Source organism: Asparagus officinalis, chromosome 2, assembly GCF_001876935.1.
Source record: "Asparagus officinalis chromosome 2, Aspof.V1, whole genome shotgun sequence".
Lineage (NCBI taxonomy): Eukaryota > Viridiplantae > Streptophyta > Magnoliopsida > Asparagales > Asparagaceae > Asparagus > Asparagus officinalis.
This window is the reverse complement of record NC_033795.1, coordinates 58,980,626-59,052,714: the sequence shown is the minus strand read 5'-3', so window position 1 is coordinate 59,052,714 and position 72,089 is coordinate 58,980,626. Positions and strand designations below refer to the sequence as shown.

General features: G+C 39.0%; 1 protein-coding gene and 1 long non-coding RNA gene across 2 annotated transcripts; one reads left to right on the top strand and one right to left on the bottom strand.

The window, feature by feature from the left end:
• Nucleotides 15,715–16,960, bottom strand: LOC109829554. The gene is made up of 4 exons (XR_002244070.1): nt 16,904–16,960; nt 16,765–16,806; nt 15,917–16,083; nt 15,715–15,808 (listed from the first exon to the last, which is right to left on the bottom strand). It is a non-coding gene; the product is annotated as an uncharacterized LOC109829554 (long non-coding RNA).
• Nucleotides 49,967–51,289, top strand: LOC109831220. The gene has a single exon (XM_020398556.1). The coding sequence runs from the start codon at nt 49,967–49,969 to the stop codon at nt 51,287–51,289; it is 1,323 nt and encodes a 440-aa protein (XP_020254145.1).

Below are 72,089 nucleotides of genomic sequence, written 5' to 3'. Positions count from 1 at the left end.
AAAGAAAGAAAATTAGTTTTTTTTTGAGAAGATAAAGAAAAAGAAAAATCCTAACTGAAACAAATCAAAACAATCAAAAGGCAATCACTTTTCAATCAACTCTAACTCTAGGGTTTAGCCTAACTCAACTAGACCAGCTCCTAACCAAAAACTCCTACAGTGAAAAGATCAAAGTTTTACCCAGGTAGTTAGCCAGGTAAGGATAGTACTAGAGGGTGATCAAAGATCAATTAAGTACCTCTTTCCTTGCGGAGCGCTTTACGCAACCCCTAAACCTTGCCTTAGACACCAACTAATCTGAGAAAACTTAAACCGGTTCACTTAAGGATTTCTTGTTCCTTATTGAGCTCGAATCCTTAGGGGCCAACGTCTAATGAGTTTTATTAGGCTTGGGTGGTGTAGTGAGGAATTAGTGATTTTTGGGCTAAGGAAAGGGTGATGAAATCCCTCACCTTATCTTAATTATGGGGTTTTGCCCTTAAAAATATTTTTAAGTGTGTGCCAAATAAAGATGCTCAAATCACTTGGTGAATTCCTACTATCAATATGAAATGCAACCCTATGAATTAAAAGCAACTAAAAAAGATGAAAAAGAAAAATCTTTTTTTTAATTAGGGTTAACAATCAAACAAATGAGAAGGGAGAATTTGATTGAATTTATTATCTTATTAGTCAATGTCAAAGTGGAGGATGAATTTTATTATGGTTAACAAAAAATAAAATCTTTTTTTTAAGTCCTAATTGTCTCTAATTGTGAAGAAGTAGCTAAAGGGTGGAATTAAAAACTAGAAAGAGGACTTACCCGAAAGCAAATCTTCAAATCCTAGCTCTCCAATCCGCGATCTTCAAGCTCCAAGCGTTTCCTTCACAAAAAACACACAAGTTAAAGAACCAAAATAATTAAAACCTACTTAAGCACCTTCCCCGGCAACGGCGCCAAAAACTTGATACGGCATAATTATGTACCAAAATTGCAAGTGCACAATTTATCAAGTTATAGTATTTAAGATATCGATCCTACGAGGAAGGTGTTTTGTAGGAGAAAATATAAAATTGGTTCTTATTTTATGTGCGTGATAAATAGGAATGATGAGTGAATGTGATTGTGAAGAGATTGAGAGAGTGAAAGTGGTGTGTGAATAGGAGCAAAGTGTAAGTGAGAGTGGATGTAAAAGAGAATGAGTATGATCAATAAGGTGAGAAGGAAAAATGAATAAAATCAAGAAACAAATAACAAAATTTCAAGAATGAAGAACAAAATTCTAGAATAAAAGAAAATGTAAGAAATTAAAGATGGTGGATTCAATTATAGATATGGGTAATCTAAAATTGAACCCACTTCTTAGAAAATGGTGATTCCCTAGAGGGTTCTAGCCTAAAGGCGAATCAAACAAAATAAAAATAAGAAAAACTAAACCCAAGAGGGTTCTAGCCTCAAGGTGAATAGTGTAAGAAATTAAAATCTAACTACAAAATAAATTGTAAAAATCTAAACTATAAAATAAAATTGTAAGAATTAAATACAAGAAAATAAATCTACTCTATAAGCATGAAATAAATCTAAGGCAAGAGGGTTCTAGCCTCTTGGCTATTTAACAAGAAAATAAAATCTAACTACAAGCATAGAAATAAATCTAAACTAAAAAGCAATAAAAGAGAAAAAGAATGAAATACAAACCTTCAAATAATTCTCCATCTTCATCTTCATCTTCATCATCCAACAAAGAGAAGAAGAGAAAAATTTAAAGTGGTAAAAAAATTATTATTATTAATTGTAACTAAAGTTACAATTTTGGAAGGCCTTCTCAATTAAGAGTAGCCCTCCTCTCCAAAAGGAGTTTACAAAATTTTCACACCTCTAACCCCTCACTCTCTACCCCTATTTATAGTAATCTTCAATGAATATGAGCCATTGGATTTGTCTTGAGCCCCAAGCAACAATCTTCACCTTTGATTTATTTGATTTTCAAAAGAAAATAAAAATCCAAATCTTGAGCAGCCCATGTTCACTTGATTTTCAAAAGAAAATCACATCCAAGTCTCGGCCCATTTTGATTTTGTTGAAAGTTCGGTCTTGATGACAATCAGCAGCACATTCCAGGTCCGGCCTCAAGACATTGATTTAAAACGAAAATGACAATCAAAATTGAAGAGCAAGCCCATGATTCTTTTGATTTTGAAAATCAAATGGAAGAGCAAAGAACGGCCCATAGCAAGTGGCCCATTCAAGCATCCAAGTCCGAAAATGAAGCAATGCATGTCCTCAGCAATTCAATTTTTAGCAAAACCAAGTCAGGCCCATTTGTTTTCGGCCCATCCATGTGAATCTGCAGCACCAGCAATCAAGTCCGGTCATTAAAATCCCAATTTTTGCATCTAAGTCCAAATCAAATGAGAGCTCATGGATATTTGGGACATTTGGGCTTTTGGGCTTTTAAAATTTAAATATTTTATTTGGATTCTTGAATTTCTCTTATTCCTTCATTTACTCAAGGGCCTTTGTTGAGAGATGGAATTTTTGGGATTTATTCTTTATTAACCTGCAATTAAAGATAAAAGCAATTATTAGTAGTATATTTATTCATATAAAATAGATAATGAGGGTATAAAATTGTAATAAAATATGATTATCAATAAACATGAATATTATCTATATTTTGACTATGTTTCACCTATGGATTCATTGTTATTTGATGTATTTCCTTACATTTTGGCCATGTTAAGCTCCCTAGTTCTTGTTTACTGCTCTATTTATATATTGTGTAGGAATTACAGGAGCTTAGCGTAGATTCAGAGTCAAGAAGGAGTCAATGAATGTAAGTAAAGTGGCTACACGGTCACCCAGTGTTCAATAACACAGGCGTGTTGATTACAGAAGAAAAGCCCAGAAAGCAGAGCGAAGCAGAATTAAACACGGTCAGGTCGTGTCGATCTGCACAGCCGTGTTAGATGACAGCAGTCAGTTATCATGCGATCTGGAGCAATATTTGAAGTTATCTTTCAACACGTTTTTCCCATAATTAAAAGGGAGATGCCCTGAAGCATCTGGGGAGGAACCGGAGGCTGGAGATCTTGATTTTTCTTTCTTCTTCTTCTCTCCTTCTCTCTAAAAACTCTTAGATTAGGTTTTCTTTTGATTTGGAACCTGCTGTTTGTGGAGAATTGTGTGCAACTTCAACACTACGGTTTATCTTTCTGATCTATCTCAATTTTTAGTTTATGATTATGATCTTATATATTGTTATCATGTTTTATATTTCAATTATGTGTGAGTAATTGTCTTATTTAGGATTAAACTAGGTTCGGCCATGGTTATGAATTAATGAACCGATTGTTGTTGTTATTGATTGTTCGATTTGCATTATTCAGTTACTAGTATCTAATTGCCTAGGGCTAATTCAATTGGCCACTAATTTAATTCTTTTAGGATGTTGATTTGAACTAAAAGGTTAGATTAACGCCGGAAAATAGTAATTGAATAAGAATGAATTGATCACGAAAGTAGGTTAATTATTCCTTGAGAACATGAGGGATTAACAAGAACTTAATGGGTTTAATTTGGTTTAACACCATGAAAATAGGTTGTTAGGCTGAATTAGGCACGAATTTTAGTCGTCGAAAGAGACTAATAGTTATCATAGGTTAGTCGTTCTTAATGCATTGAGAGATTCGATAACAATTGATTAATTTATTGATTCGAACCAGAGTTGAAATCGAAGTTCAATCCTAGATCCTTTTAATTGAGTGAATTCGTCGTTGATACTAGCTAGTGTGTTCGTTATTGATAATCAAAAATCATACTTTTTAACACAATTGGTTTAGATAGTCACAAAACAGTGAAAATCAGTAATTAACAACGAAGTCCTTAAGGATACGACCTTGCATCGCTACAACGATATCCGTGCACTTGTGGATTTGAGTGAACAAGTTTTTGGCGCCGTTGCTGGGGACTTCGGCATTGTTAATATTGACTTTTTCATTGTTTGACTAGACTAGACATTTTCTTTCATTCTATTTTTATTTTTATTTTTTTTCATTTGACTTGTTCCTTTTTTTAGTGTAGGCACCCTTGTATGCCCAGATCCTTATGACTTGGAGAACCAATCGAGTGTGATCTCGAGATTGAAAGAACCTTGCGTCATATTAGGAAGAAGGCACGAGAAACAAAGGATAATTTGAAAAGCAAAAACACCATGGGAGACCAAGAAAACCAAGGCAATCAAGACTGATCCTTGAAGGAGTTAGCATCACCAACCACCCATAGCTCCCAATCAAGCATCTTGAAGCCTAATGTTGCTGCCAACAATTTCGAACTCAAGCCCTCACTCCTCTCTATGGTTCAACAAAACCAATTTGGAGGAACTCCAACCGAAGACCCAAACCTCCACATCTCAATCTTTCTGGAGTATTGTGACACCTTGAAGATGAATGGAGTGTCAGATGATGCAATCAAGCTAAGGTTGTTTTCCTTCTCACTAAGAGACAAGGCAAGGGCTTGGCTACAATCACTTCCACCGGGCTCCATCACTACATGGGACTAACTCTCAGAAGCGTTCCTTTCTAAGTACTTCCCTCCGAACAAAATAGCCCAATTGAGAAATCAGATAACAACCTTCACTCAAAAAGAAGGGGAGTCATTGTATGATGCATGGGAGAGGTACAAGGATCTTCTAAGGATGTGTCCACATCATGGGTTGGAGGATTGGCTCATAATTCACACTTTCTACAATGGTCTTCTCTACAACACAAGGATGACCGTGGATGCTGCAGCGGGTGGTGCATTGATGAATAAAAGTGTACGAGATGCAAAACAACTCATAGAGGATATGACACAGAATCATTTCCAGTGGTCAGGTGAGCGCTCTTTACCCAAAAAGAGTGGGAGGTATGATGTAGATGCATTAGACCACATTGCTTCTAGAGTAGATGCTTTATTTCAAAATTTTGACAAGATGAGCATGAATTCAGTAGCATCTAACTCTACTAACTGTGAAATATGTTGTATCATTAGACATTCTGCTGTGGAATGTCAGATTGGAAACTCCCCTTCCCCTGATGCACCATTATCTGAACATGTTAATTATATGAATAATTTTAATCAGAAAGGAGACCCTTTTTCCAATACATACAACCCGGGGTGGAGAAATCATCCTAATTTATCCTATAAAAATTCACCCCTGAACTCGATTCCTCACTCAAATTTTCGACCTCCAGGTTTTTAGGCCCCTAGACTCCCTTACCCTAGTCCCCAAAAGTCTAACTTAGAGAGTTTGATGGAGAATTTTGTGTCATCCCAGAATAAACAAAATGAAGAATTTAGAAATCAGAATAGAATCATGAGGGATGCCATCAAGAACCTAACTTCTAAGGTTGACTCTTTAGCCACCCATAATAAAATGTTAGAGAATCAGATCACTCAAGTGGCCTAACAATCTAGCTCTTCTTCCAGACCTTCTGGGATGTTTCCTGGGCAACCTGAAACTAACCCAAAGGGATCTATCAATGCCATCACACTTAGGAGTGGAAAAGAGTTAGAGGGACCAATGATGAGGAATGATCATAAGGATGTGGTTGATGAGAGTGAGAAGTTAGTGTCAAGTGAGAAAGAGCACAGTAGTGAGAAAGTTGAGCGATATGTAGCACCTGCACCTTATAAGCCTCCACTACCCTTCCATCAAAGGCAAGTTAAAGCTAAGTTGGAAAAACAATTTGGGAAATTCATAGAAATCCTTAAAAAATTGCATATTAACATCTCATTTGTTGAAGCCATTTCCCAAATGCCATCCTATGCCAAATTCTTAAAGGAGATTCTATCAAATAAGAGGCGATTAGAGGAATATGAGACTATAGCCTTGACCCAAGAGTGTAGTGACATCATACAAAATAAGCTACCACCTAAGCTTAAAGATCCTGGCTCATTTTCAAGTGCTCTCTGTGATCTCGGTGCTAGTGTCAGTCTTATGCCACTGTCTATATGTAACAAGTTGCAGATGGGAGACTTGAAGCCCACTACTATCTCCCTCCAATTGGCGGATCGATCGGTTAAACGTCCGGTAGGTATATTAGAGGATGTACCTATCCAGGTTGGTAAATTCTACATCCCGGTTGATTTTGTTATTCTTGAAATTGAGGAGGATTCTTAAATCCCCATTATATTGGGAAGACCTTTCCTTGCTACTGCTGGAGCGATAATTGATGTGAAGAATGGAAAGCTCTCTCTCAATATAAGGGATGAAAAGGTGAATTTTGATTTGTTTTCTGCTATGAAGTTTCCACTAATTGATGATACTTGCTGCAGGATTGATACGATTGATATGGTGGTTAGAGAAGACTTTATTAAATGCATATCAAGTGATCCACTTGAGAAATGCTTAGTAGAGAATGAGGTACCAGTTGACGATGATCAGGAAGTACCTTCCTATGTTACGATGCTTGATGGAAGTCCAACCTGCACCAAAATCACCTACAGCAAAGGACCTGATGCAGTGGCCGAAACTGCAAAAGAGTTGAATGCCCAGGTTGTGTCCATGGATACAGCCGTGTCAAAAAGCAGCAGAAACAACCCAGAACAGGTTTGTGAAAAGAAAACTGCACCTAAGGTAGAACTAAAACCACTCCCCTCCTCGCTCAGCAGAACAGGTTTGTGAAAAGAAAACTGCACCTAAGGTAGAACTAAAACCACTCCCCTCCTCGCTCAGGTATGAATTCTTGGACGCCAATGGTGAATACCCTGTAATTGTTAATGCTGATTTAAGTCACCAGGAAGTTGAGAAATTGCCTAACGTTCTACGGATGCATAGGGATGCAATAGGTTATTCCATAGACGATATTAAGGGCATTAATCCATCCATTTGCATGCATCGAATTTTGCTAGAAGAAGGGTACAAAACTTCCATTGAACATCAAAGAAGGCTAAACTCGAACATGAAGGAAGTCGTTAGGAAAGAGGTGCTGAAACTACTTGATGCGGGGATCATCTATCCTATATCAGGTAGCGAATGGGTGAGCCCGGTTCAAGTAGTACCTAAAAAGGGAGGTATGACCGTTGTCAAAAATGAAAAGCGAATGGGTGAGCCCGGTTCAAGTAGTACCTAAAAAGGGAGGTATGACCGTTGTCAAAAATGAAAAAATGAGCTAATACCCACTAGAACAGTCACTGGTTGGCGCATGTGCATTGATTATCGAAAACTGAATAAAGCTACCAGAAAAGATCATTTTCCCCTCCCTTTTATTGATCAAATGTTAGAGAGGCTGGCTAGGCATTCTTATTTCTGTTACCTAGATGGGTATTCAGGATTCTTTTAAATCCCAATTCATCCTAGTGATCAAGAGAAGACAACATTTACATGTCCATATGGCACTTTTGCTTATAGGAGAATGTCATTTGGCCTATGTAACGCCCCTGCCACTTTTCAAAGATGTATGATGGCCATATTTTCTGATTTTATTGAGAACATTATGGAGGTCTTTATGGATGATTTCAGTTTATGGCATTTCTTTTGATGACTGTTTGCATAACCTTGCTAAGGTCTTAAAGAGATGTAAAGAAATGAACCTTGTGTTAATTAGGAGAAATGTCATTTTATGGTACAAGAAGGAATTGTTTTAGGTCATTTAATTTCTAATCGGGGTATTGAAGTGGATAGACCATTTTATGGTACAAGAAGGAATTGTTTTAGGTCATTTAATTTCTAATCGGGGTATTGAAGTGGATAGAGCTAAAATTGATATCATTGCTAAGATGCCACCACCGACTAATGTAAAAGGAGTTAGGAGCTTTCTAGATCATGCCGGGTTCTATAGGCGTTTCATTAAAGATTTTTCTATGATTGCCAAACTCTTAACCCGCTTGCTTATAAAAGATGTTCCCTTTGCATTTGATCAATCTTGTTTTGATGCTTTTGACAGGTTAAAGGAAGCGTTGACAACTGCCCCAGTTATGAGATCACCTGATTGGAGCATTCCATTCGAGATTATGTGCGACGTAAGTGACTATGCTATCGGGGTTGTTCTTGGACAAAGGAAAGAAGGGAAAATATACGCTATATACTATGCCAGTAGAACAATGGATGAAGCTCAGATGAACTATGCGACAACAGAAAAATAACTCCTAACCGTAGTGTTTGCCTTGGATAAATTCCGATCATACCTTGTTGGGTCGAAGGTCATAGTATTCACAGATCACGCTGCTTTGAAGTACCTCTTGGCTAAAAAGGATACAAAACCACGGCTGCTAAGGTGGATTCTCTTATTACAGGAGTTTGATCTCGAGATAAAAGACAAGAAAGGAACTGACAATGTGGTGGCTGATCATCTCTTTAGGCTCAGGAAAGATATGGATCAAGGAGAAGGTGAAAAGGAGCCATTTGATGATTCTTTCCCAGATGACAACTTGTTTGCTGTTACAAGTCTTCAAGCCCCTTGGTTCACTGATTTTGTAAACTATATTTCTTGTGGGGTATTACCACCTGAATTGTCCTATCAACAACGCAAGAAGTTCATATCGGATGTCAAGCACTATTATTAGGATGAATATTGTCTTTATAAGCGTTGTGCAGATGAAGTATTTAGAAGATGCCTGCATGAAGAGGAGGTATTAGATGTCATATCCCACTGTCATTCTTCACCATACGGAGGTCATGCAAGCACCACCAAGATCGCCACTAAAATTTTGCAATCTGGGTTCTATTGGCCTTTACTTTTCAAGGATGTGAGACGTTTCACGCTTAGTTGTGATCGTTGTCAACGGACATGAAATATCTCACGGAGGAATGAGATGCCACTAAATAACATTTTTAAAGTCGAACTCTTCGACATGTGGGGGATTGACTTTATGGGACATTTTCCACCATCACGCAACAACAAGTTGTTCGCGGGAAAAATCGTGTCTTTCTTCATTGATTCCATTGCACTCTTAAATAACAACTTTTTGAGTTACAAAGATCCGGTCTTTTTATAAGATCCAGCTACAATAAAAATCAAATAAAAGAAAAGAAAGATTACAACTTTTTATCCTTGTTTGTCGAACAAATCGCGAGCTCCTGTTTTACGGTCGCTCGCTTTATGGGTTGTTTGCCTGCGCCGGAGTTTATCCGTGGACCACCGTGAGATCTAGATCTGGTCGGATCTACGCAGTACAACGGGTATTATTTCACCAAGGAAATAATAGCCGGGGGGGATTGGTTCACCAAGGAAACAATCGCCCAAATCTCGGGATCAAAGACCAAGCTTTGATCCGGAGCACGCCTGCGTAGATCTGAGATTCGGTCCTCTCGAACTCTTGTCTTATTTGGCGTTGACGATCGCCGAGCACCAGATCTAGATGAACAAGTCCTCAAAGTCCCAAAGCTTGGATCTTTTTTAGATCTGAGTCTTTAATCCAGCAGGGCTTCGCCTCCAAAAAATCCAACCTTTAAAATGAACCACCCTTGGCCTATTTATAGGCACCCAGATCTGTGCCTAGGCACAGATCTGGGCTGAGGTGGCTCGGCCACAAGTGGCCGGCCACCCCTGGGTGGCTCGGCCCATGCCGAGCCACCCTGAAGTGGCTCGGTTTCGGCCGAGCCCCTCAGGGTGTTTGGGTTCCGTCGTTTTGTCGTTGTTCCCGTTTTGTCCGTGATTCGGTTGCTCGGTTTCGGCCGAGCCCCTCTGGGTGTTTGGGTTCCGTCGTTTTATCGTTGTTCCCGTTTTGTCCGTGATTCGGTTGTGCGGTTGATTTGTCTGGACTCGATTTGTTGACCTGATTTGGCAGTAAATCCGATTCCTGATTTGGCAGTAAATCCACTTCTGAGTTCGAGTCCGAAACCGATCTTGATTCGGTCGTGATTCATCCGAGTCTGCTCTTGTTTGGATGACTCGTTGACTCCCCGAACCGTTGGCTTGATTCCACACGCGAATGGATGTATTCTATTGCTTGCGTGCGATTCGTCAACCTCGTCGCCTCGTTGGTTCGTCAGTTTGTGCCGAGCTATGCTAAGGGACCTATAAGCAATTTTATACGCCTACACAAGTATATATTAGTAGCAGTGGATTACGAGTCAAAATGGGCTGAAGCTTTATCATCCCCAACAAATGATGTGAAAGTGGTGGTCAAATTATTTCAAAAGGTCATTTTCCCCCGGTTTGGTTTCCCAATAGCTGTAATCAGTGATGGAGGATCTCACTTTGCAAACAGGGTCCTAAGTACGCCTTTAAGGAAGTACGGAGTAACTCACAAAATAGCTACACCGTATCATCCTCAAACAAGTGGTCAGGTGGAGATCACTAATCGAGAAATCAAAGGAATCTTGGATAAGACAGTGTCTCATTCAAGAAAAGATTGGTCTATGAAGCTAGATGATGTTCTTTGGGCATATCGACAGCTTATAAGACTCCTATAGGTATGGCACCATTCAGATTGGTCTATGGGAAATCATGTCATTTACCAGTTGAAGTGGAACATAAGGCACATTGGGCTATGAAGAACATTCATTTAGATTTGAAAGAAGCAGGGGAACAGAGAAAGCTTCAACTAAATGAACTCGATGAATTAAGGTTGGATGCATATGAGAATTCCAAGATTTACAAAGAAAGAACAAAGAAGTGGCATGATCAACACATCCTTCGTAAAGAATTTACAGAAGGGGACCTGGTACTTTTGTTTAATTCTCGACTCAAGCTTTTTTCAAGAAAAATTCGTTCGAGGTGGTCTGGACCATTCCAAGTTTATAAGGCTTCCCAAATTTATAACCTTATTTTCTGCTATCTACAGCGGCTCATGTCAAACACCATCTTTGGTAGGGGAGAGAGCGCCAGTGTTTTTAGGGATACCGAAGTCTTCTTGTTATACTGTCTTGTCAATAGGATGGTGGTTGATGTGGGATACTTTTTAGCCAAACAGTTAGAAAAAATCGGGAAATCTAGTGTAGGTGACATTGTTGTTGGAGGGTTGATCACAATCCTCGCAGAACATATGAAATTATCATTCACTCACCTACCAATTGAGAAACCAATATCCCGATTGGATTTACCATATTGCACAGCTTTTGGTCTTATAACTAAAGTTGAAGACGAATATTGGTTAACTTTCTTTCAAGGCCCTATTTTCCCACTCCTTAATCATAATCTTACCAACACTGAAAGCCAGGATAATTGGCAGCCACCTGAAGGTGACTTGCCTTACGAACCACCTACTCAGGTACCCCTACAACAACCGGCTCCACACACTTCGCCCCACGGTGCATCCACATCTGTTAGACCCTAGAGGGGGGTGATTAGGGTCTTATGCTAATCTAATCCGATTAAATACCAATTAAAATATATTAACAAGTTATCCTAGCAAGTATGAAATGTAACAATATATATGAGCTAGGATAAGTAATATGAACAACAAGATATATCCTAATAATGAGATATAGGCAATGTATGTGTAAGGATATATAAACAACACAAGGGTAGATAATCTAAACAAGATAGTAGATGAAATAAATGAGCAATGCACAATTGGCGATGTAAGATGAATGCAAAACAAGATATATCCTAATAATGAGATATAGGCAATGTATGTGTAAGGATATATAAACAACACAAGGGTAGATAATCTAAACAAGATAGTAGATGAAATAAATGAGCAATGCACAATTGGCGATGTAAGATGAATGCAAAAACAAATACGCCAAAAACAAACTCAAACAAGCAATATGATCACGGAGTTCGGACCTTCCGTCCTACGTCTTCGTTCCCCACTCCTGGGGAGAAATCCACTATCAACCGGGTTTTCTACGTTCACCCGAACAACGTTTACACCTCACACTCGGTTTTCTAGCTAACCGAAAACTTTACAATCAACACACTATTGTAATCACACTCTACACCCACTAAGTGTTGGACCTAGCCGTATCTCCCTCAAGTGCTCGATTACAACCTCTCCCTAGGCTCATCAACCGACGCCACTCCTCTTGGGACGATCCCCGACTCTCACCACACACTCATCACATGGTGTACAAGTGTATTACAAAGTGAATCTCTCAATAAGCACAATATAACAAATGATTGTTCTCAACTATGGATGAGAACACAATGAAAGCACAACTCAAAGTTACAATCTCTCACCACCCAACTATACTATGTATGTAAATACTAAAAGCTCAATGTGGGTGTGTGTAACAATGAGTAATATAAAAATAAATCTAAACTCAATATAAAACTAGCTTTAATGGAAATGATAATTAACAAATAATTATAAGTAAAAGCTAGAGTTGAGTTTAGGAAAACTTCACTAGATCAAGATGGAGAGATGGAGATTTGAGGCCCAAACAATAAGATAAACTCCTCCACTTATGAAAGCTAAAACTGCTTTAAACCAAACCCTTAAACAAGCTTAAACAAGCTAAAACTCTTTTTTTTAAAAACCTTGTTTAAAAACTTCTTGGCTTTATTGAAAGAGAGCAGCAATAGGGTATATATACCCACTTGAAATCTCAGTCAAGAAGTCCAAACAAAAGACAAAAACAGCCCCAGCAAACAGCTCAGAGAAATAGCCGTTGAAGTCCAACGGATCTATTGTCGGTCGACCGGAAATTCTGTCGATCGACCGATGGAGCGCAAAAACACAAAAACCAGCTCTGGACAATCGTCGGTCGACCGGTGCGGTCGACCGATGGAGCTTTCGGTCGACCAGACCGGTTAAAGAGATCAAATGATCGGTCGACCGGTGCGGTCGACCGAAATCTGATACATGAAAAATAAAGTTTGAAAGCTGTTTTGCTGATTTTAAAACACTGTTTAAAAATATCAAATAAATTCCAAAAAATATAAAACTTTGGGGAATGATTGTAGACATGATAATAAACATGCTACAATGACTGGTTATCAGAAATGACCTCCCAAATAAAAAATATCATCATTTTACAAAATAGCCCAAAACATGAAAATATGATATACTTGAATTTTGATGTTTTGACATAAACCAGCTTCTGAAACTTTGTGAAATGTTTTTATAGACTTAGTAAAACATGTATAAACTAATATTGAAGTCTATAAACTAATAAGACAATATTTTCACAAAATTGCATATTCTATGCAATGTTTTCAAAAACACAATTGTAAATATGAAATATGTGATTTCATATTATAAACATGAAAACCCAAAACCATGCATGTATATATATAACTAGATATATATACATAGAAAACAAAACTTATGTATATATATATATAACTATATATATATACGAAGAAATCAATAAATATGTGTGTATAGATATTGAGCTTAACGTATTAAACACACATAATATAAACCTATACTAAATTACCCAAGCTTGATCTTGATCTTCATTGTAGCTCAACTTGGTACACGTTGCGGATGAAGCTTGAACTTAATCTTTAACTTGAATTGTACGTAGCTTCACTCCACAAATCCGCCAACCTCCATTTGATATCGTCGTTGAAGCGTTATTCCATCCATCCTCCAACAACGTTGTTTGTCTAAAATACATAGGAATGCACAAATACTAGACAAACAACATTAGTTGTAAATTATTTGTTAAACATCATCAAAACAAGAAGCCCAACAACATCTAGTGTGTCCCCCAATTGGATCAACAGGTTCAACATATTGGAGCGGTGGAAGCAACAATTGAAAGAGTCCGTCCACTCATTACGACAAGATATGGGCACACAATTCCATGCCATTAACACGCGTCTGGATGGTTTTGGCACTACACTAGGAACGATGAACCAGTTGATACAAGATTTGCACCACTTTTCTCTACCTCATCCTTATGCACCTCCACCGCCACCTCAATGAGCGGTGAGTCCACCATATCCTCCTTTCAATTACTCAAACAAATTGGGGACAATGTGCAATTCAAGCATGGGGGATTGGGTGTGTTGGGATGATGTTTCATGTATGCTTTGGTGTTTTTGAGTGCTTGTTTTCTGTATTGGGATTTTTCATTTAGGGTTTGTTTGGATTGAGGGAAATGAGGGTGAAGGGAAGTTAGGGGAACCATTCACCTCCATTCACCTTGTTTGGGAACACTTAGGAGGTGAAGTTAATTCACCTCCATTCACCTTGGTTCACCCCCTAATAGTATAAAAATTGTTACCCCCCAAATTGGGGTGTAACCAAGGGGAAGGGAATTCCCTTCCCTTCCCTTCCTTTCCCTTCCCTTCCCTTCACTCAGTTTCCCTTAACTTCCCTTCACCCCCTACGAATCCAAACAAGCCCTTAGCTTTCAAAAGAAAAAGAAAGAAGAAAAGAAAATGAGTACCACTATTCAGCAAAACCTTTTAGCACGTACATCATTTATTTCACATGCCCCATTGTTAAAAAAAAATCTTTGTTTCATGTTCAGTTGGTTAGGATGTTATCTGTTCGAGTTCCACTTTGTCGATACTTAACTCTAAACATTGGAGAGATAGGAATGGATTTTGGCTCAACCCATCTAATTAAAACCTAATCTTCTTTGGTGACTTGGAATACTTTTTGGTTACTGGAGAAATGCACAGCCATGTTGGATGACAGCAGTCAGTTATCATGCGATCTGGAGTAATATTTGAAGTTATCTTTTAACACGTTTTTCCCAGAATTAAAAGGGAGACGCCTTGAAGCATCTGGGGAGGAACCGGGGGCTAGAGATCTTGATTTTTCTTTCTTCTTCTTCTCTTCTTCTCTCTGAAAACTCTTAGATTAGGTTTTCTTTTGATTTAAAACCTGCTGTTTGTGGAGAATTGTGTGCAACTTCAACACTACGGTTTATCTTTCTGATCTATCTTAATTTTTAGTTTATGATTATGATCTTATATATTTTTATCATGTTTTATATTTCAATTATGTGTGAGTAATTGTCTTATCTGGGATTGAACTAGGTTCGGCCATGGTTATGAATTAATGAACTGATTATTGTTGTTATTGATTGTTCGATTTGCATTATTCAGTTACTAGTATCTAATTGCCTAGGGTTAATTCAAGTTGTTATTGATTGTTCGATTTGCATTATTCAGTTACTAGTATCTAATTGCCTAGGGTTAATTCAATTGACCATTGATTTAATTCTTTTAGGATGTTGATTTGAACTGAAAGGTTAGATTAACGCCGGAAAATAGTAATTGAACAAGAATTAATTGATCACGAAAGTAGGTTAATTATTCCTTGAGAACATGAGGGATTAACAAGAACTTAATGGGTTTAATTTGGTTTAACACCATGAAAATTGGTTGTTAGGCTGAATTAGGCATGAATTTTAGTCGTCGAAAGAGACTAATAGTTATCATAGGTTAGTCGTTCTTAATGCATTAAGAGATTCGATAACAATTGATTAATTTATTGATTCGAACCAGAGTTGAAACCGAAGTTCAATCCTAGATCCTTTTAATTGAGTGAATTCGTCGTTGATACTAGCTAGCGTGTTCATTATTGATAATCAAAAATTATACTTTTTAACACAATTGGTTTAGATAGTCACAAAACTGTGAAAATCAGTAATTAACAACGAAGTCCTTGAGGATACGACCTTGCATTGCTACAATGATATCCGTGCACTTGCGGATTTGAGTGAACATCGTACAATATTAATAACATATATAGTAGCAAGTCCTTCAGCCACGCTGACATACATCACACTAGAATGGGCTACTGCGAAGTAACAAGTTTTCAAAAAACACTTCAACGGTTCCCCATTACAACTTAATATAGGTAGAGAATAAAATTAGCAGCTCGATCAACTTGAAGAAGACGAAGTAGAATCTGTCGTCATGTACTAAAACTCTACATGTCCAGGCTAGGGTAAAAGCAGCACCTCAGTCATTCTTCGTGACCTCTCATCACCTCAACTATCAATTTACATCAAATCAAATAAAAATGAAATCAGTAACAAGAATTTTATATATGGAATTGACCAGTGGAGAGTTCTAATTAGTGGAACTAAGTATATACCCTAGTTAGAGAGCAGTCTGCTGCTGGTGAGAGTAGTGGTGATTGGGATCAAGCAAGTTCACTTGGAGAAAGTTTCGTGAATCGAATTAGGGCATGCCTTCATATTCATTCGAGGTTGTTGCAGGTAACATGTTCATTTGCTGCTGGGCTCTCTCATTTTTAGCTATCTGTTTATAACATTGGCCCTGTTAGTAACGTAGAAGAATGGAAATATATACACTAAACAGATGATAAAGGAACTAGATTAATAAGTAATGGTTGCAAAAATTCAAACCCCAAAGTGAAACCTAACTATGATATCTTAGGCTATCTTAGGATAATATACAAATTTTTGTATACAACAATTTGTGTGACTGTCTAGTATAGAGCTTTCAGAGTTCAAAGATTCATTTGTTATAGTGTACATTGAAGTTTATCGTGGAATTAGAAATGTGTGAAAGTTACATCAACCTCATATATTAGCTCTCACTGAAAATGAAGCTAATTTCTTACTCTTCATCTAAACCGTTCATCTCCAATGCATTCCGTCCTAAAATTTTAAATTTGCCTTTATACTCAAAATGATATAAAAGCATAAAACTAGTGAAGCTAACTGTACAAGGATAGCTTTCAGCATAACATGCATATATATATATATGAAAAATTCTTCAATCATGTTTAAGTTAAATCGGTGGTTTAATGCTTTCTCAAATGAATTAAGCTCGGGACACGAGTAAGATTATTGGCGTGCAAAATTTTTATAGGCAAGAAAATAAAAAGGGATAAGTTCTTGCTACATGCTATATAGTTAATCGATCAGCTAGCTAAATGTATTTAATAGGCAACATAACTGGGAATTAAGAAATTACCTTGTTCCTTAAGCACATATTATCATTTTGCAACTCCATCCCCTACAAGATAAAATCATTAACTATGACAACTTTCAGGAGAGTAAGAGAACAGACATATACTGATGCTTATTACAAGGGATTTTATTCTTCTTCTCACCCTTTTTTGCATGTATTCAATCTCAGCATACAACAACTCATTCTGCACATAAGGAATAAAATTAGCACCCAATTCAATCAGTCTAATGACTTGGAGGATTTATTAGTAGTCCCGAAACATATATAATATTGGTTGGCAGACAGAAAATAACTACCAAGTTCATTATTTGCACTTTATATACAGCTAATCTTAATTCACAACAAATAAGTCATGGATGGAAAAGTAATATGTAAACCACACCAAATAATTCATGGATGTCTCACCCAGTGCAGTAAATGATAGAGTCTGCAACAACCCATGATCCATCGGCAAATAAAACTTTTCCATCTTCACAAAGAGAGTCAATCAGAAAATACACATGTTAACTTGGCAATTGTTACTTCATATTAGCAAATAATGCTTGATTATAGTAAAATAGCTTCATGCATGTGATGCTATATATAATTGCTTTAAATGTCTATACATGCATGTACAATGTGGTGGCATTTGCAGTATATGACTTGGGAATACCTGTTGCTTTAAATGTCTATACATGCATGTACAATGTGGTGGCATTTGCAGTATATGACTTGGGAATACCTGTAGATGTATGTGCAGGTTTTGATATTTGGATATGACTTTTGAAAGACCTTAAGAGATTTGAAGAGATTTGGCAATGAGATGTACTTTTTTTGCTACACCCACCAGCTCCAATGATATGTCTTGGCCACTAAGCGAGTTCCCAACAACTACAACTACCTATGTGTAGTGTTTAAATAAAGTAACTTCTTGTTAGCTGTACTAGAAATTTGATGAGAAAATACACGACAATATACACAGAAAATAATTTTTTTCTACTAGCAATTTCCTCACAACATACAAGTGTTCTATATTAATTCTGTGATTGGTACACATGTATGTTTTACAAAAAAATTTATTATTTACATTACTACTTTAATGTTAGGCAGTGTGTGAGAATAAGAATTCATAACTTTAAAATGAGAAAATTCTTCTAACATCACTATGAAATGGCTTGGGAACTCAATATACAAGGCTATGAATCTGCTTACTAGTCCATCTATCCATTCCTTCACAAAACAAACAATAAACATCAGAGTCACACTAAGAATAAATCAATTTATCGCTATCCTCCAATTCCATTTCTACTGTTTTTGATATGATAAAGTGATCACTTACCTCTAATGCTTGGCAATTTCAGCATACAACTTTTTTGCATGAGATGGCCGGAGTCTTTTCCATGGATCAGTTCGGTAGAGGGCAACAGAGGAACTGAAGACGGATCTGATGAAGGCCGGGGAAATGCCTTCGATGTTGAGAAGGCAAGTCCCTGAGCTTGGGCCGAGCCCTGGTACAGATCCAAACTGGTATTGGAATCTTGTAAAGAGATTCTTGAGGTGAATCTCCATGAGAATGGCACTAAAAATCAGTTGAAATACTGCAAGATTCAAAAGTTATAATGAGTGTAGAATCAATATTTTGCAAAGAAGAACTCAGTTTCTTAGTTAGACCCCGGAAGTATAATATAAATAACTTTAATTCCAATGCAGATTACAGAAAACATAGAGCTAAAAGATTGAATTTCTCATTTCAAACAACTGAATCCCTAAAGATCCTCAATTAAAAATCTCTATAAAGTGAATTCGAAAGGCTAAGAAAAACCTAAATTTCTTTGAACAATGAAAGCACCCAATTCACGGGGAGTTCCATTTCTAGTTGGTATAAATCAAAATCGCTAGACATGCCCAAAAGACAGGATTTTTATGCTTCAGGGAGTGAATTGAGATTGCTCAACAACATTATTGTAGGCGTATAAAACTGCCTATAGGTCCCTGAACACAGCTCGGCACGGTGATTCGATAAACCAACGAACCATCGGGTGACGTATCTAAACACGAGCGTCAGTCCACAACACCGAAGCCAAGTGACACGCAACGAAGCGGATTAACGAGGCGACGAGGTTAACGAATCGCACGCAAGCAACGGAATGCATCCATTCGCGTGCGGAATCAAGCCAACGGTTCGGGGAGTCAACGAGTCATCCAACCATAGAACGGATTCGAACTCAAACACCAAGGCGGATTTACTGCCAAATCGGGATCCGGACTTCCAAATCAGAGTTCAGATCAACGACGAGGCGGATTTACTGCCAAATCAGGATCCGGACACCAAATCAGAGTCCAGATCAACAATAAAACTTGGATAAACCGCGAAAACGGACAACGGACACAACGGCGAAGCCCGGCCAAAAGATGAGTCACCCGGGTGGCTCGGCGGCCGAGCCACCCCATGGGGTGGCCGAGCCACCCATGGGTGGCTCCGATCGTCCACGTCAAATAAGGCAGGAGTTCGAGAGGGATCGGATCTGAGATCTACACGATTATCCTCCGGATCAAAGCTTGGCCTTTGATCCCGAGAAGGCTATTATTTCCTTGGTGAAATAGTACCCCCCGGCTGTTATTTCCTTCGTAAGATAACACCCGTTATACTGTGTAGATCCGACCGGATCTAGATCGCGCGGTGGTCCACGGATTAACCCGACGCAGGCGAAGAACCCACAAAAGCGAGTGACCGCAAAACAGGAGCTCGTGATTCGTTCGACAAACAAGGAAAAAGTTGTAATTTTTATTTTATTTTGATCTCGTTGTAACCGGATCTTGTAAAAAGACCAGATCTTTGTGTAATCGATAAACATTTGCCAAAGAGCATAATGACTTTAATAAAAGCTACAATTTTTCCCGCGAACAATCTGACGACCACAGTGGGAGCCACCGAACTCGCTGCCGAGATCGTCGTGTCGCAACCGTGGATCTCAATCCCGGTCGAGGAGGAGGTCGAGTATGAATTCGACTAGCAAAAGTTCGAGGAGTATCTGTCATCCTCATCTAGATCCACCTCCCCTCGCAAGTCCAAGAAGTTCTCTTCCAGGAGAAAAGTTCGTTGGTATGAAGAAGTACAGAATGCCAACGAAGCTCTCACCCCAATTGACGCCAAAGTTGCGTCGGGTGAAGTTCCGCCGACCTCCAACCAGGTCAACCCTGTTCTCGCCGATGCCTCCACCGTTGAGGACGTTGTGACTCTCTCGAAGAGATCCTACCAGAGGCAACGTCAACGCCTGGCGCGGCAACTCACAAAGGCGATGGAGTCCACCGACGGAGTCCGCTATCACGCGGATCTGAAGAACAGGAGAGGCAAACCGCCTCAACCACCGATGAATGGCAGCTCTTCTAAGCCGCCAACGAACGAATGGGTCCGTGTCAAACGGAATCGTTCGACACTCGAAGAGTGCATTCGCAAGCGCCGCGCACTGTCAGCGCAAGCACGGGCTCAAGTCCAGGAAGCCCACAGGAGATTGCAGAAGGAAAGGGCGAAGAAACCGCCACCAACCCGTCAAGTCTGGAGGCCAAAGTCTGAAGCGGCGATTCAGGCTAAGGAGCAACCTTTGCAGCCTTCAGCAAAAGCTCAACCTCCGGCGAACCACTCCAAATCACCGATAATTCCCATGGCTACTCCGGGAGATCACGCAGAATCATCCCAAAGAAAAAAGTCAGTCTTGGAGCGTCTCGGTCCACTTCCCGATGGACGATGGAAAGCTCCGGTTCAAGAACGTTTGGCCCCAAAGAAGAAGCCCCGAACGACTCAACATGCTGGGGGTCGCCGTCACCTCCAACATGACAAAGAGATCAGGGCAGCTATGCGCACCAATTTACGCATTGAAGTCTAGGAACCCGCTGAGAACTCACGCCCCCAAAGGCATGTTTCGAGGCGCGTGACTTTTGAAAGCCCAAAGAAGGCAGTTCACCCTCAGAAGGAAACATTATCGTCTGATGACGATAACGTTATACCTGAGAAGTCGTGCCCACTCACGATAGGTTACTCCAACTGGTACTATTGTGATGGGAGTACGAGAAAAACCAGGAAGAGGAGTCCTCAAGAACAAGAAACTCAATGCCCATGTTCCAAACTCATTCGGGCAGTATTGTCTAAGTGTAACTGCATCAAGACAGTTCCTGAAAGAGTTTCAGTTTTTGAAATACTCAGTACCAAAACGCCAAAACAAAGGCCTAGGCGTTTCCGACGAAGAAGAACGGTGGTTGAAGACGGAGAATTTCCGAGGGTCACCACTAACATGACCAGCAAGGGGACATCGGCACGAGATAATCTCGAGTCGATTCTGAAAGCACCCCGGCGTATAACCCATCTGCAGTCCGGAACCATCAAACGAGCAACTTATGGTAGGGTTTGGACAAGACTACCTTCAGAAGATGAAGAATCTAATGCCGGCTCCGCGGTTGCATCAGATAATACGGTATCCAGCGAGGGACAACCCCGTGAGGCACTTTTGATATATGCAGAACAAGTGGCCAAGATGCTTGAAGAGGCCATGGCTAAACAACAGGAAAGCTTTAGGTTTGAAATGCAGATGGCCATGCAGAACATGAGAGAAATGCATGACCAACAAATCCAAGCATTGACGAACCAGCAAGGCGAGCCGAGTCGTCGTAACCAGGTTAATCTGGAAGATGAGGACACAAATGCGAATGAGACTCATAATGCCAATAATCATCCCGTAAATGCAGGGGGTGGTAACGAGAATGCTAATGAAAACACAGGTGAAAGCTTAAAGATCAAGAACCTCGAGAGAAAATCAATACATTGATTTCCGCTCAAGAGATGAAGAAAACAGGCATTCCTTGTCCATACCCAAGAGAATGGGAATCGATCCCATATCCGGCGAAGTTTAATCTAATTAACTTCACGCCGTTTAATGGGATGGGTTCACCCACTCAGCATTTGATTTACTTCAAATCGCACCTGGGGGTTATCTCTGGTAATGAACCTCTGATGGTACGGTCCTTCGTTGGCACTCTTCGTGGAGCCGCCTTCGATTGGTATCGCCGCCTCAAGCCAGGAAGCATAAACAGCTGGGACGACATGGAAACTAAGTTCCTTACAAACACCGAGATATCCATCGGGTTGTTGCTTGACGAGAAACAGAAAGACGGGGAATTGGTTGACACCTTTGTCAAAAGGTTCCGGAACAAGGCGATGAACTGTCGGGACCCGATCACCGAGGAATTCATTCTCCAGACTTGCCACAACAACCTCGCGTTGGACGTGTTGGAAGCAATGGGGACAGCACCATCCAAGACATGGAAGGATTTGAAGGTCTGAGGAGAGCAAGCCGAGCGATTCCTTAGAAGGAAGAAGGCGGAGAGAGGCCAACAGGTGACGAATGCTCCACAGCAGAATTTCATCCCACGAGGGAAAAGTAAGGCACATGCTAATGCAGTTGATGTTAATCAAACTTTCCAATTGCAACCTCAGCAACAGCCGCAGCAACAAGCACCACAACAATCTCGGGGGCAATGGCAACAACGGCCTCAGAAGCAGAAATCTTCGGAGCCAAGATTTCCTAAAGTGTACTCCTTCAAAGATGACGAAGTTCCTAGCATCTTTAAGTACCTGTTGGAGAATAACAAAATCTAGCTGCCGGCGATTGTGGATCAAGAAGGGGCTAGCAAAGTGACGGATCCGAAGTATTGCGCATACCATAGAGCGGTCCATCACCCTACCAAGTTATGCTACCACCTCAAGGACAAGATCCAGACGATAATTGATGTAGGCGTCATAACCCCAAAGCCGTCCAAGAGTGTTGGAGCAAATGCGGTGTCAATCAGCTTTGGATCGGTGCCCACAACATGGTTCAAACCAGAGCGCATCACTAAAGTAGGAATGAAGACAGTGAACGATGACCCACATGGACAGCGCCAAAAAGGACTTGTGCCACACATAGCCCCAAATGGCGAAATCCTCTGGGTTCATCCCGATCTAATTGAAGACGATCAGTGGACGACCTCCTCAACCAAAAAGGGTAAAGGCAAGTCCTGCAATGCTACATCCGCAATCTTCGAGGAGGATGGCGATGAAGCTCCTACTTTCCCGCTCTCTGAAGAAGAACAAGAAGTCTTCGCCACTAGAAGCGGAAATGAGTATCACTATAATTATCCACCACCTAGTGAGTAGGGGGTGACTAAACGGGGACCAGCCAAAACTCTCACGGAGATGGGGGTGATTACGAGTCCTATACCGGGCGAAGAGGCTCGAAGACAGCCGGTGAATAAACCGAAAGAGAAGAATCCCCAGGAGGTTCAGAATCCGAAGCAGTCTCGTTTCAGTCGCCCGATTGGAAGAGACAAACCGGAAAGCTCAAAAACTCTGCAAGTCTTCGATATAATGGCTCAACTAGCTAACATTCCAGCACGGATAACGCTGTATGAGTTGCTGCGGTTGTCCAAGGAAACCAGGGAGGCCTTGCAAGAAGCTTTGGCCAATTCAGAGGTGTTTCTGACTCAAATCAAGCCGGTGCCCGAAGGGCCAGAACCGCTGAGTCAACACTGCAATATAGCGACTAAGAACCTTCCCTGCATTACTTTCACCAAAGAGGATATGCAGACGAAGAATTCGAACCACGATCGACCGCTATACTTCATCGGGTACATCAGCTCCAGCAAGGTCAACCGAATCCAAGTGGATCCGGGTTCTGCTGTGAGTATTATGCCGCTTCGCTTGATGCATTTCCTTGGCATTCTAGTTAGTAAGTTGGCGTCCACAGGCACTGTTATCTATGGATTCAATACTAGCGGGTCAAGACCCTTGGGTAAGATCCGGGTAAAATGTCAAATGGGAGATTTGAAGATAGAAGTCACATGTTATGTGATCGATGCCGAGACTTCATATAACTTACTATTGGGTCGGCCTTGGATCCATAGTAACGTTATAATCCCCTCCACTCTCCATTAGTGTTTGAAATATATCGACGCTGATAATAAGGTTAGGACGGTGGTTGCGGATAAGCAACCATTCAAAGGGTATGAGAATTATTTCACTGATTCTCTCCTTTATGGTAACGAATCTGATACTGAATCATCGGCCCATGGCACGGACAGCGAAGAAGAAGCTGATACCAAAACCGGATTTGATTACAATGGAGGTTATGTTCTAAATGACATTGTACCATTTGTAATCAACCTTGACGATGAACAATCGTCAGAAGGCAGTTGTAACTGGCAACTTGCCAATAATTAAATAAATAATGATTTAGAGTACTCCCTGTCTCTTGATGATGTGATAAAAGAATTGTATGATAATCCTGATTTGTATATGCCGCTTCGATCGTCCTATATAACAAAGGAACGCCTCCAGCATTCTTTCGGAACAACCCTGGTCATCCCGAACAAAATAAGAGGCGTGAAAGAAGTGATTTACGGTAAAGGAAAAATCTGTCCATTACCAGATCATTTCTTAAGGGAAGATGAGGATGATGACAAACCTGGTCGGCATTTATCTAAGTATAGTCCGGAAGCGCGCAAGCTCATGGAAAAACAGGGATATGATTTCACACTCGGAGAAGGTCTATACTTCGATCGAGGTCCTCGTATTCCAGCCAAAGCGGCGTATGTACCAAAAGGGAAACCCGAGGATTATTATAAATACAGACGAGGGTTAGGGTATGAATCTTCTTCAGAAGACGAATGTTTCTGGTTAATCAATAACCAATCATCTAAGCAATACAAAGATCGAAATTCGTCAGATTCATCGGAATGGGATTCCGATACAAGTCCGGGGGAAGCTTTCAAAGCCCTAATGGTGAACATGGCTACAGCTAATCCTTCCACAATGGAAGACGACGATCAAATGCCAACATGGGAAGACCCGTGGATTCATCACCTGAACATGCAGTATGGTGATAGGTTCAAACAGAGGGAACCCCCCACTGAAGATGAAATAGTCCAAGTTAACATGGGTGACGAGGCCAACCCAAAGCCTATATTCATCAGCGATAGTCTCCCCTCAAATGAGAAGGAGGAATTAATTGCTCTCATCAGGGAATACATTGACGTCTTCGCGTGGAATAATGAAGATATGCCCGGGCTCGTCTCAATGTGGCAATGCACCGCCTCGATATCAAGCCGGATGCCAAATCTGTCAAACAACAGCAAAGACGGTTTCGTCCGCAGATTATGGAAGCCATTGAGGCAGAGGTTAAAAAATTGATCGAATCAGGATTTATCCGAGAGGAACAACATCCAGACTGGCTAGCCAATATTTTTCCCGTCATGAAGAAGAATGGTAAAATCAGGATCTGTATCGACTTCAGGGACCTGAACACGGCATGTCCAAAAGACGACTTTCCTCTCCCAATCACAGATGTCATTATCGACAATATATGTGGATTTGAGAGAATGTCTTTTATGGATGGTTTTTAGGATATAACCAAATCAAGATGCACCCGGATGACGAGAAGCATACAGCGTTCAGAACGCCCCTCGGTGTCTTTTGCTACACCGTGATGCCTTTCGGTCTAAAGAATGCAGGCGCCACATACCAACGAGCAATGACTAAGATTTTCCAAGAACATCTCAGAAAAACAGTCGAATGCTACGTTGATGATTTGGTTGTAAAAAGCCGCAACAAAGACGATCACATCAAGGACTTGAAGAAGATGTTCGATCTCATGCGGAGTCATCAATTGAAGATGAACCCCAGTAAATCCTTCCTTGGAATGTCCAGCGGAAAATTCCTTGGATTCGTCATCAGCACTAAAATTATACATATCGATCCTAATAAGGTGAAGGCGATACATGAACTACAACCCCCTAGAAATCTAAGAGAACTCAGAGGATTGTAAAGGCGCTTAGCTTACATCCGGCGGTTCATCTCAAATCTTTCTGGGAAGTACCAACCATTCTCTAAACTAAACAAGAAAGGGGTGTCATTTATTTGGGACGACCCCTGCCAAAAAGCATTCGAAGATATCAAAACATATCTGACGAATCCTCCTGTTCTCGTTGCACCAAGATCAGGTAGACCGTTCTTGATTTATCTCAAGGCGATGAACCACTCGATAAGTGCCTTACTAGCACAAGACGATGATAATGGTCACGAACAGGCAGTCTATTACCTAAGTCGGACCTTGATAGGTGCTGAGTCTCGATATCCGATGATTGAGAAAGAATGCCTCGCATTGGTATTCTCAATGCAAAAGATGCGGCATTACTTGGTTGGACAGACGATTTACGTCATTTCTAACGTTAATCCAGTGCGGGTATTTATGACGCAACCGGCCTCTATGAATTGGCGGTTAGCGAAATGGGCCCTTCTCTTGTCCCAATATGATTTGCACTTCAAACAACAGAAGTCGACCAAAGGACAAGCGATTTGCGATCTTTTGGCGGCAAACCCGACAACGGATACGGAAGAAGTATATAATGACTTGCCGGATGAAACCCACGAGGTTAACACTACGTCGCACCAACAAGTATGGCAATTATACTTCGATGGTGCTTCGAGAGCAGTTAATAGGGCAATAACCCCCGGATGTTCTACAGTCTCCTCCGGAGTTGGAGTTGTCTTAATTTCCCCGGGGAAGCATGTGATGCCTCGGGCTTATTCACTGACTAGTCCGTGTTCCAATAACGTAGTCGAGTACAACGCGCTTCTCATTGGACTCAGTTTCGCCAAGGAGCTGGGGGTCGAATATCTCGAAGCTTTTGGAAATTCTCAATTGATAGTCAACCAAGTACGTGGAGAGTATGAAGTCAGGAACCAAGACCTGATCCCGTACCACCAGGTGGCCATCAAAAATGGTAGATTCTTTTAAAGAATTCTTTATTGAATATATCCCTCGTCTCCAGAACGCTTATGCGGATGCACTGGCAGCACTAGCGGTATCACTTGTGCAGCCTCCCGAAACTGAACTATTAGTCACAGTAAGGACACATCAGCTCTGCATACCCATATACGATATGGATATTGAAGAGGAAGATGACGGAAACATAAACGCCAAGGAGGTGAATTCAACTCAAATTGGGTCTGAGTTCCGAGATTGGCCCTTTCCCATCATTGACTACGTCCAATATGGTATTTTGCCAAAGAATGTAAAAGAAAGGGAATCAATCCGCCGAAGAGCACCAAGATTCTTCTATAATACCGAGACCCATACATTATATCGTAGAGGGTACGATGGTTTGTTACTCCGATGCCTTTCGAACAAAGAAGCAGAAGAAGTTCTTAAGGAAGCACACGAAGGAGAATGTGGTGCGCATCAGCCCGGTCCCAAACTGTATGATCGTATCAGGAGAATGGGATATTTTTGGCCAACAATTGTTCGTGACGCAATCGAATACGCCCGAGAGTGTCATGCTTGTCAAATACATGCAAATTATATGCACAAACCACCAGAGCGTTTACACACGTCAACCACGTCTTGGCCGTTTGAGACATGGGGCATGGACATCGTCGGTCCTATTTTTCCCCCTTCAGTCAAAGGTGATCGATTCATTCTCGCGATCACGGATTACTTTTCAAAGTAGGCTGAAGCAATTATGCTTAGAGAAGTGAAGACGAACAACGTCATCAATTTCATCAAGCATCATGTCATATACAGACACAGCGTGCCAAGACGGATCATTCATGACAACGGTCCACAGTTCATAAGCAACGCCTTTGTCAGGTTTTGTGACAAGTTCAAAATTGAAGATATTTCATCAATGTTTAACAAGACAATTATTAAAATCTTGTCAAAGCTCGTGAAGACCAATAAACGAGACTGGGACGATAAACTCGGTGAAGCACTATGGGCTTATCGCACCACCATACGCACACCTACAGGGGCCACCCCATATTCGTTGGTATACGGATGTGAAGTTGTGCTACCATTGGAGATTCAAATCCCATCCCTTCGGATCGCTCTCGCAACCGAGATGACGACAGAGGAACAACATCAAAAACGTCTCGAAGAGCTTGAAAGGTTGGATGAAAAACGCTTGGAAGCTCAACAACACATTGAGTTTTATCAAGCCAGAATATCTAGGGATTTTAACAAAAGAGTCCGACAGAGAAGCTTCAAGGAAGGAGATCTGGTCCTCGCTGCTCGCCGACCGATAATCCTCAACTCTAAGAAGAAAGGTAAATTTGAACCCAAATAGGAAGGACCGTTTGTGATAGACACAGTCTACTCAAACGGTGCATATCGCCTGATTACTCAAGAGTGCGCCAGGCAATTACTGCCAAAAAATGGGAAGTTCCTGAAAAAGTACTATCCCTAGTACATTCAGGATAACTCATTTACTGGAAAGTTCCTTGAAGAATATTACACTTAATATTCTAGAGGATAACCCAAAATCATTTTCACCACAAAAATCCCTCACCGATCAATTTCAATGGACAGTGAGTCCACCAAAAATGTCTTTCCGGCCCTCTTGACTCTTTCCATGAAAAAGAGGTCCACTTTCAGTTCAGAGTCCCCTTTCGATAAACGAAAGAATTCCCTTCTTTTTCTCTTTGGTTAAGCCTTCTCATGGTTATAACCGAAGTTGAAATTTCACTTCGATAAACGAAAAAACTCATCTTCAGATTAGATAACCAATCCTATAAAAGGTAAGTTTATCTAGATTTTCTAGATTCTCGGAGTGGAGATCCCACTTCTAGTTTTTTTTTGCGCTAGAAGTAGAATATAAAATTCTTCCTTTCCAGAATCAGGGAATAGAATATAAAATTCTTCCTTCCTTGTTTTTTGGGTTCGCCTTCACCTTAAAAGAAGACCAGGGAATAGAATATAAAATTCTTCCTTCCTTGTTTTTCGGGTTCGCCTTCACCCTAAAAGAAGACCGGGAAATAGAATATAAAATTCTTCCTTTCCCGCACCGATCTTTTCCAAAATTTATCAATCTAGGATTCATCCTAGGAAGTTTATCCCGAATCCTAAGCAGTGATAAGTCTGCGCCTAATACGCGCTGCCGGTTTAGTCTTTTTCTGTAGAAAAAGACACCAGAGTTCGATTCTGGGGTATTCTATCCTGAAACCTAAGCAAGGATAAGTCTGCGCTTAACCCGCGCTGCCGGTTAGTTCTTAACCGTTAAAAAGAACACCTCCGTCCACATATTCAACATTGTGGCAGGTTGTTTTTAATAACACCAAAATCCATGCCTTACACGCATGGGGAATTTCATCCTGAATCCTAAGAAAGGATATGCTGACGCCTAACACGCGTCGTCGGTTTAGTCTTTCTCCGTAAAAAAAAAGACACCAGAGTTCGATTCTGGGGTATTTTATCCCGAAGCCTAAGTAGGGATAAGTCAGCGTCTAATACACGTTGCCGGGTAGCCTATTCCCGTAACAAGGGCAAAGTCTACGTATTCGAAGTCGTAGCACCGAGTCTAAGAGAATTCACTCTCTTAGCACAATGTTACATGTAGAACGGATTTAGACAATCCGCATGCTAGCCCGACTCAAACGGTAATCGGTAAAGGCTAATCAAATCCGTTGAAGGCTGGGGGTTAGCCAAAAATCCTAAAGTCAACACCTAACACATGTCGCCGGGTAGCCTATTCCCGTAATAATGGCGAAGTCTATGTATTCAACATCATAGCACAAAGTCTCAGAGAATTCACTCTCTTAGCATAACGCTACATGCGGAACAGATTTAGACAATCCGTATGCTAGCCCGACTCAAACGGTAGTCGGTAAAGGCTTATCAAACCCGTTGAAGGCTGAGGGTTTGCCAAATATCCTATGAGTATTATGGTCAATCATTTCAAATGGAATGAGGAATCATAATAAAGATAAAGATAAAAACCAATTCCACTAAGAGAATCAAAAGTAAAAGTATTCAGCAAATGAAATCATACATCAAGCCCATGGCTGAAAATCTGCTGACTAAACTCAGACAGCAAAGTATTCAGCAAATGAAATCATACATCAAGCCCATGGCTGAAAATCTGCTGACTAAACTCAGACAGCTTCTCATCATAAGCTTGCCTAAGCTCATCCTGTAACTCGGCTCTGATGGACTCTTCAGTCGCAGACAGCTTCTCATCATAAGCTTGCCTAAGCTCATCCTGTAACTCGGCTCTGATGGACTCTTCAGTCGTGGCTATAGTCTTCACAGCGACCTCCTCTGTCTCGACCAGCTTCTGCTTCAAAGACTTCAGCTCATCAGATAAAGCAGTGTGTGCTTGCTGATCCTGTATCTTCGTCATCTGAAGAATACTCAAAGTATCCTCTTTCTCACGGAGTTCTCTTCGGAGCTGGTTTATCTGGGTCTCACAAGAGGCAATGGAAGAATCAAGCTCGTCGAGTGAGGATGATCTAATAGCAAGGTTAGCCTCAACTCGGCCTACCCGGTCCTGCTGCACCTGAACCTCGAGCTCAGCAAGAATCCGAGTATCGCGCCATGTCTGTAAGCAAGTATCCAACTCGGCAGCAATGAATGAAGAGGCACCTGCATATCGGAGCTCGCGAAACATCTGAAGCTCATGCTCTAGGCAGTCAAGATCATCAACTATAGCCTTCGCCAGATCCGGGTATCCCGCATCCCTTATTGAATTTATCCTAGAATCAAGGAATGGCTTAAACTGGTGAAGGGAAAGTCCACCGTGAAAGAGTTTGCCAAGCATAGCATTCACAAAGGAGAAGAAAGAGTGGACTTCTATGCAAATGACGATCTTCTCAGGGTCATTGTCCGATAATAACTCCTTCGCGAGGACATGAAGCTGAGAAGAAAGCCCTACACAAAAAGGAGAAATTCGTCAAAGCCTTAATGAGGAAATAAATGACATTTCTCAGTTGCTTAATTTATACCTTCTTCCTCTTGAGTCACTGGGGGTAGTGGAGGTGTAACGGCTGTGGATGTATCGGCTGGTGTAGCTGGTCTCACAGCCGGCTCAACAGGATCAGTCTCAACAAAAGCTCCTGTCGAACACAAAACAGAATGCTCAAATGCATCATATTATAGCTGCATTAGTCAAAAATTGGCTAGTCCTATAATTAACTTGAGAAGAGGCACGTACCTTCAAAAGAACCATCCTCGGGATTCTTAGGGAGTGTAGACTCAGGAAACAAATCCTCAGGCATCTGGTCATCAATCTGAGGAGAGCCATACATGAAGTGGAGCATAGGAGTTTCCACAAGCAAACCTTCCTCGTCAAAATCATCAGTCGAGAAATCTGACACAAGAGAATATGAGTGCGAAAGAAGAATAAAGGGACCATGACCAATAGAAACAAGTTACCTCTTACGGGTATGTCAACCTCTCTATTCCCAAGATCCACGTTTGCCTCCTGTAATTTGTCTAAAAAGAGCAAGAAGCATAGAGACGATTAGGGAATGAACGAATTCTGAATCGTTCAACTCCTTTGTGTGCCATCTAAAAGATATATTATCAATGGTAGATGTACCTGGATTCGCTGAATCAGGTCCTACATTGATAGCCTCCCTAACGTCGGCAGCTTCTGCAGGCTCTTCTACCTGGTACGGTGAGTCAGGCTCACTAGAAGGTACATAATCATGAGGAGCAGGATCAGGACTCATCTCGCTATCCCCACGCTCTCCTACATAGAGACGGAAAAGCATGAGTCGAAGTTGTAAATGATCAAAATGATGATCTATAGGGTAGATGTTACCTCCGTCGCTAGCAGGATCATCACCAGCCAAATCCATCTCAAATGCTCGCGAATCTGCATGCGGCTTGTGGGCTAACATCTTCCGCCTAGCGGCATGGACAACAATCGAAGGTCTCGCCTGAGAAGAAGGACGGAATTCTACGTCCTTGTCAGCCGCGGTCCCTGAAACATCAAGACATCGTCAGGATTAATAATTCTGGAAGACAGAAGGAAAGAATAAGTAGTTAAACCTCGCTCGGAACAGTCCTCGTAATCTTCAAGATCTCCGCCTGAAGCCTCATCAGCAGAATTAATGATCTTCTTTCCCTCTTCGTCAATCCGACGAGTCTTGCTCCGTGTCCTCTGTGACCGAGCATGCTCCCGAATCACACGAGAATCAATCTGAGAAGCTTCCTCGGCCACTAGCTCTTCAATCGGCTTCACGGGGACAGTTTTAGTAGCTGCTAGCAACCACCTGTAGCTTAAGAAGGTGAGATTCAACTGCCGCTCAGCACTTGGGAGAATGAACTTAGCACCAGTGCAACCCGTCACGGTCCACAACCATGCACAAATACCGTCCACCAAACCTCCATGAGTCCGAAGCTGCTGACGTGGGTTCCCGATATAAAGCTGATCATAACCAAACTGGCGGGCGAATCGGTAGGGTAGATATGGCTCTATAAAACACTGATTCCTTACCCGGAAGGTCAGATAACCCGATGAGTTCGATACTCCCTCGGCTTCTCCTCATCAATCAAACACTCGCCATATCGGCTAGAGAACTGCGGGAAGCAAGTGGAGAATGCCCAACACTTGTGGACCTGTAGCTGCTTTCTGATGTCTGGGAATCCTCGTCCCTCCCACTTGCCATTCTCAAGTAACTGTAGTAAGGGAACAAATGGTCTGTGGCGTTCGGTACCGACATTATATCAGAACGATGAAGGACGAACCAAGCCATCAAATTAGTGTACGGAAGCTCCACGTTAATGGTAGGAATCTGAGCCGGCGATTCACTTTATTTCCGTGTAAAAGCACTAGAAATCTGTCGAAGCCCTCGATGAATGTTAGCCACCATCACCGGACGAAGCGAAAGTTCCTTTTTGAAGGCAAGTTGAACCGCTGGGTAGAGCACTTCCAATGGCAAAGAGTCACCGGACTGATACGGGACCACGCATTTCTTTAACCAAATAGCAAGGTAACCGGCAAGAAGGGTCATCGGCCGAATCAGTGCGATCGCATGCCATAAGAATGATTTAAACTTGGTCCCTGCAGGAAAGCCGCTCTCAGGACTGCTAATGGTATAGGAATGAGCATCAATCTTCTTCAGTAGACTATTAACCCCTGAAGGATGCTAATGGTATAGGAATGAGCATCAATCTTCTTCAGTAGACTATTAACCCCTGAAGGAGTGAGTGGTGCCAGCTCACAAATAGCCTCGCCAGAATTGCTCTCTAGATTTCTAAACAAATAAGACACGAACTGCTTCAGGCTCACATGTGATTTAGTCCTCTTCGCTAAAGGCTCAGACTACGCTAAAGCAATATGATAGTGACATGTGAGATCCCATAAAATCTCATAGCGGTCGGGCATACGGTCCTTCAGCTGACTCAATTCATGGTTGGAAGGAAAGTACTCCTGATATAACATCTGACACATGGGCAAACCAGAAATCTTGTGCATCTCATGGACAGCCAAGCCTAACTCTCCGTGCCTAGTTAGAAAAGTGTTCGAATCCGGGTTATAGAGCTCGCACAAAGAAAATAAATGCTTAGCGCTGACGGGTAAGCCATACATGGTGGAACGAATTGCTGTATATAGACCACAAGCGTGCAACTCCTCGCTCCATCGGCTTAAGATGTATTTCGTCATGCGAGTCCACCAAAGCTTGTCTAAAGAATGGACCCAGCCATAAAATCTATGACGCGTCGCAGGTATCTCCCGTCCTAACTCAGCGAGGTGATTCCTCAAAGTATAAGCAGAGGCAAGAAACTCGTTATGTGGTGGTGCATCTAGTCCCAGTACTCCAGGACGCAATCCAATGATATGATTCCTGCTCGAACCAGGAGCTGCCTGATGAGTGATATAGCCACAGTGAATGCTCTCATGCTCCTCCGTCAAGCGCCACGACATCTCCCGTTTAGCAGCCTGACGCCTAAGCTCAGTCAACGAGCGGTGTCGAGGAATCTTCGGCAAATATATGAAACCATCGCTATTCTTATGAAGCCACTGTTCGGCGTCAATAAACACTGCATCAGGATCTCTGACAGAATCGCCAAATAAAAAGTCAGTCTTCCCGAGAGACTGAACAGAACTGGCATCCTTCACGAAAGGCGCATCTGTAATCAACTGTCGAAGAGCTCGATGTCCACCTTCCTTCACCACTTGGGCAACCTCTGTCGACGTGACCGGAACAAACTGAAGAGTTAGTGGAATGGGTGAAAAATCATCAGACATCGAGTAATACTCGTCACGACGCCCGTTCACCGCATGAGATGAAAATGCTCCGGAAGGATACTCTACTGAAAACAAGCAATTAAGCGTTTGTTAATTTCAGTTATAAAAAGAAATTGAACTCATCTTACAAATGGGTAAGATAGAGTCATTGCCTTATAAAGGGTGAGACGATTTGACTACATTATGCATTCATAAGATAGGGTATATCGACAATATATCCCTGCCTAATAAAGCACAATGCAGCTTCAAATCGCCCCCTTTATTTTGAGATATGGTTTTGACCAAGCAAAATCTATCTTTAAAGCGTCAATCCTCACCAAGGAGAATCAAGGCTCTTCCCGATTGCCTCACCAAGGAGAACAACGTGGGGAAAAAGGACTATTTTGCAAATTTCTAGAAAAAAAAGGACTAATTTGTAAATTTCCAAATATGCAAAAAATAGCTCACCAGCATACGAGGGAAGTACGCCATCAGCCGATGCAGTAGGGGAGAGACCTCTCGAGACACGCGACATGATGGTCTGCAAAATAAATTAGGGGATCAGATCCAGAAAAAAATTCCCTTTTTATTGCAATTCTACCCCCCTGAAAGATGAACTCGAGGCGCCAAATCATAATCCTAACCCTCACATGCGATCCCACAAATTCATAAATTGAATTAAGCATGAAATATACTAAAATTATGGAGGATATACCTTAAAGAAAGCTCGAGGATCCGACAAAAATCAGATCTTGAAAGAGGCTCGAACCACGTGCTCGAGGGGCCTGAGAGAAATTTTTATATGGAGATTTTTAAGGGATTTTTCAGTCTAAGATCAAAAGGAAGGATGGATCTAAGACAATTGTGAAGATTTGAGGGAGAAAGGATGCTCGAGGGAAGAGAAAAACAAAAAATAGGGGATAGAGGTGGTCGGCCCTAGAGAGGAGGAAAAGAGAAGGTTTTTATAGGTGAACCAGCCTTGAACCAGACCAGACTAGTCCAAATCAGTTCAAAAGGGGCTGAACCAGGCCAAACCAGACTGAACCAGACCAGACCAAGATGAACCAGTCTTGAACCAGTCCTGAACCAGCCTTGAACCAGGTTGAACCAGTCTTGAACCAGGTTGAACCAGATTTGAACCAGAATTTAAATTGAAGCTGAACCGAGCATCGAAACAACTTCAAATCGACCGAGGGTTCAGTCCTTTGTTTATTCTTTCCTCTCCCACACATTCGGAAGGGTCGGAAGATTTTTTAAGCCTAATTACTGTCTTTTTTGGGTCATTATTAGGCTGGTTCGGCTTATTCGGACATAAAAAAAAATACTCCAATAAGGTATACGAGTATAAACTATTTCCTATTTTTGGTTGAGAAGTTTCTGGAGAATATTTTTCTAAAAATATTCTTAAGGATAACTCAACAACACTTCGCCAGACAACGCAACGCAAATGAGAACTCAAAGCCAACAATCGATGGTCAGTTCTTTGTTGAACCAACAAACACGAGCTAAAGATCAGAAAATTAGGAATCGACTTCAAATTCGAAATTCCGACAACAGTCAGACAATAAATGTAGAATCGGAAACGTTACAGACATTCGACGAAGCACCGAATAGCCTGAAGGATTGAAGGAATCAAGAATAGAAGTCATTCCAAAGTCCCGTCATACCGATTGAAGGTTGGGACAATCATATCCAAAGTATTCCAGACTCTTCTATAAAATAACGAGGCTGAAATACTTTGGAGGGGGTATCTGTAGGCGTATAAAACTACCTATAGGTCCCTGAACACAGCTCAGTACGGTGATTCGACAAACCAACGAACCATCGGGTGACGTATCTAAACACGAGCGTCAGCCCACAACACCGAAGCCAAGTGACACGCAACGAAGCGGATTAACGAGGTGACGAGGTTAACGAATCGTACGCAAGCAACGGAATGCATCCATTCGCGTGCGGAATCAAGCCAACGGTTCGGGGAGTCAACGAGTCATCCAACCATAGAACGGATTCGAACTCAAACACCAAGGCGGATTTACTACCAAATCGGGATCTGGACTTCCAAATCAGAGTTCAGATCAACGACGAGACGGATTTACTGCCAAATCAGGATCCGGACACCAAATCAGAGTCCAGATCAACAATAAAACTTGGATAAACCGCGAAAACGGACAACGGACACAACGGCGAAGCCCGGCCAAAAGACGAGTCACCCGGGTGGCTCGGCGGCCGAGCCACCCCATGGGGTGGCCGAGCCACCCCATGGTGGCTCAGCCACCCAAGGGTGGCTCGGCGGCCGAGCCACCCCATGGGGTGGCCGAGCCACCAAGGTGGCCGGCCACCTGTGCCAAGGCACAGTTCTGAGTGCCTATAAATAGGCTAGGGGGGCTCATTTGTGAGGGGTTGGAATTTTTGAAGGCGAAGCTCTGCTGAATTGAGATCTGAACCTTATAGATTTGAAGCTTTGAAGACTTGCTCTTTCAGATACGGTGCTCGGCGATTGTCCACATCAAATAAGGCAGGAGTTCGAGAGGGATCGGATCTGAGATCTACACGATTATCCTCCGGATCAAAGCTTGGCCTTTGATCCCGAGAAGGCTATTATTTCTTTGGTGAAATAGTACCCCCCGGCTGTTATTTTCTTCGTGAGAAAACACCCGTTATACTGTATAGATCCGACCGGATCTAGATCGCGTGGTGGTCAACGGATTAACCCCGGCGCAGGCGAAGAACCCACAAAAGTGAGTGACCGCAAAACAGGAGCTCGTGATTCGTTCGACAAACAAGGAAAAAGTTGTAATTTTTATTTTATTTTGATCTCGTTGTAACCGGATCTTGTAAAAAGACCGAATCTTTGTGTAATCGATAAACAATTGCCAAAGAGCACAATGACTTCAATGAAAGCTACGATTTTTCCCACGAACAATTATGAACATAAAAAATCAGAAATCTAATGAGAATGAGAAAAACCCAAATCGAAATGAGGGTGAGAGAGCACACACCAGTTTGCTAGAATCAACATATCTGCTGATGTGCACAAGATGAAAGCCTCCGAGATGTCGGCTCTGGACTCGGGGGAAGCCGGGGGTCGTCGGAGGGCTGATTGGGCGACGGAGGGCTGTCAGGGAGGCGGATGGTGGCTGCGGTGATGAAAGGGGGCTGTCGGAGAGAAGCAGCCAAAAGTCTTAAGGGCTTGTTTGGATTCGTATCTGACGGAAATTTCAGTCTAGGATACATCCTAGACGAAAATTTTCGTCTAGGATACCTGTTCATATAAAAAAATTAAAAATAAATTAACCGTCTAGAATAGCATTCTAGACGGAAATTTTCGTCTAGGATGTATTATCCTAGACGGAATATTCTAGACGGAAATTTTCTGTCTAGTTTAATAACAAACTAGATGGAAAATTTTAGGATGTATTAACTGTTGCTTTCTACTCCTTCTATTTCTCTTTATTTCCTTGTATATATATTTTTTATTCCCAACCAATCAAAGGCCTTGTCATGATGCTCTATGTTTCGCACATAACCTTAAGCAGACATTTAAGAGTTATAGCCCTTTGATTTTTTTTTTTTTTGTATTTTACTGTTTTAGTCATATGACTCATTCTTATCCTACTTAAACAATTAGTTCACTACTCTTATCACGACTAATGAGTATGAATTTGTGCATGAATTCAAAGCCTATAAACAATGATCATTTTGTTTGACAAGATCAAATAAATGGATCTGAGTATTCAAGAGGGTATTAAAAAACATAACATCGATATTAGGGGCATGAGTGGAGAAGGTTTGATTTGTCATACAACCACCATATGTCTTCATGTAACTTAGACCACCATTTATCTTCATGTAACTTAGACTTTGCAAATTGAGATTTACCTTCTCTATTGTATTGTACTGCTTGTTTTGTTTCAGTCTTGCATGAGATAGGAAACTCATGTTAGATTTGTATCATTTGTTCAAATTTTGATATTGCACATGTCCATTTGCTATCTAAGTCAAAATGTAAGGGTAAATTGCATCATCTGTTAAAATGTAGAAACTTTAGTTGTGATATTGTCCTAACATTATGTAAGATCTCATTGCCCTGACATTATTTGAGTAAGGGTAAATTGCAGATAACTGTTCTCATCAATATCTTCAGTTGCACTTACCACCCCTCAACTATTTTACGAGGACTTAATGCCCCTGGATTCATTTTTAGAAGGACCCTTCTCTCCTATGAACCTAGGGGTGTTAATTGTTTAGTGCTAAGTGCAACTGATGGTATAGATAAGGGGCTTATCTACAATTTACCCCATGGATTGATTGAATCTCTCTCATTGTTATTTAAATGTGGTAAATTCAAGTCTTGTTAAATGCGAACGTAGGTTATTTTGGGAGGATATCTTGTGTTGGATTCTGTTAAACTTGACTGATATATTGTTACCAAAGTGCAATGACTAGTAATGTATACCAGTTCATTATTTTTTTTTTTGTTGTAGGAGAAAAACTTTTCAAGAAAAAAGGACGCTATGGAAGTGACTTTAAAAAAAAAGTTATCAACGGATAGTTTTCGTGCAATTTTAAGATGGGAACATAATGATATTCCAACCAGGCAATGGGCTAATAACTTTAGCTCATATCTTGGATGCTTGATATGGAGGAGTGATAATGTAAATCCTTATTACGAGGCTGAGGAACAGCCCTTTCATGTCCTGGAGAGTATATATCGAGATTGTTGGGTAAATTCCTCTATTTCGATCAATTATTTTACAATTCTATCAATTGTCCATGCTTACCTATATGTTAATATTTAGAGATATTTCAATATCGAAGACAATCCCGTACGGTGGGAATTTTTTTTTGGATACATGGGAAAGTTCAAGCATTCTCTTCGGGAGTGGAGACATGAGATAAAGAAGAAATGCTTTGATTATTTCAGTCACAGCTGGGAGAGGATATACAAGAGAGATAAGAGGGTTGAGCCTGAGCATTTAGCTGCACTTATAGTATTGTGGGGCCAAGAGGAGCACCACGTAAATATGTATAGTAGTTAATTAGATTCAAGTTATTTATCTGAAACTAGTGATATATTTTATTGTATATTATAGCTTGTACTAAAATTCTCTTTGTTCATGTTAAAGAAAAAATGTCAAAGAAATGAACTAATTCGATGGAAGAAAGATTATGATCATCATACGAGGACTACTTCATTTGCCCGGATTGAGGATTAATTTTGTAGGACAACGGTATAAAGTCTTTTAATCTTCTTATATATTCTCTCCGCTTACTTGCATATTTGATAAATAAAACTAATAAATAAAATTTTAAATCTTAGAATGCTCCCTTTATCCCACTGCCAAAACTGTACAAAAGGATGATGGTTCACTTTAAGAAGGGGTACGATGACGATGAGAGTAAGAAACAAAAGCTAGAATTGGCCAAGAAAATGCAGGTTAACTAATTCAATATTAATTATTACTTGAAATTATTAAATTATCTTAGCTCTTATTAGCATGTTCTTTTGTTGGGAATTTACTTGTTCAGGTAAAAATATCTTTTATTTTTGAAATGCCAATTCTTAAATTCATTTTTTTGTCTTTTAGGAAGCTTTGGAAAACACATATGCTGAGGTTGTTGCGCAGAGCCAGGAGTCCCTGACTAGAGAGCAAAATTATAATGTGAGCCATTTAGTTTGTGGACTTTCCAAATAGGGGAGGACCAGGTGGATGAGAGTTGGAGCTCAGAGGGTCTCTACACCATTCCAACCTCCGCCGATTTCAATGCCATCGACTATGCCCTCGGGGCCCTCTTACATGCCGCAGGAAGATTGCACTCAGCAGGCGATGCAGCTTGTTTCCTCTGTGATGAATACTTTAGATGGTCAGATTCTCGAGGAGATGTGGGAGGATATTCAAGAGGAGCGTATGCAAGTGATCCACCCTACTGCTACTTTTGCAATGGTTTCTAGGAAAATAATGAAATATTGTAGAAGGCGGGTTCCTACTCGGGTGCAAAGCCAGATTATGAACTTTTTGGTCTCTCAAAAGGCATTTACTGGTAGTGGAAAGAGTAGCAGACAAGTATACTTATTATATATGTAAAACATGATTGCACATAATATTATGTAATTCTAAATTTAAATTATTTTGTTGTTAGAGTGGATATGATGCTATTGGGAGCACCAGTCGTAAGGATGGAGCCGCCAGTGGCAACGCGGACGATGACATGGATAGGGCGGATGACCTATCTTAGTGAGTTATATCCTAAAACCGTGTTTGTATATTGGACATCTTTATATTGGAGATTATGATATACTTGTATGGTTAATTTTTGTAGATTTAGAACTAATCGTGAAAATTGAATGGATGCGAGATGTTTGTGAATTTTGGATTATACATATTTCGAATGTTTGTGAAAATTGAATAGATGCGAGATGTTTGTAAAATTTGGATTGTACATATTTTGAATGTTTGTGAAAATTGTATGGATACGAGACGTTTGTGAAATTTAGATTGTACATATTTCGAGATGTTTTGGAATGTACAAGAAATGTCGTTGTTTGCAGATTTGTATGTATAGGGAATTGATATGTACAGGGAACTGATTGTAATCAGAAAATAAATTTAGCTGATAATACACATCGCTGACGGAATTCCCATCAGCGATGTGTATATATCGCTGACGGGAATCCCGTCAGCGATGTATATACATCGCTGACGGCTAGCTGTCGGTGATGGTGGGTTCATCGGTGACGAATTGTCATGAGAGACTAACATCGCTGACGAGGTTCCCGTCAGCGATGTTTATAACATCGCTGACGGGATTGCCGTTAGTGATGTTTCATTATCGCTAATGGCTTTTGCCGTCAAGGGTGTGCCGTTAGTAATATACATTACTCATGGCACCCCGTCAGGGATAATTTTTTCCTAACGGGACTATTGCTGACAGCTTATCCTTGATGGGAAGCCGTCAATGATATATATCGCCGACGGGGATTTAGGCATTCTTGACGGGATTGCCCATCAAGGATGTCTAGTTTTCTACTAGTGCAAGTAGAACAACTTTGTCATGCTGAGCTACAGGAGAAGGATAAAACTCTGTGCGTTGTGCTTTAGTAGTAGGGAGAAGGATTATGTGGCCTCTTTGATTTACTTTCGCTTTTTTGCATTTCTACTGATGTATTGATCATTTTTTATTTTTAAAGGTCTGGTTGACCAATGAAACTTCCTTTCTTACACCAGATGATTTTTCTTCAACTATTTGTTTCATTTGCTTTAGTATATAAATTAGGAGTCAATTAAAATTAATTATGATGAGTCAACTTTAACTAACACTTAACCCATCTTGGAGAGTTTCGCGGTAGCATGGCTCGAATTTGTTGGAGGTGTATTGTTAATACAATGATTGAGGCTCAATTTATGGCCCACGTAACCCTTGCAAATCTTGCTTGTATAAAACTCACTTTTGTGTAGATGGATAAGACTCTTGGTAAGAGATGTAATGCTGATTTGACCATTAGAATTTTGCAATCATCCTTTGCTTTGATGAGAATGTCGTGAGTTGTAGTCAAAGCAATTTGGTTGTACTGCGCATGGAGTTTCTCAGTGTTTATTGGCTTTAATCTAAAAAGGTGTCAGATGTTGATGTCTTAGCAGATGTTTAGTGTTAACATGCCGCATTGTTTGCTCAAAGTTAGAAAATCTTGATTGGAACTACATGAAGGTTTGATTTAAGTCTCCATCGTTGTTGTGATGGTTGTCCTCTATAATCCGTTAGTTGTGATGGCAGGAAGTTGATGAATACTTTGGTGAGAGGTGTATTGTTAACCTATCACAAGGAAATTCTTCCTTAATTCATCGATTTACACCGCGAGGAGATGAGGTTTCTTTGCCAAAGCTGTATATTTAACCTAGCCAATGATACTTGGGGTGATTGTTGCTAGCAGAATTTTTATGGTTTGGACTTCGTATGAGATGGTCATTCACGGAATTTGTTAATGCAGAATCTAGGTAGGTACTGATTGTCGATAATTAGATGTTAACTTGCTACTTGCTAATGTTAGAGCATCTGGATTCAAACTCCTTGAGCTGCTGCTAAGTTATGACCACCGATGATGCTTGTCATCTAGGGCTCAATAGAGATTTATTGTTTACTTGTTGAAAGGAAGTCTTTCTAAATACATGATGACCAAGATAAGGCGGGCCACTGGGCTGTTAGATAGTCCATGACCTACCTCTATAAGGGGTAATGACCAAGGTTATCATTAGAGGTATAATGCTAACCTAACAAAGAGTGAAGAGATCATTCCATAGTCTACTAGTGGAGACCATAGTGTGTATGATATGGAGTAACTCGCGACTGTGCAATGTCGGTAACTTGAGCTCCATGGTGCTATCTCAACCTATATCACTAGAGATTTAGTGTTGACATAGGAATAGAGAAAGTATGGAGTGCTTTATTTGTATTTCTTAAAAGAACCTCGTAGAATTCATTAATCTAGAATTATGGTGTAATAATTATTATGAAGTTGGTTGTTATTATGAAGTTAGTTTAATCACACTATGAGATCTTGATGTGAATCTGTCAGAGGTTTAATGTTAACATGATGTTCATGCATCACAATGTTGACACCTGATCATAGCATTTGATGCTGTCGGAGAATCTCCCAAGGACGCATTGGTGCAGAACTCTAGGGTTATGAATAGATGGTGGGTAGATGTGACACTTAATGTGCCAATGATACTAAATTCATCTTGTCTCTTTGGAATGTTATTAGACTATTAGAGGTTTAGTGTCAACTTAGCAATAAGAGTGTTCTGAGCTCAATTGAAGATTCTCGCAATTGCTTCTGCTATTGTGACTACAGGCTAGTTTGAGCGAGCTTGAGCTAAACAATTTTTTTTGTAGCCAGGGCCATCGACGACTTAGGGGTAGTATTCTTGAGGTACTTACTATTCATGGACATCATCAGCACACCACCATGTTGATCGACTAAACGGTAAGTCTCATTTGAATAGATGGTATCCACAATGTACATACCTTCCCATTTCTTCTAAAATTTTCCAGGCAACTTGTGTGTCATGATCATGGGATGATGGACCGCTAGGTTGAGTTCTCCTTTTTGGAACACCCTCTTCTTGATTTTCTTGTTAAAAGCCTTACCTGTGCTTTCTTGTTATAGCTCTATTCATTATTAGGCTTCTAGCTGCTTCTCATCTAACGCCTCGAGTTCCTTGAGTTAGAGTTTGGCATATTCTTCCTTCATCATTTGAGTAGCTAATGCGGTATGCACTGTAGCATTTGAATATCGAGTAGAAGGGCCACTTTTCCTCCGTAGTTAATGCAATGATGGCATTTCTTTGTAAGCTTTATGTGCCGTTCAACTTGTAGCATATGCTTGATGGATGTAATCGCTATGGAATTGACATGCTTGGCAACTTCTGGCCTATGTCATAGGATCTTGCATCATGGTCGCCAAATAGTAGCATAAGCATCAGAGCCTATTTTGAAGCTTAGGACTAGGTTAGTGAGCCTCCATAGGATCATCGGGGAGAATGTTGTAAAAGATATAATCAATTATAGGGGACCTAACCACATTCTGCCACATTCATCGAGGCAGTTTGAGCCCCGATAGTTTGCAATCGTTATTGCAAACAAACGAGATGACAACTTTCGACTAAAATACATTGAATTGTATTGATCAAAAGAACCAATGTAGTTGCCTACACAGTGAGGGCATTAGCAATGGTATTGCCACTACTAACATTGTGGTCAACCTTGAATTCTTCATAATGTTGCCTTGTGGTAAGGCACGAGGTCCTTGTGTCAGACTTTGTATTTCTTATTCACTTGGTCCACAATGAGAAGCAAGTCATCAATGTCTTTGAGGCACTCAACTCCCAGCTCTCTGGCTACTTGAAGGGCAATTAGAAGAGTGTTGTACTCTACCATATTATTTTAACAAGGCTTTATCAATGCATACGAGCAAAGAATTATGTGATCCTAGGAAGATATTGGGATAATCCCTACCTGATACTAGGGTAGCGATGGTGTTTTAGTTGATAACGGAGTAGACTTCAAAGGTCTCCCTTAGTATCTCCTTATAGAGTTTGGATGATTACAAGACTAGATGATCAATCAAAAAATCTGCTATCACTTTGACTTTGATGGTATCTTTAGGATGTAGACCATGTCGTATTGTGACAACAAGATGGACCTAGACCTAGAATTGAACGCCCTTCACTTGCTCATGAGGATTTGCAATGGATTTAATTTAGACACCATGTGCATGCCTTGACCCACAATGTAATCATATTTTCTAAACTATAAGCACAAAAACAAGGCACTCCTCTTCTACTAGATCATATTAACATTCGACACCGATTATTTTTTTGCTGAGGTAGCTAATGACCTACTTGTGATCTTCATTAATTTTCTAAATAAGCATAACACCTAGAGAGTGGTTAACTGCCCTTGAGTAGAGTAGAAACAGCCTACCTAATACCAGGGCAGCGAGGACCAAAGGTTGAGTTAGGTATTCTTTAATTTGTTCGAATGCCTTTTAGCATATGTAACATCCCAAATGAAGGATAATACCCTCCTTCATGAGGTTAGAGGACTGATAACACCCAAAGAGGTTGGATATAAATCATAATATATATGCTAAGTCTGTTAGTGAAATTATCCTAGAGGGGGTAAATAGGGTAATATGCTAATCGAATCAAATATTAATGCTAATTAAAAACTTATTAAATAATTTATTCTTGTAAGGGAGATATTCAACAAATTATGAGCAAGAATATATAATTAAACAAGGGCGAAATAAACAATGAGACAAAAACACTATATGATAAACAATGAGCACAAAAAAATACGCCAATGCAAACACAAACACAATGATATGATCACGGAGTTTGGTCAACCCTCCTCCTACGTCTCCGCTCCTCACTCTCGAGGAGAATCTCCACTATCACAACCGGTTTTTAACGTTCACCGAAAATATTTACAAGACTCACAATCAGTTTCTAACTCACTAAAAACATTCACAACTCACATAATTGTAATCACACAATACACCCTCTAAGTGTTGGACTCTCACGTGTCAACTTCCTCAAGTACTCGGATTTACCACCTCTCCCTAGGCTTTACTATCGATACCACTCCTCTTGGAATTGACCCTGTCTCTCACTACACAATCCTCTCGGTGTCCTTGTGTATTATAATGTGTTCTCAACAATAAGGCACAAGAAAAATAATTTGTTCTCTAATACAGGATGAGAACTAAGATAATCCCACACTCAAAGATACAATCTCACAACCTAAATATACTTATATGAAAATACATAAGCTCAAATGGGTGTGTGTAATCAATGAGTAATAACAATGAAACTAAACTCAAATTGATCTAGCAAATAGATGAAACAATTAAATATGAATAAGCTAGATAAATAGGAGTTTAGAAAACTTCTCAAGTAAAGAGATGTAAAAGGTTAAGGATGAGCTTCCTCAATGTTGAAAATTGAATCCTTCACTTTCATAAATAATCTTCACATAAATAAACTTGAAACACTTGAAAACTCTTAAACAAATTTGCCCAAAACTTGATTTAAAATTTTCTAAGTTAGTGGAAGTGTTTAGTACGAAGGGGTATATATAGGGTAGAAGAACTAAGCCCAAGAACCCAGCAAAAACCAACAAAAATATCAAAAACAAAATCTAGAAAATAGTCGTTACTGTGCAATAGTCATATTATAAGTCAACTTATGATAGATATAAGTCGACTTATGTCTTCATGAGTCGACTTGTATAAGTTATAAGTTGACTCAGCAGACAAAAATGTCTAACTACACAACATATCATAAGTCGACTTATAATTCGACTAACGAGTCGACTTACAAGTTGACTTATGAGTCGACTCAAACATGCACAGGACCTAAAATGCGTAGTAAATATGAACTTTGAACCCTCTTTAAAAATATTAAATAAATTTCACAAAATATAAAAATTGAGAAAGTGTTTATAAACATGAAAATAAATATGTTACAAAAAGAATTTTCTAAATTGCACTTCCCAAAAGTAAAAACTCATTATTTTGCAAAATCTCACAAATTCATGTTCGTTCAAATACTTGATTTTGACAAAATAACATAAACAAGGTTTTGAAAACTTTTGAATGGATTTATAGACTTAGGAAAATATGTAAACTAGTGTTATTAAGTCCATAAACTAAGAATATAATATTTTCTTAAAAATACACATAATTTGCAATCTTACGAAAAACACTAAACATGATTTCATTGAATTGAAATTGTTAAAGCTTGGTTTTAATGAAATCGTATCAAGCACTTATAAATATGAAACAAATATTTGGGTATATAGCTATATCCATTTGTTTCATATTCATGTGGCTAAACTTGAAAGTAATAAAACAAAAAATATATGTGTGTATAAATTGAGTTCTAAGTATAAACACACAAAGTATAAACCTAAACACTATATCCAAGCAATGATCTCTCATTGAAGCTCGATCTTAGTTGCGGATGAAGCTTGATCTTAAATCTTTGACTTGAATGCAAATGGATTCATTCTGGTATTCCGCCAACCTCAATTGAATGTCATTGTTAAGGCACAATCCATCCAACCTCCGACATCGTTGTTTGTCTAGATTACCTAATAGACAAATACGAACACTAGATAAATGATATTAGGGATTGTTTGTAAATTATCAAAACTAGATTAGATAGTAGGCTCTTAAACATGAGTCCTAACAATCTCCCCCTTTTTGATGATGACAAACAATCTACACAAGGAGTATGTAAAATATGCAATAAAGCACAATACTCATAAATATACTCGCAATCCACAATCCACTTGTTTCTTCCCCTTTGTCAACTTCAAAATAGGGAAAATATTAAAAGATAAGATAGCATAAGCTCCCCCTATAAATAAGCATAAGTGAGTATAAAAATAAATATAGGAGAAAAACTCTCCCTATCAAAATACCATATAGAATGTATGAAATGAAATACAAAAGTATTCATATATGAGTATTAAAATTATGAAAGACTAACATTCAAAAAGGCCATGAGAACACATATTGATATGTCATTATGAAAATAGTGTCTTAATAAAAATAATATATATATATATATATTATATATATATATATGAAATCAAAAGAGTGGAAAAACATGAGAATCATGAAAAATATTTACAATTGAAAACAAATCATGAGAACCATAAAAATCATGATAATCATAAAATTTCAAATGAAAATCAAATCAATCAAATAAAATCATAAATCAAAATCTAAACCATAATAACCTCAAAAGCGTGCTTAATCTAAAAATCATCATATTTGAAGAACAAGTGATTAAGCAACTATTAATGTCAAAATATTTATATGTTTTATCCACAAGGTATTAAAAAGTGGTATGCTTTGGATAAAATAAACGAAACATACTAAGCTCTTAGAGATTGTTTTCAATCCATATTTGGATCACAAAGAAATGTAAGCAAGATAATTATGTGAGCAAACATAAAATACTAATCACGTAAAGGTTCATTGTAAAGTACAAATGATAATCCATAAGCTCAAATACATAAATACCCTCATAAAAGTGTTTTACAATGATCTCATAGGTACAAACTAAATTATACCAAAAACTACATAGTTCAAACCAATATTACAAACCATATAAAAATCATGAAGTATGATTTTGTTTAAAAATCCAAAAATAAATCATTTTAAAATTTTCCTCTATAAATTTTGCCAAAGCACGTCGAATCTCCTCCATGTTTCTTTGATATTCTTCTATAAATTTCCACAATGTGTAAGCACTATAAAAAGAATAAAGCTTGTTAGATACGGATTTATCAAAGGTATTAAGTAAAAATTCTAACAAGAGCTTGTTCATTATAAATATTTTCTTATCATGTTTGTTCCACTTGGATTTCTCCAACGTGAGCACAATATAATCATAATCAATAATTTTTTATAAATCGAAGTGTTTAGATCTAACAAAGAGTTTAAATCTAACACACCATTGAGCATAGGGTAAATTATCTATTATAAGAGCAATATTAATCACATAACCTACACTAGGTGCATCATACATATCCATGATATATTTATGCATGCAAGATACAATAAATATAAAAACTAGATGAGCAATATAGTAAAGCAAGGATCTTTGACTCTAGGCGATTAAATCTCAAATCAAAGAGCACCAATCTCTGATACCAAATATAATTACCAAAGAAGGAGGTGAATAGAATAATATGCTAATTTAATCAGATATTAGTACTAATTAAAAAATTATTAACTAATTTATTCTTACAAGGGAGATATTCAAAAAATTATGAGCATGAATATATAATTAAACAAGGGGAAAATAAACAATTAGACAAACGCGATATATCATAAACAATAAGCATAAGGAAATACGATAATGAAAATACAAACAAAAAGATATGATCACTGTGTTCGGTTAATCCTCGACCTATGTCTCTGCTCCTCACTCTCGAGGAGAATCTCCACTATCACAACCAGTTTTCAATGTTCACCAAAAATGTTTACAAGACTCACAATCGATTTTCTAACTCACCGAAAACTTTCACAACTCACAATTGTAATCACACAATACACCCTTTAAGTATTGGCCTCTCACATGTCAACTTCCTTAACTGCTCGGATTTACCACCTCTCCCTAAGCTTTCCTACTGACGCAACTCCTCTTGGAATAAACCTCGTCTCTCACAAAATACTCCTCTTTGTGTCCTTATGTATTACAATGTGTTCTCAACAATAAGGCACAAGAAAAATAATTTATTTTGTATTACAAGATGAGAACTAAGATAACCCCACACTCAAAGATACTATCTCACAACCATAATATACTATGTATAAAAATACATAAGCTTAAGTGGGTATGTGTAATCAATGAGTAATAATAATAAAACTAAAGCTCAAATTTATCAAGCAAATAAATAAAATAATTAAAGTATGAAAAATCTAGATAAAGAGGAGTTTAGAAAACTTCTCAAGTAAAGAGATGTCAAAGGTTGATGATGAGCTTCCTCAATATTAAAAATCGAATCCTTCTCTTTGTGAAATAATCTTCACATAAATAATCTTGAAACACTTGAAAACTTTTCAAGTTCAAAAATCTGGAAGACATGAGTATAATTCTGGAGAATGGTCCTTGGTTTCTGGGCTCTAGACCTCTTCTCTTGAAATCTTGGTCTATTGATGATGAACTTGAGAAAAGAAAGGATAGTGTTTATCCTGTGTGGATACACTTGCCAGGTTTACGGCTTAACTTGTGTAATGAAAGAAGTATCAGCAAAATAGCCAGTCTTATAGGTAAGCCAATTACCACTGATAAGTTGACAGCAAATAGACAAAGACTAGCATATGCTAGAGTGTTGGTTGAAGTTACTTTACCCTCCTCGCTTCCTACAGCAAATAGACAAAGACTAGCATATGCTAGAGTGTTGGTTGAAGTTACTTTACCCTCCTCGCTTCCTGATGAGATTCATATCCAGGGACCGAATGGGAAAAAAATAACACAGAAGGTGTTTTATGAATTCAAGCCAAGATGGTGTGAAAATTGTAAAATTGTGGGTCATGAAACTAATTTTTGCAAAAAACAGGTGAAAGTACAAAGATGGAGGCCAAAACAGAAAGTTGATCCTGTGCAATCTTCTGTGCATGTTTCATCTATACATGTACCTCCTCATGTTTCTCCCGTACTGGTGCATACACCTACTATGCCTGCACCTGTTTCCACTGAGATATCTCCTGTTCAGGTTCATATACCATCTGTACATGTTTCTCCTCCTGTGCATGTTTCTGGGCAGCAGAGGGAGTCTATGCAAGGAATTGGTGTATCACAAGGGGAATTGAGAAATGGAGTTAATAGGCAGACCAATCATTCTCAGGTGTTAAAAGGCAAGGAAATTTTGCTGGATGGTCAAATACTGGGAAATGAAAACTCTGTGCATGTCATGAGTGACAAACTGATCACAGATAGGGATTGCTGGTTTCTTGTTCAAGGGAATAAGGCAAAGAGGTATTCTCCCGGAAATTCAACTGGAGGAAAGATTGCAGATGACCCCTGTATAATTGATAGGGGGGAGGTTCTTTCACATGAACTTATCTTTTTGGAATGTAAGGGGATTAAACATGTCCCCTAAACAGCAGATGGTGAGAAACCATATTTCACAGTATCATCTATCATTCATAGCTCTAATTGAAACCAAAATTAAGGAATCATTACTGGATGCTACTGCAAAAAAGATTGCAAAAAAATGGAAATGGTTGTCAACTGTAAGAGGATCTGAGAAAGCTAGAATTCTTATCCTTTGGGATCAGAATTTTTTTGACATTCAGGTGATCAAAAATTCAGATCAGCATATTACATGCTATATGAAATCATTGGATGGTAGACTTAGCTGCATTGTTTCAACAGTCTATGGTTTTAACAGACAGGAAGCTAGAAAAGAGCTATGGGAAGATCTTAAACAGATATCCCAAAATATTAGGAATGTTCCCTGGAGAATATGTGGAGATTATAATTGCTTACTGAGCAATGAAGAAAAGCTTGGTGGTATAAATCTAACAGAGGCTGATACAAAAGATTTCAAGAAATTTATTGAGGATTGCAATCTCAGGCACTTAAAAACTCAGGGATGTTTTTATACTTGGAATAACAAACAAGATGCAAATTCAAGGATCTGGTGTAGGTTGGACAGGGCTTTGATAAATGATGCATGGATTGATGAATACATTTCTAGTCATGTGGAATTCATGCTCCCCAATTTATCTGATCATTCTCCAGCCATTGTCTCAGTTTATGATGACTTGAAACAAGGAAAGAAGCCTTTCAAATTCTTCAAAATGTGGACCAAGCATGAAAACTACATACCCACTGTTTCAAAAATCTGGCACACTCATGTTCAAGGCTATACTATGTACTCAGTTTATGCAAAGCTCAAAATGCTGAAGAAGGAGTTAATAGAACTGAACAAGAAACATTTTCACAACATTAGTGAGCAAGTACAAAGAGCAAAATTTGCTTTAGAAGATGCTCAGAGAATTCTACACTCTGATCCTCTCAATTCTGATTTTATTGCTCATAAGAAAAAATGCATCCTCACATACAACAAGCTCCTTGATTGTGAACTGTCTTTTTACAGGCAGAAGACCAGGATTAATTGGAATGTGCATGGTGATAGAAGTTCTAAGCTGTTTCAATCTATAGCTAAGTATAAAAGACATAATAACAGAATTTTGGCTCTCTACAATAGCAAAGGAGATAAAATTACTGATGATGAAGGTATTGTGCAGGAGCTTACATCATATTATAAAAATCTGATGGGCAAGGCAATTAACACTCTCCCTCCTGACATCAACATTATCAAATCAGGTCCATGTCTGAATGATGCAAAAATCAATGAACTGTTGAAACCTGTTTCAAAGGTTGAAATAAAAGTAGCTGTTTTTTCAATACCTGAGGATCAATGAACTGTTGAAACCTGTTTTTTCAAAGGTTGAAATAAAAGTAGCTGACTTCAGGCCAATCTCTTGTTGTAACTGCTTGTATAAATTCATAACAAAAATCCTGGCAAACAGAATTAAACCTGTCATGGGATACATTGTCAATGAGGCTCACAGTGCTTTTGTACAGGGAAGACAAATCTCTAGCAACATAATGTTAGCACATGAACTGGTTAAAAACTACAGCAGGAGGAAAGTATCATCAAGGGTCATGCTAAATATTGACATAAGGAAGGCCTTTGATACAATAAGTTGGAGCTTTCTTGAAAAAATGCTTGCAGGCTTGGGATTCCCAGCTGACATGCTAAGATGGATTATGTCCTGTATAACTACCCCAAAGTTTTCAATATCTCTCAATGGTTCTTTCCAAGGATATTTCAAAGGTGAACGAGGGTTGAAACAGGGAGATCCTCTATCCCCTTATCTTTTCATTTTAGGTATGGAATATTTATCAAGAAGCTTGACAGCTTTAAGAGATGATAAAGCTTTTAAATTCCATCCTAAATGTAAAAATCTGAAGATCACCCATCTCATTTTTGCGGATGATTTGTTACTTTTCTCTAAAGGTGATACATACTCTGTGCACAAGTTATATCAGTGCCTCAAAACCTTTGGTGAGATTTCAGGGTTAGAAGCTAATCCTGAAAAATGTTCTATTCTATATGGAGGGGTTGAAGACAATGTCAAAGAATCCATAGCCAACATTCTGGGGTTTGCTGAAGGTAAAATGCCATTTAAATACCTTGGAGTTCCACTCATATCCAAGAGATTGTCACACATTGATTGCAATGCACTTTTTGATAAAATCTCAGGACAGTTGCAAAGCTGGAAAAACCATAAAAATTTATCCTATGCAGGGAGGTTACAAGTTATCAAAAGTGTGATTCTTGGTATACAGATTTACTGGACATCAAGCTATGTCCTTCCTACCAGTGTTCTTCATAAGATAGATGAAATGTGCAGGAGATTCTTGTGGGATTCTTCTAGGAAAGCTCTGGTTTCTTGGAAAAAAGTTTGTACTGAGAAAATGCAAGGAGGTTTGGGAGTATTCTCGGCTTATTACTGGAATTTTGCAAGTGCACTGAAGAACATTTGGTCTATACATGTTAACAAGGAATCTTTGTGGATCAAATGGATCCATGGAAATTATCTCAAGAATAGTGATATATGGCAAGTAAAAGCTAAAACAGGAGATTCTTGGATGTGGAAACAAATGGTTAAAGTCAAGGATAAAGCATTGATTCTTTTTGGAGGAGCTGACAGGTTAAAAGACTTCATTCATTCTTGCCACAGGAACTCTAAACTCAGAATTTCAGCTTTGTATGCAGGGCTTCTTCCTACATCTCAACAGGTTTCATGGTGTAAAACTGTTTGGGGGAGTCTAAACATCCCTAAACATGCCTTTATTAGCTGGTTAGCTATGCAAAATAGGCTATTGACCCAAGACAAATTACTGCAAAGAGGAATTACAGATAACAACAATTGCAGTTTATGTATGGGTTTAAGCTTGGAGTCTAGGGATCACCTGTTCTTTGAGTGTTCCTTCTCTGGCTACATCTGGGATAAAATCATGGAATGGACAGGCTTTGGATGGAAGTCTACTAATTGGTCTCATCTAGTTAATTGGTTTGCAAGTTTGAGAGGAAGAGGATATAAGCAAAAGCTTAAAAGACTGGTTTTTACAGCTTCTATTTACCACATTTGGAGGGAAAGAAATGAACGGATCTTCTCACAAAAATTCAAGGATGCTGATCAGATAGTGAAGGAAATCAAATATGATGTCTCAACCATACTATTGAATAGTCTGCACTCCTCTAACAGTGACAGAGAGCTTTTCATGTTAATATGAAGTTCTGATTTTTCTTCATATACGTGTAATTTTTTTGTAAATCTCAGTCCATAGTACTGAGTATTCTTGATGTGTACATATTTCTCATTTGGGATATGAATAAAATTTTCATTGACCAAAAAAAAAAAACTTGCCCAAAACTTGATTTAAAATTTTCTAAGTTAGTGGGAGTATTTATACAAAGGGTTATATATAGGGTGGAAGAACTAAGCCCAAGAACCCGGTAAAAACCAACAAAAACATCAAAAATAATAAAATCTGGAAAATTATTGTTATTGTGCAACAATCAAATTATAAATTCGACTTATATCTTCATGAGTCAACTTGTATGAGTTATAAGTCGACTCTGTAAACGAAAATGGCTAACTACATAACAAATCATAAGTTGACTTATAAGTCGACTTATGAGTTGACTTAAACGTGCACAAAACCTAAAATGTGTAGTAAATATGAACTTTGCCCTTTTTAAAATATCAAATAAATTATAAAAAATGTAAAACTTTAAAAAATGTTTATAAACATAAAAATAAACTTGTTATAATTTTATTAAATTACACTTCTTAAAAGTGAAAACTCATCATTTTGCAAAATCTCACAAATACATGTTTGTTCAAATACTTGATTTTGACAAAATGACTTAAACAAAGTTTTGAAAGATTTTGAATGGATTTATAGACTTAGAAAAAGATGTAAACTAGTATTATTAAGTCTATAAACCAAGAATATGATATTTTCTCAAAAATGCACATATTTTGCAATCTTACAAAAACACTAAACATGATTTCATTAAATTGAAATTGTTAAAGCTTGATTTTAATGAAATCATATCAAGCATGTATAAATATAAAATATATATGTGTGTTTATAGCTATATCCATTTGTTTCATATTCATGTGGCTAAACTTGAAAGAAATAAAAAAACTATGTGTGTGTATAAATTGAGCTATAAGTATAAACACACAAAGTATAAACCTAAAACACTATACCCAAGCAATGATCTCTCATTGAAGCTCGATCTTGGTTATGGATGAAGCTTGATCTTGAATCTTTGACTTGAATATAAATGGCTTCATTCGGGTATTCCGCCAACCTCCATTGAATATCATCGTTAAGGTGCAATCCATCCAACCTCCAACATTGTTGTTTGTCTAGATTACCTAATAGGCAAATACAAATACTAGACAAATGATGTTAAGAATTGTTTGCAAATCATCAAAAGAAGATTAGATAGTAGGCTCATAAATATGAGTTCTAACAATCAGTTCTCTTATTTTGATGATGATTTACAAACATTATTATTGGTGCTAATTACTTGATTGAGTAATATTGTGTAGATTGAAATTTGCCAAGCAAGATACTGCTAACTATTGGAGGATTGGACAAAATATAAGCTACAACGATAATATCCAAGGAGGTGAAGGCAAATTGTTGAAGACAAGCATTCAAGAGCAACTTACACAAGAGAAGCTTCATCAACATTTGAGTAAATATTAAAGCCAAAAGAATTGTATTCATATGTGTAAGATATTTGTATTTTTATTTCTCTAGAGCATAATGTAGACAAGTTATTAAGTAAATAACATTTAAAGTGATTGGGGTTCACACATACACACACTTATAACAACAAGTTTTTAACCATTTTTGAAAAATGAGTAAGTTTTATAATTAGGAAATGGTTTTTTGGAAATTCCTTTCTTAACATGTTTACATTAATGTTTATAAGTATATCCCAAAGTTTCATATTTTTTAGATTTTATTTTCTATTTTTAAAGGTACTTCAAAACTAATGTTTAAACATGAACAGTGCCTGTGCATGTTTATCAGTCGACTCATACCTATTATCAGTCAACTAACAAAATGCACAGGAAAGAGCAGAAGTTTCTGATTAGTCGACTGATGACCCATCAGTTGACTAATACAGGTTATCAGTCGACTGATGAGATCATCAGTCAACCGATAAAAAATAAACAACCTGTAACGGTCGGCTCATCAATCGACTGAGGAACAGTATCAGTCAACTGATGGAACTATTATCGGCTAGTTTTTATTTGAGCTGAAAATCTAGAATTTGGTGATTTTTTTGGGATTTTGGCTATTGTTTGGGGTTTCTATATATACCCTTTGACCCTCTTCACTTCTGTAATCAAGCAATTAAAGAAAAATCCCTAAGTTTTGTTTCGAAAGTGTTCTTGAGCTGAAACCTTTAAATCTTCATTGTCAATTGATTCTAAGCTTCTCGATTCTATATCTCACAAACCCCTAAGCTTGATTTTTTTTATCTCTTGATCTTTGTCATAGGATTGTTGTGAGAGATTTTCTTTTATTTCATCTTGTGATTGTGTGGTGAGATTGATTTTGAGGAGATGGTTGTGAGGTTGGTAAGATCTCGTAGGGAGATTGTTGTGAAGAAGTTCCGGCTTTCAAACTGGTGTGATAGTGAAGTTACCATCGAGAAAGGTGGTCGGGGACATAGGGCGGAGGATCAAACTCCGTGAACATATCGTCGTGTCATCTTGGATAACTATTCTCTAACTTTCCTCTTTATTTATTGTCATAGCATTTAATTTGTATCTTGTGTTGCATTGAATTTTATTTATTACATATTTATTATTTTATTACCTTATTCACCCATCTCTAGGGTAATTTCATTTGGTATCAGAGCAAGGTCTCTACATATTTACTAGGTCTAACCACCTTAGAGCAAAGATCCAAATAGATAAACAATGAATGTGTATGTGCTTGAAGGTCAATATCCCACTAGACCCCCATTGTTCACCGGCAATAATTTTACATATTGGAAAGCTATGATGAGAATTTATTTACGATGCATTGTTCTTGACATCCTAGAGATAATAGAAATGAAATACTTTGACTTGTGACCGAGAAAGAAAGGAGTTTGGCTAATCTAAATGTTAAAGCTATGAATACCTTGATTTGTGAACTCACTCCAAATGAGTGTAATAGATTCTCCACGTGTGCAACCACACACAAAACTTGGGTGAAACTATGTATCACTCATGAAAAAACTCCTCAAGTCAAGGAGTCCAAAATTCGTAGCCTCATGCATGAATATGTGATATTTAAGATGCTTCCTAATGAGTCAATTGATGCCATGTTTTGTCAATTTTTAATATTGTTAATGAATTATATGGCCTTGACAAGGTGTTGGACAACCAAAAGAAGAACTATAAAATCTTTCGCTTTCTAACGCCGGCATGAGAGCCCAAAGCTATGGCTATTCAGAAAGCCAATGATCTCACGATGCTTACACTTGATGGCCTTATTGGCAAACTCAAAGTTCATAAGAAGAAGATCAAGGAGAAGGAGGAAGAGCCTCAATGAGCAAATGAAGAGCCTTCTGAAAAGATGAACACTATTGCACTCAAAGGAGCAATTGATAATGACTCCTCCTCCTTGGATAGTGATATTGATGTGTCTATAGAAGTGGCTCACCTCTTTAGGAGAATATCTAGATTGATAAAAATGAATAAAAATTTTAAAAATTATTCTAACAAATTTTCCTCTCGTGTAGGAAAATGATTTGAGTGTAATGAAATAGGACATATAGCAAAGGATTGTCCCAAGATAAAAGAGAAATACATGAAGTATAAGAAAAAGAAGGTGATGTATGTGGGTTAGGAGGAATCTGAATCAAGCGATTCGGATAGTGATGAAGAAGCCGCCAAGATTGCTTTTCATGATCAAAACATATACTTCATGGCTCATGAAGACGATGTACAATCTAACTCAGATGATGAATCTTTGTATATGCAATATGAACTAAGAGCCGCTCTTGAGGAATTAAACTTTGAATTTAAAAAAGTTGGCAAAAGAATATTCTTCTTTCCAAAAATTGCATGGTTCATGTGACTCAAAATTTGAGCAATTAAAATCCTCTCTAAATAATGCCATTGCTTTAAAGAATGAAATAATTGGAAATCTTGATTTTGGAAATAAACAATTAAGATCTCAAATTGAAAAATAAAAAATTAAAAATGCCATGTTGAAAACCAATCATGCTTCCACTAGTCATAATCATCATCATTTTAGAAGAACATGGTATCATAGATCTCATGACCCCACCTACAAGAAAGATTTTATTTTCACATATTACACGAAATATGATCATACTTCCACACATTAATTGATTAGAGATAATGTTTATGATTATAGGTTGATGTTGGTACCTAAGGATACCAAGAGTACTAACATCCAAGGACCCAAGATTTGGGTACCAAAATCTTATACCATATGTTTACATGTAGGGAACGTCTCGCACAAGACGTAGAGAGTTGTGATACCTTAATAGTGGTCGTTCTCATCACATGACGGGCAACAAAGACTTATTTGCAACTCTATCATGGATAGAAGGTGGCAATGTTTCCTTTGGTAGTTGTGAAAAAGGTAAAATTGTGGATATTGGTAATATTAGTATGATACATTCTCCCGTAATTAAGGATATTTATTTGGTAAAAGGACTTAATCATAATCTTTTATGTATTAGTCAACTTAGTGACAAAGGCTATGATGTAATTTTTAAACCTGATAGTGTATAGTAAGTCTAAAAGATAAAACTATTTTTGTTACTCTTAGAAAGTCTAATACATATATTTTTTTAGAAGAATGAGCTTTTAGATAAAGATGTGAAATGTCTTGCTACGGTGGATGAAGATCCTTGGATTTGGCACAAAAGACTTGACATGCTCACATGGGATTAATCTCTAAGCTATCAAAGAAGAACTTGATAAGAGGACTACCAAGTCTAACATACATTAAGGATTCACAATATGAAGAATGTGCCAAAAGTAAACAAATCAAAAACTCTTTTAAATCTATAAATGAGGTATCCACCACTAAAGCTTTACAATTGCTTCATCTTGATTTATTTGGTCCTATGTGTTTTGCCTCATTAGGAGGAAAACATTAGTATTTGATATTATTGATGATTTTTTAAGCTTTACATAGGTTATATTTCTTGCTAATAAAGATAAACATTTTGAAGAATTTTTCTCACTTAGTAAAAAGAATTAAAAATGAAAAGGATTTGAAAGTTATAAAAATTCAAAGTAATCATAGTGGTGAATTTCAAAATAAAATTTTTAATGATTTTTGTAACCATCATGGTATTACACATATATTTTCTCTTTAAGAACACCATAACAAAATGAAGTAGTTGAATGGAAAAATCGTACCATAGAAGAGATGACATGTACTATGATTAATGCTTTTGATTTACCAAAATATTTTTAGGTGGAAGCCGTCAACACAGCTTGCTATGTTTTAAATCGTGTTTTAATTAGACCTATTTTCAAAAAAAAAACATCTTATGAACTTTATTTTAGTAAAAGTCCAAATATTATCTATTTCTGGATTTTTAGTTGCAAATGTTTTATTTTGAAGACAAAAGATCACCATGACAAAATTGATTCAAAGATTGATGTTGGTGTATTTTTAGGATATGCATCAAGAAGTAAGACTTATTGTCACGCTCCACTTCCTAAAATACCAGGAAATCAGAACGTGAACAAGCCCACGACGTATTAGATTAAGAAGAATAAATAAAAATAAACATTTCTTCTTAACCTAATACGCTAATCGTCAAGAAATAAATGCAAATGCATAGGTCCCCGATCACAGATAGCGAGAATATAATAAACAACTCAGAATAAAGAAATATAGTATCACAAATGGGATAACATCCGAGACATAAAGTTTGGGTCAAACATGCCCTTATAAAAAATTGAACAAATGAAATACTAGAGAATATAAAAATACACTGATCAAATAGAAATGGAAGGTAGTACAAAAGAAAACTGAGGACCAATAACTAAGCTTCAGTTTATTCTTCTGTTTTGTCTACAAGGCACTCCTATTGAGAATCCTCTGGCTCTTGTACGATTCCAAACTTAGGCTATCCGTCTCCTAAATTTGTCATACACAAGAGAAAATAGGTATACGTCAGCATGCATGGCACACGACAATGATCCCATAGAGAGAATAGAAACGATCAAATGACTAAGGCAAAAACAGTAATAATAATAATCGAAGCATGCTACTAGAATACTAATAATCTGTGACGCACCTGGTTTCAACAAGGCTGTAGTCTAAGGTGAAACCAAGAATATCAAACCTGACATGCACTACACCGTGCAATAGCATGTTTCACCATCATAATTACTATCTATCTAGTAAAATCAACAAAAGGTGTAGGTACAAAACAGGCTAGAGAAAATATAAATAAGAAATACTAAACGATAGATATTCTGAAGAAATCATCACCACTGAAATAACTAGACAAATCTCTGAGAGAAATAACATCTAACTGAATACAAGTGTCTCATCTTTTTCAGGAATTGTTGTAGCGGGACAATAGGATTTTCCCCTACTTTTAGACTTCTTCTTAGATAAGGAACTAACTCATTGCTCATCATTGAGCAAATCTAGATGGACCCAAAGGATTTCGCCATTAGGAGCCGTGTTCTACACAAGTCCCTTCTGGCGTTGTCCATGAGGATCATCGTTAATAGTTTTCACCTTTACTTTTGGCACGTCCATGAGGATCATCGTTAATAGTTTTCACCTTTACTTTTGGCACAGGCTCTGGTTGGAACCATGACATAGGAACCGAGACCTTTACTTTTGGCACAGGCTCTGGTTGGAACCATGACATAGGAACCGAGCCAAAGCTGATAGAAACTACATTTTCGCCCACCTTCTTTTCTTTGGGTTGCTTTGGAGTGATAATACCCACATCGATTAGGGCTTGAATTTTATCTTTGAGGGCATAACACGTCTTTGTGGGATGGTGGACTATCTTGTGGAATGCACAGTATCGCGGATCTGTAGTCTTGTTAGCCCCCTCGTGATTAGTGATTAGGGGTAGCTTAATTTTATCGTTCTCCAACAAGTATTTGAAGATACCAGGAACCTCATCTTCCTTGAAAGAATATCTTTTGGGAACTTTGGCTCAGTAGTCTTTTGTTATCTTGGAGGTCGTTGTTGCCATTGAGGTGTTTGATGCTTTGGTGTTTGTTGTTGCGGCTGCTGTTGAGGTTGCAATTAGAATGTCTGATTTGCTTCTGCTGCATTTGACTATGTCTTACCTTTACCATGAGGGGTGAAGTTCTGTTTTGGGGTATTATTGGCAGGCTGACCCTCGTTCAGCTTGCTCCCCTTGTACCTTCAACTCTTTACATGTTTTGGATGGTGTCATGCCCATAACTTCTAATACGTCCAAGGAAAGGTTGTTGTGGCACGTTTGGAGAATAAATTCTTCTATGACCGGATTTCGACAGTTCATCGCCTTATTCCGGAAATGCTTAACGAAGTTCTTAACTAGTTCTCCATCTTTCTACTTCTCATCAAAGAGTGTTCCAATTGACACTTCAGTGTCATCATCGAATAAGTTGGTAAGAAACATAGTCTCCATATCATCCCAGCTATTGATACTTCCTGGCTTGAGTTAGCAGTACCAATCAAAGGTAGCTGCGCGAAGAGTTCCCATAAATGATCATACCATCAGAGGTTCTTTGCCTGAAATGACCCCTAGGTGAGACTTGAAATAAATCAAGTGTTGGATGGGTGAACCTCTTCTATCGAATGGTGTAAAGTTAATCAGGTTAAACTTTGCCGGGTACGAAATTAGTTCTCATTCCCTTGGATAAGGATGCGGAATACCGGTCTTCTTTACCTCTTCAGCAGACATTAAAGCATTGATCTTGGTTTTGAGTTCTTTCATCTTGAGTCCTTTACTCGCATCTTTCTTTGAGTGATCTTGGGGGGAAATGACATAGTCCTCTTTTGCATTGTTATTACCTGAGGGACCACCCCCAGTATTATTATCAACAAGAGAGGTATCGATATTAATATTCTTATCTACTTCTTGATCACTATCAACTTGGTTAGGATTATTGAGTCGGCTAGACTCCCCTTGCTGATTTGTCAGTGCCATAATTTGTTGGCTGTGCATATCTCTCATCTCCTGCATAGCCATCTCCATTTCAAATTTGAAGTTCTGTTTTTGCTTGGCTAGAGTATCCTCTAAAATTTTAGTCATTTGTTCTGTGCTGATCATAAATGACTTATAGGATTGTCCCGCGCTAGATGTCGTATAATCGGAAGCCAACACAAAGCAAGCATCTAAAGTTTCATCTTCTGAGGACCGTGACCTCCTGGGTCTAGGTCTGACAGTTCCAGACCGTAGATCGTGACCTCCTAGGTCTAGGTCTGACAGTTCCTGACCGTAGACCGTAGCCAAGTCATGCGTTATGATACTTCTGCAAATGGTTCAGGACTAAACGTGTCGCCTTCTCTTTACCAGTCATGTTGGTGGACACTTCTAGAAATTCATTGTCTTGAACAAAGGGCCTTCTTTTACGGAAACGTCTTGACTTGGGCCTTGATATTTTGGTAGAAAGTCTTTCAAATACTGAGACCCTTTGTGGAGTGGTTTTGGGGCAGTTACATTCTAATAATACTGCCTTGATGAGCTTGGTACATGGACAGTGGGAATCCATTTCCCATGTATTTCTCTTTTGAGATTTGTGTGTACCCCCAGCCTGATAGTACAACTTATCGATGTGATCATTGAAGCAACCTATCGTGTGCGGGTATGATTTTTCCAATTTAACATGGTCATCTTCTGATGAATACGCTTCTTTTTGAGGATATAACGCTTCATTTGTGTTCTCAAGAGTCACTCATTTAGAACCACGTCTTTGTGAGCGTGAGGCTCTAGCGGGCTCTTGGACTTCAACTTGCAATCCAAAGCGAGCGGTTACAGGTATTTTCTTGACATGAGAGGCCATTGACTTGTTAGGAAGATGCGTATGACCCCCAGTCTGACGAGAAATTTGGGATTCACTTGCCGGACCCAAGCGTTCTTTAATTGGAGTTTTGCCTCGGTCTTCGTACAAATGACCAAGACAATCTATAATCTTCATTTTGAATCTAGAAAAGTCCATGCTATCATGAAGCTTCAAGAGAGGTGTGGAACTTGTAGTGATGGGAACAAGGGTCATTGGAGGCTCAAAAAGGATTGCAAGAGGTGAAATAGGAGCAAAGTAGAGTTCAGTGGCTTAGGGGTGGCGCGAGTCACCATTTGGTGACTCGGCCTTGGTCGAGCTAGTAAGTGGTGACTCGGCCATGGCCGAGTGAGTCAGTAAATGGTGACTCGACCTTGGCCGAGTCAGTAGGTGGTGACTCGGTCTTGGCCGAGTCAGTAAGAGGCAGATTCTCTTTTTCGATGATTTCGGGAGTCTTTTTGTTCTTTTTTCTCAATACTTTGCGTAGTTTTGGTGGTTTTTGGGCCACCTCTTCTTTCTACAGTTTCTTGGCTTCCTGTATAAGGATTCTAGCATGTGCAAGCAATGCGCAACGTTTCTTAACATGTTCCTCAAGGGTTGAACGGGTCTTTTTCACGCGGACCCACTCATCTGCTGCTGGTTTGGAGCATAAGGTATTCGCTCGCTGTTGTGGCGGTTGGTGCCTCCTAAACTTTAAATCCTCCTTATAACGGATCCCATCAATTGGCTTCAAAGCCTTAGCGAGTTAGCGTACGAGGTGTTGGCATTGCCTTTGACGTGCCCTCTTGGATAGAGTTGGCGCACTTTCAGCAGTAAGCTCTTTGACTAAGGAGGGAATCAGATCTGAAGATCCTACTTCTTCAGGCATCATAGGAGCATTGGGAGATGCAACTACAACAGTGATGGGGTAGAGGTCATCATCTTGGGTCTTCAAATCTGAAGACCATCAAACTTTCCTTGTGGAAGAGAATTTCTTGCTCTTTAGAGGAGAAGATGATCTGGAGGAAGACTTATACTCTTCATACTTCTGTTGGTCGAACTCGTATTCAACCTCTTTATCAACCGGGATGAGAATCCTTGGTTACGACACCATAGCCTTCGCAGAAAGGCCATAGGCTCCCACTATGGTCGCCAATTTATTTTCATCAAAAGTTATCATTTTTATTATTGTCGAACCTGTTACACCATTTATCGATTACAAGTTCAAGTTGATCTTTTTGTAAGATCTTCTTACAATGAGAAAAGTAAAGATTACAACTTTATGAAATAAAACGCAGTAGTAGTTTATCTACTGTTGCTTTGTGTGGGATCTTTACCTATGCCGGGGACGCGTTAGTCCATAGATCACCACGGATCAAATCTGGTTGATAAATGTAATTATGCTCTTGTTTCACGAAGGAAATAATTGCAGCAGCGACAATCACGACCAAACAAGATTGTGGCTCTTTTCGAGATCAAAACCAGGTTTGATCCGGAGGAAAGAGGGGGAGAGAATATCAAATCTTTCGAAGGCTTTTTTTATGAAAAAGTTTGCCAAGATCTGTCAATTCTCATCTGAAATTCATGGTCTACTGTTCAATTGGACAACACCTTGCCCTCAGATTTCAGATCCTCTCAATTGAAGACCCTGAGCTTATATTTATAGGCTTTTGTCACTCTGATAAGATCAAGTGTTTTAATGTTATCTGTAGTTAATAACCACCCGGACGCACTTAAGGATAACTTCATAATAGTTGGGGGGGGTCCTGGGACGAAAGAATTCTAATAAAACATCAAAATCCGTGTTTTGGGAGGTTTGGGAGGCAAAATACGTCGTGGTGGCTCGGAGCTGTGCGAGTCACCATTTGGTGACTCGCACGTGTGTGAGGGGTTACGAGCCACCATTTGGTGACTCGCATGTGTGTGAGCCTCCTGGCCTGTTGTTGTATCTTTTTGACCCTTTTGGCTATTTGTATCTCCTTTGGTTTGCTTTTTTCCCCTTTTTATGTGTGTTTCGTCACTTTGTTGACTTATGCATTTTACCGATTTGCTTAATGTGTCTTATCGACGTCAGATAATCTTCTTTGACTTGAATGATGATGCTCATTATGTTTTCTTTGTTTTGAGCTACGTGTGGGAACTCATAGGTAATTTTTGACGCCTACAGGGTGTACAGTTTACTTGGAGCATGGAGTGTCAGAAAGCCTTTGATACATTGAAGACTAAGTTGACTACGACGCCAGTTCTTACTATTCCGAGCAGTGACAAGACATTTGTTGTATACACAGATGTGTCAATAGCAGGTTTGGGAGGTATCTTGATGCAGACTCAGAGGGTAGTAGCATACATTTCATGGCAATTGAGTGTGTATGAGCAGAACTACCCCACTCATGATTTAGAGTTAGTAGCGGTGGTATTCACGCTGAAGGCATAGAGACACTACTTATATAGAGTTTAGTTCGAGCTTTTCACAGACCACCAGAGTCTGAAGTACCTTTTCTCCCTGAAGGAACTTAATCAGAGGCAGCGGCGATGGATTGAGTTCATCAAGGACTACGAGTTCGCGATTCAGTATCACCCGAGGAAGGCGAACGCCCTAGCAGATGCTTTGAGTAGGAAGCATCGACACCAGATCGTGGCTTTGAGATGCTCATTGTGTAAAGATCTTCTCACTCTTAGCTAGTTCGATTTTAGGCTAGAGATTGGTAGGACCAGCGCATACTTAGGAGCTATATCAATGTAGCCACCTTGGAGGGACAGAGTAGTCAGAGCTCAGTTAGAGGACTCTTGGATTCAAATCCAAAAGGAGGAGATTTCCAAAAAGCCCAAGGACGACTGGACCATTGGAGCAGATGGAGACCTTCGGATGAAGGGCCGATTGGTTAGTCTAGTTAGTGTGGAGCTGAAGAGGGAGTTATTTGATAAAACACATCGTACTCGATATACAGTGCATCCAGAAACCACTAAGATGTACAAGGACTTGAGAAGGGTGGAGTGGTATACGTAGAGAGATTTGAGAATATGTGGCTAAGTGTTTCACCTGCTAACAAGTGAAGGCAGAATATCAGAGACCAGTAGGGACACTTAAACCTCTACCCATTCTAGAATGGAAGTGGGCAGACATTTTTATGGACTTCATTGTAGGGCTGCCAAAATCGAAGAGGGGGAACGACTCAATTTGGGTGATCGTGGATCGGTTAATGAAGTCGGCATATTTTATTCCAGTGAGTACTACTTATACCGCCAAGACATATGCGAGGATATTCATCCGAGAGATAGTTCGACTTCACAATTGTATCAGATCGAGGCTCAGTTTTTACCTCGCACTTTTGGAGGAGTTTCCAGGATTCATTTGGTAGCAGATTATTACACAGTAGTGTTTTTCACCCTAAGACAGATGGTCAAACAGAGAGAGTGAACCGGGTATTGGAGGACATACTGCGAGTTTGTATCATTGACTTTCAAGATAGCTGGGAGGATCATATTCCATTGATAGAGTTTGCTTATAATAATAGTTATCAAGCAACGATTGGTATGGCTCCGTATGAGACTTTTTACGGAATGCCCTGTAAATCCCATATATGTTGGGCAGAGCCAGAGGATAGCTTGTTGCTTAGACCAGAGCTTGTGAGGCAGACTACCAAAAAGGTAGCATTGATTAGGAAGCGTATTTTAACCGCTCAGAGTCGGCAGAAGAGTTACGCGGATCACAGACGACGACCTTTGGAGTTTTAGGTGGGAGATTTTGTCATGCTGAAGGTATCGCCGATGAAGGGGATGCAGCAATTTGGTAGGCGAGGGAAGCTTGTTCCGAGATAAATTAGCCCTTTTTAGATTGTGAAGCGTATTGGGGCTATTTCATATAGACTAGACCTTCCAGCATTGATGTCTGGTGTGCACGATGTGTTTCATATTTCTATGCTCAAGAAGCACATACATGAGGAGGAAAGACTACGAGTATTGGATGTTCCGGAGATTGAGCTTCAAGATGATTTGACTATGATAGAGATCCTAGTTTGTATACTTTCTAGAGAAAACAAGAAACTTAGAAACAATGTGATTCCTTTGGTGAAAGTTCAATGGAACCAGAGAGAATCTGAGGAGATTTCTTGGGAGCGCGATGAGGATATGCGTCGTGATTACCCACACCTGTTTGAGCAGATAAATTGTTTGGATTATGTTTTTTTATGTTATATGATAGTTTTGGATAGTCATATTTATCTTTAACACTACAATGGGGGTATTGTCACTTAATCCTTAATCATTTGGGATACATGGTATATATATGGGGGGTTTTTTATTTGGATTTTTTGCCCGACATACTAATTCCATTTTGTTAGGGATTAAGGCGTGAATATTCACATTTTAGACTGTTAACTTTAGATATTACTATGTTCATATTTGAAAATTAATGTTATGAGAGGTGTATGTGGGAATGACTACTCCCGATGTGCTTTTCTCGTATTATTAATTTTTAAGATACGATTTCGCAATTTTGAAGATGAAATTCTTTTAAGGGGGAAGAATGTAAAACCTCGTAAAATACTATGAATGAATTTTTTATTGTGAAATATATATTTATATCATAGATGAATGTGATTGTTTGGGTGGGAAATCGATTTCTTTATTGTATAACTTATTACAACTTCAGTCGTTTTAACAAGTTCAAAAAAAGACCAGTCTTTTTATAAGACATTTACACAATGAAATTAAAATTAAAATCTCCTTTAAACAAACACAATGGGTGTTTATCGCCCGCTGCTTGCGTGAGATCTTTGCCTGTGACGGGGACGTTGATATCCATGGACCACCAAATGATCAGATCAGATCCGGAGCTTCGTTGATTCGCGAAGGAATTAAGAAACTAAAACAATTATCTCGGTAACAGCGAGATAATCACTCTTCTCGAGATCACCGCAATGGGGCAATCTCAAGGGAAGGAACCGGACTGCAGATCTGTTGAACTCATCTTCTTTATACTGAAGAATTCACTGATATCTCCTCCTCCTCTTTTAAATTTGTGGCTCTTTAATCCTCAGTTCGGCAGAGCTTCACCAACGCTCGAGAATTCCAGATTTCAAAAAATGAAGGCCCTGGGCTATATTTATAGGCTTAGGGACCCTTATTTTCAGATAAGAACGATCGATTCGATCTTATCTTCAGTTGTAACCACTTAACCATATTTATGGATGATATTAGATTAGTTGAAACAAATCTAGGCAGGTAACGATCGAAAAAACGGCTTTAAATTACCAAAATCTAATTTTCGGGTTTGCGAACACCCGTGGGTGTCTCAGCCAAGCCGAGACACCAAGGGGTGTCTTGGCTTGGCCTAGACACCATGGAGTTTCTCAGCCAAGCCGAAACACCCTTGGGTGTCTTGGCCTGGCCGAGACACCTGTGGGTGTCTCGCTAAGGCCCGGAACGTAGTTCTGCACGTCTTGTCTGTTTCAGTCGTATTTTCGTCGTCCGAACATGGAATCGTACGATTCAAGATGCATCAAAAAACCGACGAGAATATCTACAAGATCCCATAATTGAATCATCTATGGAGTGGATGGAACATGGGGGGTGTTTCGTCTTTCGTAAGTAAAGCGGAGCTCCCGATCAGTTCGTGTTTCCATTATTCCGAAGTTTTGTTGCTTCGCATGGTTTGTTAACTCACTTCATGTGCTTGTCAATGTCAATTAAGCTTCTGTGACTCAGATAGTAACGTTTATCATCTTCTCTATATCTCAAGCTACATGTTAGGGCCCGTAGGCAATTTTAGATGCCTACAGATGCCCCCTCCAAAGTGTTTCAGCATCATTCCTTTATAGAGAAGGGTGGAATACTTTGGATGTGATCGGTCTAACCTTCAGTCGGTATAAAAGGACTTATAGTTAGCTTGGTCACCAGCTTGTTTGGGTGGGAAATCGATTTATTTATTGTATAACTTATTACAACTTCAGTCGTTACAACAAGTTCAAAAAAAAAATAGTCTTTTTATAAGACCTTTACACAATAAAATTAAAATTATAATCTCCTTCAAACAAATACAGCGGGTGTTTATCGCCCGCTGCTTGCGTGAGATCTTTGCCTGTGATGGAAACATTGATATTTGTGGACCACCAAACAATCAGATCAGATCCGGAGCTTCGTTGATTTGTAAAGGAATCAAGAAACCAAAGCAATTATCTCGGTAATAGCGAGATAATCACTCTTCTCGAGATTACCGTAACGGGGCAATCTCAAGGGAAGGAATCAAGCTACAGATCTGATGAACTCCTCTTCTTTATGTCGAAGAATTCACTGATATCTCCTTCTCCTCTCTGAAATTCGTGGCTCTTCAATCCTCAGTTCGACAGGGTTTCGCCAATGCTCGAGAATTCCAGATCTTAAAAAAGAAGGCCCTAGGGCTGTATTTATAGGCTTAGGGACCCCTGTTTTAGGATAAGAACGATCAATTCGATCTTATCTTCAGTTGTAATCATTTAACCACGTTCATGGATGATATCAGATCAGTTGAAACAAATCTAGGTGGTTAACGGTTAAAAAAACGGCTTTAAACTGCCAAAATCTGATTTTCGGGTCTGCAGACACCCGTGGGTGTCTTGGCCTGGCCGAGACACTCGTCTTGTCCGTTTCAGTCCGTTTCACATGTGGGTGTCTCGGTGTGCCAAAAATAGCTTTAAATCTGAGTTTCTCACAGAGGCTCGGAACATAGTACTACACGTCTTGTCCGTTTCAGCCGTATCTTCGTCGTCCGAACTCAGAATCGTGTGATTCAAGATGCATCAGAAAGCCATCGAGAAGATCTACAAAATTCCATGATTGAATCATCTGTGGAGTGGATGGGACATGGGGGTGTTTCGTCTTTTGTAAGTGATGCGGAGCTCCCGATCAGTTCGTGTTTTCGTTATTCTGAAGTTTCGTTGCTTCACATGGTTCATTGACTCACTTCATGTGCTTGTCAATGTCGATTAAACTTCTGTGACTCGGATAGTGATGTTCATCATCTTTTCTGTGCCTCGAGCTATGTGTGAGGGTCCATAGGCAATTTTAGATACCTACAGTGATAACAAGTGTTTGGGGATCAAACGAGTACATTTATATAAGAAAGATCGAGTGATAACGCCAGCACACAAACATCATGCACCAACAAGAAATTTCCTACGCGGTCGATCGTGACGGTCGACCGCCGGGCACACAGCAGAAACAGAAAGCTTCTATCTCTTGCGTGGTCGACCGTGGCGGTCAACTGTGGTGGTCGACCGTACGCAGTTTTGCCAGTTTTTCCCAGTTTGAGTCTTATTGGGTTTTGGGTCGGTTTTGTGGGCTCATATATATAATATTATATTTGTGAGAGCTTCTTCTTCACCACAAAAAACCCTAGTAGCCTCCTCCTTCCCTCTTGCAAACCCTAACCCCTTCTCGTTGGTGATTTCGGTGGATTTCGAAGAGTTTGAGCAGGATCCAGTAGTTTTCGGCATAGGAGGATATTTTTCTAGTGTTTTTTTTGATCTTTTCATCATCCCTCAGGCGAGTTTCATCTTGCCCAACACTATACACATGTTTTTAAATGTTTTAATAATATTTTTATGTGATTTGTGATCCTAACATACTAGATTATGTATAAAAATAGATCTATATATTGTATTTTTGTAAAGAGAACATGTTTTCAGTTAATAAAGCTCACCCACAAAATTCTTAATACAGATCTAGATCTGAGTTTATTTCTAACAAGAGTTTTGTAAGAAACATTTTTGTTTTTGAAGATTTTGGCATGAAATTTACATGTTTAAGATTTGATTGGTTTTATCTATAGTGATTAGACTGAAATTCACATGTGCTGGTTATACTAAATCACTTATGAAGGATTGATAATGTATATAAACATCACATGAAAGTTTTTGGATCAAACCACGTAGAACAGAAACCAAGACTAGGGTTTTTGTTTTTACGCGGTTGACCGTGGTAGTCGATAGCATGTCATGCACAGAAGCAGTAATCTTCTGCTCCAGTCGCGGTCGACCGCCCGGGGGATTCTTTTCTTCTTTTGTCCTATTATGCTTTGGTTTGTGTTGCTAGCAAAATATCTGGGTTATATGGGTTTGTTATACACTGAGATTGGTATACATGAGTTGACTTCAGACATGAGTCTTAGATTATTCACCGGAGCATGAGGGTGAATGGTATATATGTGATTTCTGATACTATTTGCATATTACAATCCTCGTGTTGGACTATAAGCTATTAAGTCCTCGTGTTGGACTATAAACTATTAAAGTCCTCGTGTTGGATCCTCGTGTTGGACTATAAGCTATTAAGTCCTCGTGTTGGACTATAAACTATTAAAGTCCTCGTGTTGGACTATAAGCTATCAAAGTCCTCGTGTGGACTATAAACTATTAAAGTCCTCGTGTTGGACTATAAGCTATCAAAGTCCTCGTGTTGGACTATAATCTACTACAGTCCTCATGTTGGACTTTAAGCTATTGCAGATTATACTTTGGATATTTATTTATTGCAAACTACGAGTTGGGTATGTAATTGACATATGACAGGTCATTGATATTTTGGTTAAAGATAGAGTTATTACTCCATGTTGTAGCTTTTGAATTTGGTATTTAGCTATTTACAATTTAAGCTAAGGGAGGCGTACCTATGTTCGTGTTGTAAATTTCTAAACATCAAACCTCTATTTTATTTTTACAGTTAATGTTTGGCTATCTATATGTATTATCAGTATTTTCTTACCTTTCTAGCCCTTTTCCTTGCGGTTGGTTGAGATGTTACTCGCTATAGCGCTTTGATACTTATTGTTTTCCCCACTTTCAGGTAATGAGCCAGGTGCATGGAGAGCCGTAGCTTGATGGAGTTGTTCTAGTTACCATTTTTAATTTTTTCTAGTAGTTTATGTCAGAACTCCACAATAGATGTATTTATGAAACATTTGATTTTTTATTCTAGTTTTGTATAGGCAATGTGCCTTAATATCATTTCATTTGATTCTTATGTCGAGACATTTGTATTCAGCTTAGATATTACCTTTTTAGAGACTTATCCATTTATATCAGTGGTAGTGATTATTCTTCTAAGTATCTGTTATTTAGTTTCCTTTCTGTATACTCTCTTTTGTTTGTTTTGTACCTACACCTGTTGTTGATTCTACTAGATAGGTAGTGACTGTGATAGTGAAGCATATCATAGCATGGTGTTTGGTGCTTGATAGGTTTGACATTCTTAGTTTCACTTTGGACTACAGCCTTATTGAAACTAGGGGCATCACATCATCACTCCTAATTATCACACACATAACATAAGAGCTGATTTTGATTTTCTCTTACAAACGCCTTCTTCGTGGGATCAATAACTTTTTATACTATAACTTGATGGTTGTGCACTTATAATTTTAGAGGTATACTTTTATATCCTGTCAAGTTTTTAGCATTGTTACCGTGGAAGGTGATTATAAGTACGATTTTATTTATTTTGATTCTTTAATTTATGTGTTTTCTTGTGAAGGAACCACTTAGAGATTAAAGATCAAGGATTGGAGATCGAGGATTTAAAGATTTACTTATGGTAACTTTTCATTCTAGTATTTTTAATCCTATCCTTGGTTAGTTTCTCACAATTAGAGACAATTAGGATCTAAAAAGAAAAAAAGATTTTATTTTTGTCAACTATAATAAAACTCACCCGCCACTTGGACATTTACTAACAAGATAATAAATTCAAGCAATATCTCTCATTCTCACATTTGTTTGATTGCTAATCATAATTAAAAAAACAAAAGATTTTCTTTTAGCATTCTTTATAGTTGCTTTTAATCCCTAGGGTTGTATTGCATATAGTAGTAGGAATTCACCAAAGTGATATGAGCATCTTGATTTGACACTACTTGAAATTATTCTTAAGGGTAAAACTCATTAATCAAGAAAAGGTGAGGGATTTCATCACACTTTTCTTAGCCCACAAATCACTAATTCCTCACTACACAAACCTAAGCCTTTTAAAACTCATTAGACGTTAGCCCCTAAGGATTCAAGCTCATTAAGAAATAAGAAATCCCTAAGTGAACCAGTGAAAGTTTACTTAAATTAGTTGGTGTCTAAGACAAGGTTTAGGGGTTGCGTAAAGCACTCCGTAA

Coding starts and splice junctions, on each gene's coding strand:
- LOC109831220 (XM_020398556.1), top strand. CDS start 49,967: ATGGTGAGAAACCATATTTCACAGTATCATCTATCATTCATAGCTCTA.